Source organism: Solea senegalensis, linkage group LG5, assembly GCF_019176455.1.
Source record: "Solea senegalensis isolate Sse05_10M linkage group LG5, IFAPA_SoseM_1, whole genome shotgun sequence".
Taxonomy (NCBI): Eukaryota; Metazoa; Chordata; class Actinopteri; order Pleuronectiformes; family Soleidae; genus Solea; species Solea senegalensis.
Genome location: NC_058025.1, coordinates 1980820 through 2044181, shown reverse-complemented (window position 1 = coordinate 2044181; position 63362 = coordinate 1980820). Strand labels below are relative to the sequence as shown.

The 63362-nt window shown below is 39.9% G+C and overlaps 3 protein-coding genes across 9 annotated transcripts in view; all 3 read right to left on the bottom strand.

The window, feature by feature from the left end:
• Positions 1 to 5282: 5282 nt before the first annotated feature.
• On the bottom strand, positions 5283 to 40187 carry loxl2b (lysyl oxidase-like 2b). Its single transcript, XM_044025325.1, has 16 exons — positions 40157 to 40187; positions 39933 to 39985; positions 39010 to 39197; positions 35206 to 35565; positions 34626 to 34801; positions 21573 to 21784; positions 18623 to 18839; positions 15038 to 15221; positions 11846 to 11997; positions 11129 to 11296; positions 9401 to 9566; positions 8302 to 8542; positions 7305 to 7420; positions 6535 to 6671; positions 5845 to 5956; positions 5283 to 5565 (listed from the first exon to the last, which is right to left on the bottom strand). Exons 4-16 carry the CDS (start codon positions 35552 to 35554, stop codon positions 5495 to 5497), a joined length of 2301 nt encoding a protein of 766 aa, XP_043881260.1. The 5' UTR covers positions 35555 to 35565; positions 39010 to 39197; positions 39933 to 39985; positions 40157 to 40187; the 3' UTR covers positions 5283 to 5494.
• A 1869-nt stretch (positions 40188 to 42056) lies between these two features.
• Positions 42057 to 50176, bottom strand: LOC122770106 (lysosomal membrane ascorbate-dependent ferrireductase CYB561A3). 6 transcript variants are annotated; one of them, XM_044027091.1, is made up of 7 exons: positions 50134 to 50176; positions 48088 to 48250; positions 46086 to 46290; positions 43099 to 43307; positions 42844 to 42998; positions 42322 to 42490; positions 42057 to 42227 (listed from the first exon to the last, which is right to left on the bottom strand). In XM_044027091.1, exons 2-7 carry the CDS (start codon positions 48241 to 48243, stop codon positions 42204 to 42206), a joined length of 918 nt encoding a protein of 305 aa, XP_043883026.1. In that variant the 5' UTR covers positions 48244 to 48250; positions 50134 to 50176; the 3' UTR covers positions 42057 to 42203. The 6 variants fall into 6 exon arrangements, with proteins under 6 accessions (XP_043883026.1, XP_043883022.1, XP_043883023.1 ...); XM_044027087.1 differs by lacking the exon at positions 50134 to 50176 and adding an exon at positions 49380 to 50127; XM_044027088.1 differs by lacking the exon at positions 50134 to 50176 and adding an exon at positions 49723 to 50127.
• A 6790-nt stretch (positions 50177 to 56966) lies between these two features.
• The window catches only part of hdr (hematopoietic death receptor), a 7975-nt gene continuing 1579 nt past the window's right edge, over positions 56967 to 63362 (bottom strand). The window contains exons 2-10 of one of the 2 annotated variants that reach the window (XM_044026990.1): positions 62556 to 62718; positions 61967 to 62098; positions 61731 to 61842; positions 60767 to 60858; positions 60241 to 60348; positions 59325 to 59365; positions 58968 to 59192; positions 57954 to 57990; positions 56967 to 57551 (exon numbers count right to left, since the gene is read on the bottom strand). In XM_044026990.1, coding sequence (XP_043882925.1) covers positions 57262 to 57551; positions 57954 to 57990; positions 58968 to 59192; positions 59325 to 59365; positions 60241 to 60348; positions 60767 to 60858; positions 61731 to 61842; positions 61967 to 62098; positions 62556 to 62718 — 1200 coding nt within the window. In that variant the 3' untranslated portion in view covers positions 56967 to 57261. The remainder of the gene's footprint in view (positions 57552 to 57953; positions 57991 to 58967; positions 59193 to 59324; positions 59366 to 60240; positions 60349 to 60766; positions 60859 to 61730; positions 61843 to 61966; positions 62099 to 62555; positions 62719 to 63362) is intronic. The other variant, XM_044026992.1, reaches the window with a different exon arrangement.

Below are 63362 nucleotides of genomic sequence, written 5' to 3'. Positions count from 1 at the left end.
CGGGGCTGTTTCACGAAAACTAGATTGCGGATTAAGATGGAATTTCCACCAGTTATCCTGGATTACGTCGGCCCAGACTCAACAGTGACACATACATTGCACAGAGATCCAGAGCAGGATTAAGTAATCCTGGTGTCTTACATGTTCATATTAAAAGCTTATTGCTATTGTTGTCTGGGTGTAAAAGTATGCAGCACATGTATTTATTTTTTTTATTCCGCTTTTGTGAGACAGTCCTCGCCGTGGCTTAACTGGAAGTCTCCACTTTTGCAGTTTTTATTGGGCAATATGTCCTCAGAACAAACACACAAACCAGACGGACAGAAACGTCTCTAAAGGTTTGAATGTAACTTTTCCACTTTTTTCATCATGTACCAAACACCTGAAAACGTTGTAACTTTGATATTTGACATACTGTATCCTTCGTTACACCTCGACTTTCTTGTTGTTTCTGGAGCCCAAGAATCTCATACTATATAGATATAATATTCAACATAGTACAATAAAACACATACATATATATTGCAAGGATTCTGTATTACTTTGTAAAGACCCCTTAGATTATGTATGTTGTGATCTGTTATCTGCTATACAAATAAAAATGTAAATGAAATAATATAGTGAAACATGAAATTACATGAGATGTAAGCAGAACTGTTATAGTAATAGATAAAATATGTCATAATATAGTAAGGCATAAAAAAAAGTATAGTAAAGTGTAAAAAAAAATTGCAAAGTATAATAAGAAAAAATGCATTATATAGTGAAGAAGAAAATGTGTCGTAGTGTAGTGAATTATTATATTTAACACTATAGTAAGACACATGTGGTAAGTAACCATTTTATAATATGGAAAGAAAAATATGTCAAACTATAGTTAGACAAAAACACAAAAAATATATAGAAATAAAAATCGTCTTAGTATGATGAAAAGCACAAAATGTTATAGTATAAGAAGAAAACGGGCCACTGTAGTGGTATTAGTAGTATTAGCATAAAAGTATCGTATTGTCAAGAAGAAAATATGTCACAATATAGTAAGACAATAAAAATTTCAAAGTAGACAAAAAGCAACGGTATATATAGGAAGCAAAACATTTTATAGTACAGAAAAGAATGTGTCAAAGTATAGTAAGATTAAAAAAAATATTTCATAGTATAGTAAAGAATAAAAATTCAAAAATAAACAGTGTGTTTATTGTAACACGCTCTGATTTCTGTCTTAAATAAACTTCATTATGCACAAATGTTCCAGATCTAACAGATTATTACTTCACATGTATGAAGTTAATGAAACTACAGAACTGTGATGTCATTCTGAGCAGCAGCACTGACACATTATCTTCCTCCTCTTCCTCTTCGTCCTGATCCTTCTAGAACGTACAGTCTAAGACAAACGTGTGGGCGTGGCTTCGCTGTCATTTGAAGATTACCTAAAGGTGAAGGAGCAGTTTTGACCGCGTCACTCCTCGATGACTGTAATTCGTTGGCCTCGTTGATTTATGGGATGTTTCTCTGGCCTGTAAATATCCGCCCTCTGTGACTGTGGCCTTTGAAATGAGATCAGTGTGTGTTTGAACGTCTCGTGTTGTTTATGTGAAGCAGCTGCGTTTGTTTTTTCAGTTTTTTATTTCACAAAGAAAAGTGCATTCTGGGATATGTTCCAGCAGAGTTTACAGGTTAAAAATGAAATAATGTAAGTTGTGGTTTTGGCCACAAGAGGTCAGTGTTGCACCATTTTAGACTTCTGTTAAACTCTCTTTATAAGCATAAACAGCTCCTAAATTAGTTCGTTTTTTGTACGTGGTTTGTATACTCTTTATGCAAACTGTAAACATTTAATAGACAAGTAAAGTAAATGGAGTACAATAGAATAAGCCTAGAGTAGTGCATTTAAAAATAAATAAATAAAAACAAAACAAATTACAGGTCTAAAACTAAAGTCTGTTTCACCACGGCAACGCTACTTCAATTTATAATTATAATCATCAGTATTTTTTTCTTTCTTTAGTTATATTACCAGAAAAACATTTTAAAAGCTCTGTTTAAAACCTCTGGGTCGGTCGAGACCCGTGTTTTCTTTTATATAACTCTTATTTTTAAAGAATTCAGGAAGAGTTTTTCAATGTATTGAGGAATAAACATGGACACTTATTAAATGCACATCCCCAGTTATATTTTGACTCCTGACATCCTCAGATTCTTAAAATAAGTGAATTTATATCATTTAATTGCTGTTTTAAACAGAGAATTAAATTGTTACATCAACAGAAGAGGAAATCTAACAGGAACCATTTGTCAAAGTTATGGCTCCAACTAACAATTTTTTCAATGCATTAGGCCACTGGGGCTCGTTGTCACTTTGAAACATGTTGTTTTGTTGTTACATGTTGGAGAACATAGTAACCTGTGACTTTTTGGACGACATGCTAAACTATGACTTTTTGGTGACTTTTCGAACGACATACTAACCTATGACTTTTTTGACTGATTTTGGACGACATGCTAACCTATGACTTTTTTGACCGATTTTGGTTTTTTGTCAAATTTTGGACGACATACTAAACTATGACTTTTGTCAAATTTTCATACTAAAGTCATACTAAAGTATGACTTTTTGGTGACTTTTGGACATCATACATACCAACGACATTCCAAAGTATGACTTTTTGGACGACATTTTATATACTTCTATTAAATATAGAAAGAGCACGTTTACTTCATTTGCTCATCTGGAACAAACACTTGAACAAACAAGTAAAAATGACGACCAGTGAACAAAGGAAATGCTTTGTAACTCTGACCTTTATTAGAACTGAACACATTGTTTCTCGAGCTCAATTCACTGTAAACTGTTCTTATACATCATCATGTACATAATCATGTAGCCGCACCCTCAGAAAACAGAGGGCCACAGTTTGATAGCACCATTGTAAAAACTTTAAAATACAATTACACAGGATTCAAAAACACTAACATGTACAAACATACAAGTGTAAAAACCTCAACTTTAAACGCAAGACGTTAATAATGTGTTTAGAATACACAAAGGTGGTGCCTGTGACAGAATGGAATTCAGCTCTTTTGTTTCCTTGTAAAGACAATGAATGAATGAATGAATGAATATGATGCAGTGAGAGGATGTAACACAGTCCCTTTGTTAAGACTCATGGAGAGAAAACACAGTGCCTCTGCAAAGAAAGATGACATTGAAGTGTCATATAAGACTATTTTAACATTTTTAACAACTTGTTCTATTTCTATCTATTAAATTTAGAATTCCGACTCTTTTTTTTTGCTGAATTTTTTTCTCAGAATTCTGGGGTAAAATTTCGAATTCTAACTTTTCTTTCTTCGAAATTCAGTTTCTCAGAATTCCTGAAATCTGGCTTTCCTCTCTGAATTTTGACTTTTCCCCTTATAATTATACATTTAATCTTACAATTCTGTTTCACTTTTTGCTCAGAATTCGGAGATCAAATTGAGACTTTTTCCCAAAGATTTTGACTTTTTTTTTTCTTCTGATCTTAAATTTAGAATTCTAACTTTCATCTGAGAATTTAGACTTTCTTCTTTTTTTTTTCTTAAGTTTTCACAAAAATGTTTCCTCTATCCTCTTGACAGTACAAATTATTGGGTCAAAATTGAATAAAAGTCCTAAAACCTTATATATTCACTTAGAATTAATTGAAATCAGAAGGAAATATCACATTTTAAAAGCTGTATATACAGTTTTACAAATACAAGAATTCCTAGGATTACAACATTATACAATAACAATAATAAGAAGAAAGTAAAATTAAATGGACTTAAACTGAGATTTTGGCACAAATTTGCCCTTATTCTCATTTTAGTACAGACTTTCAAGGATATGCAGTTATTTTTCAGGGAAATGACAGATTAAATCTGATAAAACTTGCGAGAAGGATTATGTGAAAGAGTAAATTAATACCTTTATAATCTGTGGTTAAAGGTTTCAAGTCTGTTTAAAGTCTGGTTTGGTGAGGTCACAACTGTTCCGGATGTTTTAGACGCACAATGTCGCTGCTCATTTTTGCAAAAGAAGAAAACGTGTGTAATATTTACATTTACAACATTTTGAAGAACAAAAAACACACAGAGGTTTTGTATTTGTAAAGCAAATTGAGTTTGACTCATGTGAAATCATCACAGCGTGATGTTTCAACACAACATGATGAGCAAAGATTAAACTTCTGGCAGCTGGAAAATTGTCTTTTTAAATACAGTAGGTGAAAAGATTTCAAAATTAGCTTGCAAAAAAAAAATATTGCTACATGTCACAGCAAGAGTTTCTGAACAACAGGACAAATGGCAGAGGACACAAAATAAAACATTTTCTCATGATTCTGACGTTTTTTCGTCACAATCCCAAGATTATGTTTATAATTCTGACTTTTTAGTCACAAATTTCTGACTTTTATTCTCAGAATGCCTTTAATCCCACCGGATAATTCTGATTAAATTTTAAATTCTGACTTATTTTTCTCTGAATCCTGTTTTAATCTCATATCTCTGACTTTTTTCCTCAGAACTCCAAGATTATATTTATAATTCTGACTTTTTAGTTAAATCTCAGAATTCAGACTTTTTTCCTCTCAAGATTCTGACTTTTTTCTCCTCAATATTCCGACTCTTTTTTTTTATTTCCTCTGAATCCTGAATTTAATCTCATTATAATGCATTTCTTTTCTCCGATTACATTTAGATTTCTGACTTAAATCTCATGATTCTGGACTTTTTCCCCTCACAATTCTGATATTACAGTTAGAATTCTGAGTTTCTCTTTTTAAATACAGTACATGTAAAGATTTTAGACACAAGCTTAGCTTAGATTGGCTTGCAAAAACAAAAATATTGTATAGGAAATATCATAGGAAGATGAAGGAGTTATGGACAAAGAACAATTAGACAAAAGGCAGAGGACACAAAATGATCAGAAGTTTATGAACTGTAATTATTGACAAAAACACTTTAGTTTATTCTGTGTATACGCTGGAATTCTCAGAACTCAAAACTCACCTGTGAGGATGAGAAATCGTGTGTAGAAGAAGATTAATACTGCATTTATCTCCACATGAAAATCATTCGTGCTGTTGTTTATCAATGATTTCCCGACACAGATGTCCCAAACATGGAGCTCCGAACGAACAAAACAAAAACGCTGTCGTGGGACAAGAAGCTGCACTTCAGTAGCTGCCACTTCCCGTCACTCGTTCAGATTACAAACAAAGAGATTCCAAACACAGAGAAGTGAGAGGGTGAAGAAGTGTTTGTCCTGTTTGGACAGGCGGAGAAATCAAATATTCTACTAAAAAAGAAGCTGCTGCTGCTGCTGCCGCACAAATGAAGGGAAAAGAGAATTAAACCAGGACCATGTTCTTCTTGCAAGAAGATGAGATCCTCCACCAGTGGAGCTGTGAAGAGTTTAACTCTGTATTTTAGTGAACTCCTCTTCCTCTGCTTTATTTTGTCTTTACCTGTGGGTCACCTGGTTGTTGAGGAGTCCTGGAAACGTCAGTTCTGTTTCTGGACTTATTGAGCCACCTGGAGCGGAGCAGACGCACAGTCACACACTTTCACCTCTGACACACGTCAAAGTTAAACGTTGAAAAATGTTGATCCGTGTTTGCCAAAACTCAAAATGATGACGTTTTAATGATTTCTTTGTTAGGTGGAGCAAAGAAAGCGGAACATATTCACATTTATGAAGCTTAAAGAGTAAATAATTAAGGTCTTTTAAACTAAATTAAGTGACTCGTCCTATGAATTGGCAAATTTAATTTGAATGAACTTATGCTGAGTCATGGCTCGGCGAGCTCTTACCGTTGTGGCAGCCGTACGTCCACACGCGCTGGCCGTTGTAACGGAATCTGCATTTCACGATGTTGTTGGTGTAATCCGACTCCGGCACCTCGTAGTTTGGATTAATTACGATCTGTGAGAAAGAGTAAGAAGCTGATCGGTCAGGTTCAGCTGTTTATGAAATGTAAGTAAGTACGGTGGCCTGGAAGTGCAAAGTATTATTACAAAACTTTCAAATAGGGGCGGAGCCACTAACTGTCATTAATCCTTAAACATTCCATTACGTTAAAACATACAGAGGCTATAAGAATGTGCAACATAGATTGTCTTGTATCCTTATTTTCCAGCACAACCTATAGACAATCTGATGAAAAGATATATTTTCTTCATTTTCATCAACTTTATAAACACACCTGAGCTAAAAGCACTAAAAATGTTTTTAAAAAATCTGTTTGAATTTGTGAAATTTGGAAAAATGTCACAGTTCAAAGGTCACTTAAACTGTGACATTTCACAATAAAAGAAAACGGTGACGTAATTACTGCTACTCCCGTTTTCTTTAAAAAAAATATGGGATTTAAAATGACTCATAACTTTGACTCAACAACACCAAAGAAGAAGAAAACCAAGTCCATATAAGGAGATGTGTATTATTCCCGTGCCATGTGAGCACAAAGCGGTTAAGGGTAAGAAAAGTGGGTCAAAGGTCACCTGAAAGATATAATCTCCAGGTACGAGGTCACTGATGTCGACCCACTGACAGTCGATGTCGTGTCTGTACGTGTCCCAGCAGCCCACGGTGATGCCCTGCTCTCCAAAGTTCTCACATTCATACCTCTTCTCAATCCCTGCAACATTCACATTAAATCCAGATGTTGTATTCCATGCTTGTTAGTGGTGGATTAAATATGATTATTTTCCACATTAACAATGATATAATGCTGTAGGAGGTTGGTGGACTCTGTTTGAGAGTTTTATTAAATAATTAAAACACGTTTATCTGATTTGTCAGCTTCTTAAGTGTAAATATTTCCTGCTTTCTTTGCTCCATATAACAAAGAAAGGCTGAAAAGTTAATCTTTTTTGTTTGTGGACTAAATAAGACATTTAAGAATCATCATTATTTCAAGATTTGGGATAAAAAACTGACATTTATGGACCAAACGATTACTCGAATGGAGAAAATACTCAACAGATTAGTCGATAAAGAAAATAATAAGTTAGTTGCAGTCTACAGAAACTCTTCAGGGATCATTTTTCAAGGTTATATTGCAAAAATAATTGGAATGAGACTCATTGTGTGTGTTTTTGTGTGTAAATACGTCTTGTAAATTGTCTTAAAAATGTCAAAAGTCAAAGAATCTCGATGAACGACTTTGTTATATTTGTAAATTGGGTCCCACAATGCATTGTCAAAATAAATATATTGATAAATGAGGCATTAAAAGCACATTATTGCAGTTCATTTGTGTCTCTCTGACCTTCGTCACACTCAGAGTCCTCCAGACAGAAACTGGCTTTGTGTCCCTCAGCGACTTTGGTTCCGTTGAGACTGTACAGGTCGTAGTGAGTGAACACCTCCATGCTGTGATAATGTCTGCAAACACAAAACACACACGTGTGTTTGTGGTTGTTTAACAAACAAAACACTCACACACAAATACGTCTAATCTCTGCTTAAGAACGAGATGAGATTATTGTAGTTTATCAAAAAGAAAATAATGTAAAATATGTGATAAATAAGATATTTGAATCTTTATATAAGATTTCACACTTGTTTCTCTCCGATGCCAAAGTGGAAGGTAAATTGTGCTTGTAACCAAGTTTAAAAAGTCACTAAATGAAGAAATACACATTTATATTTATATAGTGATTTTAGCCAGGATTGGACTGATACTGGCTATAATATTGGCTCATCCCGACCAAAACAGCGCCACCTTGGCCGGAAACCGTTTAACCATTTATCGGACATCAGCCGCATTAGCCATAAAACCCCCCATATTAATTAATCTGTTCTTGGTTCTTTTTCAGTAATCCATGACTGAATAAATCATCAGCTTGAGTGTTATTTTTTAAAGTTTTCTAATTTTTCAGCTTCTTAAAAGTGAATATTTTCTGATTTCTTTTCTCCATACGACAAAGAAAAATCATTCAAACTGAATCATTCAAGACATTTTTGAGGTTTGAAAAACACTTTTCATCAACATTTCCTGAAGTTTTCTGATATTTTAGGCACCACACAAATCCTTGATTAAAGGAGAAAACAATGGACAAATGAATTCATCTCATGCTCTATCACGTTATCCTCCCAAATCTGCATGTTTCTGGACTTTAGAACCCGGAGAACACGCAAACTCTTCTTGCTGCTTGACAGATTCATTGATAACTCTGAAAACAAAACATGCCCTTATCCAAAACCACGTGTCTTCAAATGTTGAACTATTCCTTTAAAAGCAAAGAAATTTGGTGGAGCTCTACCTGTGACAGTCGTGCCACACCCACGACTCTCTGCTGGCTTTGGGCTTGAAGTCCGACTGTCCGTTGTTGTGGATCTGCGAGGAGAAGCGCAGCAGGCGGCGGTACGAGTTGGCCGGCACCTGACCGGACGTGGACGCCAGGCAGTTCTCCTCGTACGCACACTGCAGCATGAACATGGGCCTGTCCTCCATGTAGGTGGTCTCCTCCACCACCTGAGGGTTCAGCACCAGGTCTGGAGCCGCTGTGGATTTAGACAAAGACGGGATTCAATTTACTGGCCAAAAAAAAGAATATTTTCTTCATTTCATTGCTCTAGACAACAAAGAAATCATTAAAAACTAAATAATTCATCATTTCCAGGTTTGACAAACACTGATCAACATTCTTTTTATGTTTCCTGACATTTTATGGACCAAACGATTACTCGGTTGATCATGAAAATAATTGTTAGTTGTAGCTCTAGCGTGTACACTCACAACACTTTAATAAAGAGAAGTGTTCAGTGGGATAACTCAGTTACTCTGAACCTGTTTTTGACTCTCTGTCACACATTTATCTCTGGAATCCTGCACAGAAATCAAAGTTTTTTTATTTAAGAAGAGCGGAACCAACCAAGAACCAACTCTCTACATCACGAATGTGGTCATAACTATCATTTTGTGGAGTTGTTTGGATCTACTGGGCCTTCAGGAACCAAAGCATGCCATAAACATAGGACCAGGGCTGTAAATAATGACTCTTTTCATAAACGATTAATCCATTGATTATTATCTTGATTAATCGATTAGTTGTTTGGTCTTGAAAATGCTCTTTGAGATGTGTATGAAATCTTATAATAAATAGAAACTTTTGTCCTTGGTAATATTGTGGACATTGTATGCACATTTTATGCATATTGAGTTGCACCAGGTTCAAATATGACAAAAAACAATTGACCAAACATTTTAGTTGGTAGAGTAAAAAGGTTATTGTTAGTACTTCTTTCTTTTTATTGTCCTTTTATGCACTTCATCAAACATGCTGTTCACTGACTGTGGGAAAATGTCCGAGTTCATCATAGAATTAAAAAGCCCTGATGAAGAGTAGATGTAGATCTTACTCTCCGAGCACGAGACTCCGGCGGCGAAGCGTCCTCCTCCTTTGGCGCAGCTGAGGTGAGCTCCGTGGTGCAGACAGTGGGACAGGGACATCTCGGTGCCAGAGCAGCGGACGCCGCTCATCACCACCGCGTCTGCACCCACCTGTCCAGGCCAGTACCACGTCTCCTGATGGGAGGAAAAAAACACACAAACCGGTCAAATATCAACGTCAACACTGTAGATTTGTATCGGTCTTTTCTCAAATGTGTATGAAAACATGCAAATAACAATTAGATTACATTCAATCAGATTTTCTTTGTATACTGTATGTTTTAAATAACAAAGAATGATATTAAGTTTTACAGACATGGCTGTAATTCTGTGATTTGGGTCATAACACAATAGTGAGTCTCCATATAGAAAGATTGGTTTTCAATGATATGTTGTCGCTGATGAAAATCTATTATAGGTCTCCAGAGTGATCACTAAATCATGTATAAAATAAAATAAAATAAAATGCACAATATATCAGGGGCTTCTCCATAAAGACCACTAGATGGCGCCCCTTGTCTATCTACAGCATTGTGGAGTAAACAACAACAGTGATGATATTCTCATAGATCATACATAGATTATAACTTAGAAATTGTTTACATATATATACTGTATGTAGCAAAGCTATTGTCGTTTATCTTGTTTTCATATTAATAGCATTTAATAGTCTTTATTTCCTCACCTTATTTCTACTTTCTACAAAAACTGAAGCTTTAAATCCAGTCTGTATGATAAACATGGGGATGTCATGCGATAAAGCTGAGCATTTAGGGTTCACAGTATTGCCTTTGACATAGAAACTAGAGGAGCTGGGGATCAAACCCCTGACCTGCACTACTTTCTGAGCCACAGTCGCCCCCAGAGGATTGTAATCTGAGGCAAAAATCTCACTGTCTGCTAATAAAAACATGTTAGTAACTGATGACTGGACCACCGTCGTTTAAGAGGAGACGATAAGGGGTGGAGTGGCTCAGTGGTTAAGACCCTGCCTTGTGTACCAAAGACATCATGGTCGCAAGTTCGATTCCACCCCTGGCTAATTGTACTTGATTCCATTGTAAGTCGCTTTGGATAAAAGCGTCTGCTAAATGACATGTAATGTAATGTAATGTAAGGACAAACTAATGGAGATCAAATCAGGAGGAGACACTGAAGCTAAAAGTTCAGGATGTGGCAGGTTTTTATTTTTACACCATGTCTAACGTTCACCGCTCTATCGTACATAGGGTATTTAGGAACTTGGAGGAGTTTGGAGGTTTGTCTTGGCATCAACGGTGGACGTTCCAGTGCAACTGGCACTTAGTTGTCTCCTTCTCTGCACGTCCACATTCCCAACGTGAATGGAAACAAGTCTGATTTCATGGATTTCCTTCAATTATATATTAATTTTTCTAACCCAAAACAAAACGCCTGGATGACCAGTGTGTGTGGTCTGCCCTGAAAGATTGTATTATGCTATAATCAACCAAAATAGTGCTTTATAATAGTCCGTTTTTAGACTTATTTTAAAATGAGCAAACTATTAGGTCAGAAATCTTTTTGCCGTTGAAAAACAGTGTCTATTTTAAGTATTTTTAAGCACATTCAAACCTTGAAAACACTAAAGTCCCAGCACTCTCGCTGATATCACACATCTGTGAAACGAAACCTTAAAACATTTAAGAAAAGTAAAGTAAATAAAAAAAACCTCATACCTGGAAAGCGTTGCTGGCGAAGCCCAGGCCCAGCTGTCTGCACACCACCATGGCCTCCATGGTTCCCCAGCCCTCACCGCACACCGTCCCCCACACCAGAGAACCGTTCTTCTCCATCAGCACCTCCACGCGACCCTCGTAGGGGTTACGACCTCCACTGAGACGCAGCTGAGAAATACAACAGTACATGAGGACTAAATCCAGTGGAGAACGTTTTAGAGAACGTTTAACAGGCCCAAAATAAGGAAAACATTTGTATGTGGAAAAATAAAGGGATGGATTTCAAGAATCTGTATTAGTAACTGCCTGGACGAAAACATAGTACTATCAATATTAATGTTGCATTCATTTTAACTTAGCTCTAGAACATATGATATGGAGTCAGAAGACAGTAGCGAAGTTTAGCGAAGCATTTTCCACTTCCCAACCGTCTGCTAATAACAACGCAGCTGCTGAAAATGGCCAACAAGTGCTAGAAAGTTCCATTTTGGGGTAAACAGGTTAACACTAACAACTACACAAAACACAACAGTCTATAAACGTACATACACTGTTTTAGCAAAGCTAACGTTAAAACTCATAGACCTCCACTACACCTTTGTGTATACCAAATATAGGATGGAGAAATAGAAATAGTATCAATAACTAAATCCTAAGGATATCCATCCCTGTTGGTTGATCAGAATACGTAAAGTTTTGATTCAAGCTGAGACCGACCCGCTCCTGGAAGCCCATCGCAGGAATGTTACATCTGACGGCAGAGTCCTCCTCGTGGCTGCAGCCCAGAAACTCTTTGTTGAAGGAGCACTCTGTGATGGACTTCTCAAATCCTGTGCACTCCACCTCATTCATGTGCACCGGGCCCATTCCTGAAAATCACAACAACAAAAAAAGCTTCCTAGCTACATCATTGCTGTAGTAATTCATCAAATCAGTTTATTTATCTATTTTTTGTAAAAAAACATTATCAGAAGGCACTTTTTAAGTCACTACACTGTGAAGTGATGTTTCTCTAAGACGTCTGAGGCCAAATATGATAACTTTATTTATAAAAACCTACAGATCATAAAGAATTCTGTCTTTTAGGAAGCCTGGTTTGTTTCATCCAGTCACATGTATAAATACAGCGGTGTATCATCTGCATAGCAATCAATATTTGTGTCGTAATGAAGCACTAAAGGAAGCATGTATACAGTGATGAGTATAGGGCCAAGCACTGAGCCTTGTGGAACTCCATAATTCATTTTTGTTAACATGAACAAAGTGGAATTTCTATCAGATCAAATTGCAGTTACTTAAAATAATGCTCCGTGGACATTGTCATTCTTACAATTGGGATTTCTAAACAACAAAAAGTACTTTTGTCACTATTTCCCTGCACCAATAAATATCTGTTCTATCTGAATCTGTGACAGGAGAATGATCTACTGTCTGTCGGGCTAGTTTTTTTAATTTTCCATCTGGGTTTTTGTTTTTCTCTGCGAGGTTACAGGGAGCCACTGATGACAAATCACGATGGAAAATGATGTTGGCGGGAACATTCCCTCCTTTTTAGAATTCCTCATGTCTAATATCAGTGGAATGAGCAGACATGAACAACACGTCCCTCTTGATGAAAGATAAAAACGTTCCTGTTCGCAGCTGTATACAAGTCATTGTGGCATTTACTGCACTTTTTGTATGTAGTACATCCTGCTGACAGGTGAGCGTGTGTGTAATTCAGAAATGGATCAGTGGCACACCTGCAGCCTTGCTAGTGCATTCTGGGTAATAACTTGTCAGAGAGGAGACCATAAAAGAGACTGTTCCAAGTGAAGGTATCCATTAGAAAATTACTACTCAATAAAAAGGGGCACATCTTTTTCTACAGGCCTCATTCCAAACTCTCAGAGGAAACAACACTTTTCAAAATAAGACAGCTGAGATTTAAAACCTAGTCTGGCAAACAACTGAAATTCTGCAGCTTCACTCTTAGTTTTGTATTATAATTTGTTAAAACAACACTGTAAAAATGGATCAGGAACAAGGAGACATTTAATGAACCGAAGAGTCAATGGGTTTCAATGATTTACAGTTTTCAATTAAACCAGGTTGTTGTTACAAATTTGCCAAATTCCCTTTTGATCATAAATATGAAAAATGTGTTTTTTGTTTTCAAAAGAGAACTTTTTTGTGTTGTTTTCAAACAACTGTGCAGCACATTTTCTATCACTCGTCCTTCATACCCATTCACACGCCGCTGTGAGGAGGACACAGCGACATGTAGACTAGCGAAGCCGGGAATCGAACCCCGAGTTGAAAGGCGACTCGCTCTACCACTGAGCGACCGTCGCCCCCTTAGTTTAGCTTATTTTAGCTTAGCGTACATGAGCTTACTTTAGCTCATCTTATCATAACTTAGCATAGTTTAGTTTACTTAAGCATATGTGATTCCAGGAGAGGATATACAGTGATATAAATATAAAGTAATTGACAGAGAATAAAACAGTACATCACTTATAAGGCATCAAACATGTGACATGTTCTATCACTAATCTTTCATACCCTTAAAAGATTTTAGAAGTAGTATTATTGGGACATGAAAAAATGTCAACATTTAAGATAAAATCATTTTAAGGGACAAATTACAGACCAAAACTTAACTAAATTTAAACAGAAAATCTCTTTCCAAACTACCCATACAGCATTTGAAGAGAATATTGGGTTAGAGGTTTGTTTTCAGTACAAACACGGTTCTCCACAGGTTCTGTCTACACTCCCGCTGAGCTGAGCTTAGCTCGACTCGTCTGACTGTTCCCTCTCATAGTGAACAGATCCAGTAACTTCAGGACTGAATGTACAGAAGCTTTGTCACATTTCCACTCAGACAGGGGAAGTCAAACCAGCAGGGTAACAGATCCCCACCATCATCAACTGACTTGCACTGTGTCACTAATCCCGTTCTACTCACCGTGAGTTCATTGCAGCGCTAAGTGGCGACACAAGTTAGAAAACGGCCTCCAGGGTAGAACTGCTGCCTGCAATGTTTGGGATATGTGGTTTTGCTACAACCTTCCATCAGCATGTAGACAGTAGAGACTGTCATTTACAAGTTAATGGCATAATATGAGGTATTTATGTTGATCACTCAGGTCTTTCTATACATGGCTACCCAGAACCAGTGAAGAGTGACAAAGTTTGAATTCAAAGTTTTATTTTTCTGGGTTAAAACATATTTTATTGTGGAGTGATTCCACGTACATGTGTGTGTGAGTTTTGTCCGTTTATTCTACATAGATTTTAGTGTTATTTCAGGTACTTACTGTATGTTGAACTGTTGAATCATGAGTTTAAACCTTCTTGTATTGTTTTACTCAATGAAAAATAGTGTTCCTCCCACCAAGGTTATGTTTTATCTGTCAATTCGGCTTCCTGTCAACATTATTTAACGGATCAACCTTAATTCTTTGTGATGGGTGGTAAGATAGGTAAGAATCCATCCTCTGATGACGTCACAAAAGGAATCCCTGTCTCAAAACAGTCAAAACTCATCAGATTACAGAGTCTGTAATTTGGAAAGTCATTGAACAAGTTGAGATGTGTATATCTTGGCCACATCTTAACAGATCAGGATGAGATGGTAAACTCAAGGTGACAAAGCGTTCAAGCCTTTGGTGGAGGTCTGTGTTTTCTGAGTTATCTTGGTAAAGTATGTTTTATTTCACTAATTATTATTATTTGCCATGTCTACAAGATGTGATGACTGTTTTAAAACTTAAGTACAAATCTACCTCCACGCACAAATGAAGGGACATGACCTGACTTGAACTCTGGGGAAATCCCTGCCCTGACTGTGCAGCAAGCGCAGGCGGGGAAAACACCTTATTCCTTGCATAAATAAAAGTGAAAAAAAAAATTAAATCAACACACCTTGTCCCAGACGGCCTCCAGACAGAGCCTCCTTGGCCGTGCCGAAGCCCAGCTCTCGACACACCACGGTGGCTGAGAGCAGGTTCCATTTATCATCACATATGGTGCCCCACTCTCCGTTTTTTAACACCTCCACTCGGCCCTCGCCTACGATGGCCCCACCGCGGAGTCGCACCAGTGCCTGCTGTAGAGAGGGCAAAAAAAATACAACTGTTCAAATCCTAAAAAAAACCCATATATTTAGGTTAAGCTTTTGTAATAAGAGAGTCGGAGAGAGCTGGAAATGTGGGACATCAGAGATGAGGAAGCTGAGGCAGCAGACTGGGTGGCTTCATGTTTATACAACATGCTGTTAATGCTGCTCTCGTATTAACTGTTTGGACAAACTGGAAATGTTGAATTTTTACAGGTAAACACATTAAAAGCACAGTTTAATCTGACTTACTGCTATTTGTATGCACAAGGTAACAGCCAGACGTCTTAATGTGTGTGTGGCCTTTCTCCCACCGGGAAAAAACCAAAAATCTCCTACACACACATACTGTATATTTCAGATATTCGATATTTTAGAATAGATTACGACTCAAAATTACACAAACTACATGATGCATGAAGGGCTATAATCGTTTACTGTGATTTTCGTCATTAAGCGATTATTTATTTGGGCTATAAAATGTCAGAAAATGTTTTTTTTTTGTCTACAACACAGTATTCTGTTTTCAGTTAATCATTTAATATACAAAGTGCTTTACACAACAACAAAATATAGTAGGAACAAAAGATTTAATAAAGAAGAAAATATACATTAACTGCAAAAAGAAGACGTTGCAGCTCTGCCAGGTACTAAAAGCCATTGAAAGTAAAATAAAAACATTTAGAGTAGACTTTTTTAAAGTGTTAAAACAGTACTGATATGTAAATCGGGGGTAGCTTGTTCCACAAAGTTTGGGAGACCTATCATCCTACAGTTTACACCTCGACCCCGGGACGTAAAAGTTAACCTGATGACCCTGACGGTTAAGATCTCTGTCAAATATGGAAAATGCAAAAAAAACAACAGAAAATCACCATTGCACGGCGGTGCAGTGGCTAGCGTTGTTGCCTAACAGCAAAAGAAGGTCACTATATCAGATCCCGGTTTCTGTGTGGAGTTTGCATGTTATGGTCTGAAGTGCTTTTCTAATCTTGATGAATAATCAAAGCTGCTTCACACTGCACTTTCTGCCATTCACCCATTCATTCATACTTTTCTACAACACATCATTCATTCACACACACTGCCGGGCACTGGAGCAACGTGTTTTGTCCAAGGAGCTGGGAATCCAACCCCCAACCCCCAACCTTCGAGTTCCAGGGGTTAGGGTGTAGTGTGCAGTGCCAGATCCTCAGGACATCCTGAAGTATGTACGTTGAAACCTTCAGTGTACATGAGTAATCACACAATCAGCTGGTTCTGGAGTACAGATTCTTGGAGTCACTCAGTCTGTGTGTGATGTGCGGTCAGGCACGGAGCTCAGCTGTGGAACGTGACAGAGAGCAGGCAGCCTCTGACTTCAGACCAGAACTTGGACGGAGTCGCTCGCTCACACAGAAATTTATGGCAGTCTGTGCTATCACCAAACATTTTTTGGGTGGATTGTTCACAGACGGATGTTTCATGTCTTTCAATCTGCTGAGTGAAAATCATTTCATCTCTGAAATCTCCCACAGGCCTTTGTCTGGTTCCTGTGGCTTCCCCTCAGTGACTGGAACATTTTATTTAAAGCTTAACATTGATGTTGGAGGATACGGCGCGGCTTCAAATTGGCGTTTAAGTGCATCCCAAAGGTCACAAGGGCGGCGGTCGGGTTCTTCCTATGGTTTTGTCATAGAGAAACTGGGATTATTCTTCCTCAAACTGTCGTCACAACGCTAGAATCACACCATTCTTTACAGGATTCTTCCCTTTGCAGCGTTTTCGTGGTCCGCGTTCAAGGGTTGAGTTTTTTTAGCGATCACATGATCCAAACTGGAACTGGGGGTTTAATGCAAGGCCACAAGGAACCAACGTAAGAGGCAAAAAATGACTATGGCAGGAACATTGGGAGTCCAGAATCTGGAAATTCAGAGGTAGAATGTCTGGATGATCCAGGAAAATTTGTGTTAGCATCTGGCTCAAGCATGAGGGAGGCAGGACACTAACACACTCGCTCACTGTGAATTATCCAGAGCTTTTCCTGCTGTGTTTCCCAAATATAGCGCACAGATATCATCTATCTGACAAGGCAGATGGTAGGAGAACGACATTTGCATATTCTCAATCCCATTTACAACATAAGCAAAATGCTGCAGCGATGAATCCTTCATAGTTGTCCATTGAATCAATCGGCAATTGTTTTTGATGAATTTACCTAAGTTTTTTCATTAAAACAATAGAAAAATGAAGTGAAGCCGTCAATACCGTTTAGAGGATTGAAGATCAGCAATCAATTTTCCACACTTTATGGAGCCAGCTAATCAATTAATTGATAAAAATAATACTCATTAGCAGCAGCTGTGGCTGCAACTTTACAGACATAAATCCAAGTGCAGCCACATTTCTTTTTTAAGGTGCCACGTAAAACAAATCCAGAAACAGAATTTATTTTCCACAGTGGATTCCCAGATCTGTTCAAAAGTGAAGCAATCGGCTTCTTTGATTTGGTGCTTTTGAAATTCCTGCTGAAAACTATCGCCTGCACGCTGCTGAAGGATGTTTCAGTGAATACGTGAGGAATTATGTGCAGTTTTAGGTGCGTGAAACTCGACCGGATCACTCTGGTGACATTTTTGGCGTAGTTTGTGGAGATGCAGGACCTGTGACTCACAGTGTGACAGTGCGTTCAGAACAGCGGCACTGCATGGCTGGATGTCAGCAACAGTAAAACAGTCGCACACCCTCCCTCCCGCATCAGAGCCAGTGAACTGGAGTGAACCAGTTCAGTCATTTCCTGAATCCGCTCTGTTTACCATTTCACTCTGCTGACAGCCGTCATCAACACAGACTCCTACACAGTGAAGGAGTGAGTCAATGTTTGTGCCGTCACCGCTTATTACCGTATGACATTATTAGTGAATATTATCAAATCTGAACTCGGAGTTTCAATAAGTGCTGGAAAAGTCAGTCCCTTAAGTTTTCCCTTTGCTACCGACTGGGAAACTGTGAATCTGGATCTGAACTTCAGTGTCGTAATTCAGTGCCAGATATGAAGTGATGATTCTCCAAATACTGCAGGGTTCTCACACCTTGGGTGACATCAAATTCAAGGATTTTTCAAGGACAAATTCCCTCAAATTCAAGGGTCAAATGTGCCGACACAGCTTAAGGTGGGAGGGCCACTTTTAAGAGCGTCTTCACCCATGACATCCTGGTGCACAACATCTACCCACCATCCTTTTAATGCAAACAGCCAGTGAAGAGAGGCGTTACCTAACATATTGCATGATATATATGTCTTGAGATGTGACCACGATCTACATCTCTCAAGATAAACTTTTAATTTTTTTCAAACCCTGAATCTGTATCCTTGTCTGCATCATAACCAGAAGTCATGTAGAAGACTTTACCTCTTGTCGGAAAGCCTTCTTGAATCCCGTCATGGTCGCCGGAGCGAAGGCTCTGCCGGGCACACAGCTCACCACCACGGGCAGCCCGTCAGTGCAGGTGCCGTTGGTCTTGAGTATCGCAGACTGGCCCAGTTTACAGCTGGACAGATGTGCTTCGCTGCCAGTGCAGTTGACGGAGAAATCCCAGTATGTGGGCTTTCTCCTGCGAGCAAACATCCTGCACAGGTGGAGGAGGAGGAAGAGAGAGACGAGAAGTCGTTAAGTCATTAGTTTCAAGTCGAGTTCAACTCATCCATTTGAACACACAGTATCAGGAGAGTGCTCATCACATATACAGATTATTGTGTAATTAAAGTCTATGTTATCAAAGAGCTGTAAATTTCCCTGTATTCCATGTGAACTTGAACACACCACGGGATAATGACACTCTTTGCGATGCTAATATCCTCTTCCTCCCCATTTATTACTGAGCCCATACTCTGTATTTAACGAGCCTCGTTTACAGAACAGCGCGTCCCATTCTGGTGTCTCATGTCTGAGGTGTTTGTAGAAAAAAAAAAAAAAAGATTATGAAGCTGGCGACGTGGACGCTGATCTGATGTTCACAGTGAGAAAGAGTCAGATATCTGTCTCCTCTGCAGTCTCAACAGGAGTCAGGACGGATCAGAAAGTATTGACCACGGAGCCACGATTGAATCAACCGGCGGTTCTAACGCTGTGGAAGTTGAATTCTTACAAATACATAGTGTGAAAAATACAAACAATAGCAGTTTACACTTACATACTCCTCCTGTCATAACATAAAGCTAACTCTTGGAATAAAATTAGTCTAATGCTTCTTCACTGACGCACTACTGTATCTCATCAGCAGCTCATAGTCTCGATTGCTAGTTTGTAATCAAACACAGCATGAATGTCAATTTTCTTTTTGACCACAGTGGCAGTGGCTAACGCTGTTGTCTCACTGCAAAAAGGTCACCAGTTCGAATCCCGGTTCAACAGAGGCCCTTTCTTTGTGGCGTTTGTATGTGCGTTGGGTTCTCTCTAGGTATTCCTCTGGGATTAGGTTAATTTGATATTCTAAATTGACTATAGGTGTGACTGTGACACTATAAATCAGCTGGGATTAGCTCCAGACCCCTCGTGACCCTCATGTGGACGATAAAGCGGTAGAAAATAGATAATGTATGTTATGATTTGGCGCTATACAAATAAAATTGAATTGAATTGAATTGAATTGAATTGAATTGAATTGAATTGAATTGAATTGAATTGAATTGAATTGAATTGACTTGAATTGAATTGTTACATATAAGATCTAAGGAGTCTTGACTGGGTAAACTTGACCAGACCAATCCAACCTTTTGCTGTTTGGACAAATTTATCACAGTAGACAGAGTGACTGAGACCCAACTGCACATGTTCACGAGGCTGAAGCGTGTGCAGCCTGACACGTAGACGGAAAGTGCTCCGCTGTGATTACCTCAAGCGGAGGAAAAACTTCCACCTCAGACAGACACTAAATTCAGGCCTTAAGTGGAGCGCTGGAAGTTTTACGGTGCGCTGCGATTAACCTGTGGCTATTTGGCTGCTCTCGCCTCCCTCGTGCAAGAAGATTTACATCACCTACACACACACACACACACATTACTGCAGCGGTGAGGAATGCACTGATACCATACGTCTTTCTCTAGTACAGCAAATACTGTTTGTGATTGTTAGACCTTTAGTTAAGTTTCACAACTGAAGTTTTTTACAGATTAATCACCACAGCTATGTTTACATGGACAGAAATAATCCAAAATAAAGAAAAGTGCTTCATGTAAACACACCAAAGTGAATATTCTGGTCCAGGGAAAAGACGAGGAGAGGAGAAATAAACGGGAGACGAGCAGCGACAGCGGCGTTTGTTTGCAGGGCAGGTGGACGAGAAGCTGCTTCTTCTTCTACTACTACAACTTCTGAGCAATCAGACAAACTCTGCTCAAGGCAACATGGTTTACTCCAATTAAATGCACATCACAATCTGGTTATTATTTGTATATACATGTAAACAGGGATGTAGTGTTGGACTGCTAACCCTTGATTATGAATAAAATCTCTTAGTTACAATAGTTGCAAATGTAAAACCGACCGTCTCAAGCTCTCATTTTCATTTTTATTCCAGTGACTCAATTCTGTCGTGTTCTCGCTAAGCACTGTGGAACGTTCTCTCAAGGTTGTATGAAGGTTGTGACAAAAGTGGTTAGGGGAATGTTCTGGGAACCTCTAGAGAACGTTCTCTAAAGGTTACATGGCGGTTCTGACGGTTCCGGGAACCAAACTAACGTTAGGGAAATGTTAGGAAAACTTTCCATATCAACCACAGGAGAACCTGGGGGAACCTTCAGGGAATGTTCCCGCAAACCAAAAGGTAACGCTCCCAGAACCTTCTGGGAACCAAAAATTCACTTAACTCGTGCATGGAGTTCGTGCTCTTTGATACTTCTTTGTGAATACATGAAAGGTTCCTCTGGACTTTCTGTCTGACACTTCAACGCAGTTTTACTACAATTTTCAATTTAATGTAATCCATTAACCTAAAAATGATGATATTACTTCCACATACACATGGATTTTGTGCTTAAGAAGTAAATATAAATCGACATTTTGAAGCTCTTATAAGTGAGCCATGAGTCCAACCAGGGAACTGTGAACTCCAATATTTTCAAGCACTTCACTGGAGGAATGTGTTTCACTGAAAATCCAGGCTAATGCACTTTTGTGTTTGCATGACAGGACACAACATAAACAGGCCGGGACTCTAAAAACTTCCCAGAGCAACACTTGGTGGACATAGATGGATAGATTTCTCTCTCTGAGTGACCACTAGTGAACGAAACTCTCCGGCGTGACGTAGCCAGGACCACACACACACACAGGTGTACTGTACTTGCGGTGAAAGACTCACTTGTAGACTCTGGCGTTGTATTTCCTCTCCGCGGGGAATCCAAACATGCCACAGATGACTCTGCTGTTAGACTGCGTCCACTCGGCGTTACAGATCTGCTTCCATTGTCCGCCGTCTTTGATCTCCACGTAGCCCTCCGTCACAGGGATGCGCTTGCGGTACGAGGACAGGATGGGTCGTATGCGCACGTCCTCCACCTGGATGTCAAGGCTCTGTGGATGACAGACGGAGAAATGAGCACATACATAGTGTGTAAGTCAAGAAATATAAAGAATGATGTAAAACTTGAAGCCTTAAACTGATTTCAACACTTACAAACATTTAAAGTAGAAACTAAGGTATGTTTTACTGTTTCTGGACACAATGTTTCTCTGCCTAGCACTTCCTGTCTTACATAACACGTGATCCTGACAGTAAGTACAGCTGCTTGTAAATCTTCTCCACGTCGTGAATCACCTTGTTAATCCTGAAAACTGTGACCTGCTGCCCTGTAAGTGGGTTATTTTTTTAACTTTAACAGCCAACGTTATCAAAGCGCCTCCATCGTCATTTGTGCAACACGTGTTCATGGATTCATGGAAAGCAGATGATGACGGAAAGAGAAATGTACAAACAAACACGTGCAGCAGCGGATAATCACGACGTCTACCTCACCAATGACCAAAGTCCTGAGCAGCACGGGCCTCGGACACCTTTTTGGGGTGGATCGCATGGTGCTGGATTCTTTCTGTCACACATGGATCCTAGTAAGAATTATTAGATAGATCTTTTGCTTATGGGGATGTTTTTGCCTGCTGAGTCATGACATTAATGTCGGAAACCTATGTAGCTGCCCCTCTCTACAGCTGCTCACCTCCTGTAAGGCTATGATGGAGGCACGTGTTGTCAAGGTGTGGCGTCGCGTGGCTACAGACTTCTTCAAAACAAAACTTTGTCTTTACAATCGGAAACCACGTCCATAAATGTGAAAGGATTTGCCTACAGCGAGGGGGAAGTGTCCAATCACAAGATCATTTGGCACATTTAGCAAATAACAAGAGGAAGTGGTAAAATGCCGTTTCATTCCTTTTAAGTCAGTTCCTGTTTCTGCCTCTTACAGCCTTTGGTGCACACGACCTAAGAGTTTCTCTATATACTGTAAGTATGTGTAATGTGTTCAAATCATGTTTATGGACGAGTTTAAAGTGAGATTACAAAAACCTTTCTTTTTTTTTGCTCCTGTACTTGTAGGACACACACATTTTTGTACTTTGTGACAGTGAAGGCTGAGGGGATCGCAGCTGTGTCTTTGCTCAGAGGGTGGCACGGTACGATGCTTTGGCTGGTACACGCTCCTCTCATATACAGCCAAGACAGCAAATAATGAGAAAGCAGGGATTCCTAAATTGGCATTTGCCTGCAGGGAATAGCAGATGCTGCCAGAGTGAAGACCTCATGTCCTCAAGTCTGTCTAACCTCTGCTATTTTCTCCCAAAGATCACCACATTAATCATACCGGTCGGTCTGGGCTGCGCACACACACACACACACACACAGTAAAACTGGATACAGGCTGAAATCATGGAACATGATAATGAGTGGAAAACCCGGGGATGGTGACCTTGTCTGGGTTTACTGGATATACAGTACAGAGCATGACTCGGTGGCACAGACGTGCAAAAAAGGCAAGCTGGAGCCAAACCTCAGGAGTCCATGAGCAAGTAAATACAGAACTAACATTCAACCAAACAGGACAACAAGGCAAAGATTTAGTGTCCGCAACAAGTCTTTGCTAAAACATCCAAGATTTAATGTCAGATATACAGAGAAAACACAAAATGCACCAACACCATCACCCCAGATTTGTTAATGCCTATCCTAGGGACAATTCCTGCTGATATTGAGTGACTTGTTGGGGATACGCCCAGATTTGTCCCCACTGTTAACGTTGGAGGCACTTTACAATTCAATTTAGAATAAAAGAGTAAACTGAACATGAGTTTTGATCGGTACTCAAAACCACTCTGGAATAATGTCAAATTTGACTCTATTGGTGGTTAAAATACAACTAAAAGAGTAAAATTTTGTTTTCCTAACTAGCAATGGTGTTAACTAGACTATATGACAGGTCACTTCCTGGTTCTCAATAATCCATCTTGACTATTTCCAGTAAGATGCAGAGATGTTCTGCAGTCGGTTTCTGCAGAAGGTACCGAGAGAATTTAGCTACGAATTATAGAGGAGGTTCCCTCACAATGCTGGTGGTCCAGTATCTTCATCCAGAATGTGGTGTCAAGTTTTTGATTTTATGCCATCTTGAATCCTTCAGCGTTAACACAATGTAAACAATTGTGATCTATATCAAAGGTTTTTATTGTGAATGCTACCTTAAGAAGTTCAAGTTTCCGCTTAGTAACAACTGACTGGAAGTTTACCGGCTGGTGGAAAGGAGGCACTTGGTGTGGTTTGAGCACATGGTAAGGATGTCTCCAGGAGAAGACCTAGGGGCAGACCAAGGACTAGGTGGAGATATTATATCTCCTTTGAAAGCCTGGGAGCACCTGAGGATCCCACAGTTAGACTTGGATGATGTGGCCAGGGAAAGGGAATTCTGGGAGACCCTGCAAGAGCGACTAACCCCAGCAACTTGATCTTGGATAAGCGGTGGATGGATGCATTAAATGCTTTTTGTTTGCTTGTCCCTAACTTTTTTAGCATCCCAGGGCAGGGTATATATACGTTGATGGATTTCGACAGCAGAGAAAATTGCATTGTTTTGGTTCCAAATGTTGCCTAATGGGATTGCATGATGTCAGCTACCGGAGTTCTGTAAGAGGTCAAAGCCAGTATTTTCCCAAGGCTGGAAGTCTAGAAGAAGTAATCAAGTCTAGTTCTCTCTCTCAGATCAGATTCACACGATGCTGATCATGACTGTTAATAAATATGTTGCCTACCTCCATCTTTAACCTAACCCTAATCTGCACGTTTTTGGACTGTGGTAGGAAGTTTAGCGTACCCAAGGAAAACTCTCATTAGTGCCAACCACTGCATCGCTGAGCCGCCCTGAAAATAAACAAGAACACCTCATTTTTGAATGTGCTTCAAGGTCAGTGAATGAGAGACCCAACTTGTTCCATGGTTGGCTCATGTGCCATGTGCCAACCTTTCCTCGTCCTTGTGACTTCCATGTTTCGCTCACGTTTCTGTTTGCAGGAAAAAAAAAAGAAATTTCTGACTGAAGTGCCCTGTTTTGGCACAGTGTGAAAGGGGAGGACTGAAGGTTCCCTGCAGGAGTCTCAGCTTTTCTAACAGCACAGATGGAAAAACTATTAGTGGGATGAGTCTAGCAGAGGTGATGGGGCCTCAATCTGCTGTAACTCAGCTCTGATTCGCAGAGGTTACACCGAGGCCTCGCTGTGTGTTTTTCTTCCCTCAATAGCTGCTTCATTGTTTCAAACCACAGTTTTTCTGCACTTGGAACGCAACGGTTCTCTGCTCATGTCATCTTTGTCCATAAACTCTCAATCCAGAACTTCCTCGTGTGTAGGCAGGAGGCCACAAGTTCAAACAGCAAACCATACTTTCCAAGAAAGAAATGGAAAGTAACAGTTTAGCCACAATGAGTGTACGTTAAAGGGACAGTATAACTTTTTTGAAGCTGATGTTGAAGCCATTTTGCAAATGACTGTTTTATGCATTTTTGTCTTATACATGCTTGATTTAACTATTTAACTTGCGTTTACTATTTCATATTGATTAACCCTTCTGTTACCATCCTGTCATAGTTGCCAAACTATGGACTGGTGATTTGTCCAGGGTGTAATTCCAGGGTGCAAAGTCTTTCGCCCTATGTGAGCTGAGATTGGCATAGTAACCCCCCACAACCCTCATGTGGAGGATAAAGCGGTAGAAGACAGATGGATGGACACCGGGAAGCAGATAAATAGAGCTTTGTACCCACATACTTGTCATTACGGTAGCCCCAAGACTTCGGTGGAACGACCGTCCAATCACAGACTCACAGCGCGTCACACGGTTCAATAACTGCCAGATATGGAAAGTGCACGTTATATTTTGATAATTCTACAGCCAATGCTTGTCATCGAGCTTCAAATACTGTACAAGTCACAAACTCCACTGTGACAGTCACTGCTCACAATGACATCATCTTTATCCGTAAAGGGCCAAAAGACCAAACCGACACAGCCGTGATGAGAAGATGGCAGTTCAGGGATCATCTGATTGGAACCAGATGCATTTCCTTTCCCCTGAAGTGGGACATGAGTGTGGTTCAGCATTCAGACATTGTTGACAAAAACATGCTGACATGACTTATGACTGTCGCAGGGATGTACGGCGGTGATTTAATGCCAGCTTGTCTAAGGACCGCAGGACGTAAATATAAAGACAACTACAGCAACAAGGGAATGGAGCCGTGAATCACATCAAAGCTGGGGACGCTACTCAACATCTGACGCTTTTAACACAGTGAATTAAATCTGATTAAAGAGTACAAACACAGTGAATCAGTCAAACTTTGACTAACCTACACAGATTTGCTTCTATCAAAAGCAGGATTACTGGTTATGTTTCCAAGACAAGACAAATGATACATGTTTAAGCAATAACCTGCACCATTTACTGAACATTCCTTTAAACTAATTACATTAAAGCCGGGGTCTGCAAGTCTGGAAAAGATATCAACAATGTGCTGCAGTTGGGAAGAAAAATAGAACTGATTCATCCCACCCCATGTGCACTGTCCTCAAAACACATGAATGTTAAGTCTGACAATACCAGCTGTCACACTCAAGTTAGTGGTCATTTATCAACTATTTTCCCCTAAAACTGTAACATTATTTACATCATAGTGATTGCCCCCTGGTGGCCACTGAATGTATTATTACTTCTGGGTTGGCTTCAGAGAGGAAACCAGAGGAATCAGTCAATTTTTACGGTCTACGGTGCATGAAAAATGAATACTTAACCACATGTGATTGGATCAACGAGGACAGACGTTAATAACAGTTCTGAATGAGGTCTTGACGTCTTGCTGTGTAAACCTCTTTCCAGTGATCAGCACCACCAATGTATCAATAATCATATCTTATGAGTCAGGACGACCCTTAAGCTATACTAAATGAAGCAAAAGGCTCAAAAAAATCATTAGTTAACTCCTGGACATTTCTTTCCCGCTGCTATGAGTCACTTTAGATACAAACCACAGATCAGTCACCTTGTTTCCCTGCACTCCCTGCATTTTTCCTCGGTAACTTTACTGTAGACCTCTACGGCAAAAGCTATGCGCACAGAGCTTTAGAAACATATGGTTCCAATCGAAGTCTTGAACCAGTCTCTGCCAGCAGAAATCACCTCACATCTGCAGCTAAATAACCCACTGGGTTCACATACCGTGAGCTATTGGGTTGCAACTCAGTGTCAGAGACCTGCAGACAATTTTCAGCCACAGTGCGTCTGTTCTCAACATTTGTACAAGTCCCCATACAAACCTGGGACAACAATAACTTAATAAATCAGTGTGTTTGTCCAGAGTCAACGTGTTGGAACGCAGAGAACGCTGCATCGCAGTGTGCATTTCCGTCTTTAAGAGTTCATTAAACACAGTCTTTTGTGAGAACAAAGTGGAGACAGATGTTTCACAGAGTCCTGGACTGATGTGTGACCTATGAAGATGAAGATGAAGATTAAGATTAAACGACTGGATGGAACTGAACCGCTTTCATTTGATAATCAAAGCTGAAGCGACGTTACGACACGGCGGCTCTCCTCCGATATTTCAAAGTCAAAGCGCGGTCACGTGTCGACAGCAAAGTTAAATCACGGATATGTTTGAACCGACAAAGTCTGCGGCGTGACACGCCGTCCAAATACACAACAGCTGTTTGTGCCAAACACTTGGAGATGAATCAACAGAGCTCTCGTGTTTTCTTCTTTGTAGAGTATGTATTGTATCGCAGTGGTTTTTACAGTCACGGTGAAATCCAAAACTGTGAGTCCCAACAAAAAACCCACACACTTATTATGAAAACACTGTATGAGATGCTAAAAAGAAAGAGCCAGCAGTGCATTAAAACAAGCACCGTAGTTGTCCTTTCAAATGTAGTATTCTGACAATTTTAATTTTTCTCTTTAGTTTAGTGTGTTAGCAAACTCCAATTAGCATACATTAGCATCTAGGACTAGCTAGTGCCCTGGTCTCAGATTAGCTGGAGCTAGCATAGTCTATAGCTAGATTTCAGGGAAGCATTTACTGTAGACCACTAGGGGTCTCTCAATCAAAACAATAAAAAAAAGACCTAGATTGATGACACTGGAAAGCAGTGTGGCATCACAGAGAGTTGAATTCTATAAACTCAATTTAAAGTGGTTTGCCCCGAGGTATGATGTCATTAAAGAGTGTCAAAAATAAAACGGTCCTTGGTTACCTTGAATAGAAATATGGATTTCTATAGATGTTGGGAACACATAGCTGATGTAAGTAGACTACTCAACAAATTAGTCTAGAAAATCATGATATGTTACAGACTAAGAAAACATGTTATGCTGAAACAATGGCTGCAATGAAAACAATGGTCCAGCCAGGTTATTTTTACAACTTAAAATTTCACTGGTAGTTTACAAACTCTATTTATGTCATCTGTTGTTCCATCCACCCATAAACGCAGCTTTGACACCCAAGTTGCTTTTCCAGTATACAGTAGACTCGGCTCTACGCTAACCGCATTCCTAAAGCAAGGGCCTTGCCTAAAGCACATATGAACATATGGTTTTGGCTACAAAAAAACAGCTCATTTTTATTTTAAAGGAACTATAGACTTATTAAAACATACTTATGAGTAGTATCTTCAACTTCTACAGAAGAAAATGTTTCACACTGGACCTTTAAGCCCGACATCTTTCACGTCATTGTGAAGAGGCCGCAGCAGACAAATCTGTTCTGCACACAACTAAAAAAACAACAGTCTTAACAATCAAAAACATATCTTGTTGTCTGTATGAGCCCAGAGATCGTACCTTCACTTAAGTCACATATAGCGCTTTATTTTAAGAATCTCAAGAGGATAAACATCTGTTAGCACTGCGCTGTGGGAATGTGAAGCCTTTTTGGTGACAGCTTTTACTTCACGACACAAACATCTACCAGGCACGTGGAAAAAAATAACAATTAAATAGTTCAGAACCATTTTAAGATTGTGACACAAAGGGGAGCCACTGTACAAAGTGTACAAAGGCTGTCATTTATGGCTCACAGGAGATTTATAGTGAAACAAAAAAGGTGAAGAGTTGACCTTAAGGCCTCAGAGAGAAAAAATGACTAAAAAGAGGAAAATAGCAGTTGTAGACTCCATGTGGTGTAGCTGCTTGTGATATAATTACTTGTGAGGGAGAAGGAGAGAGCAGAGAAGAAAAGCTGCATGAGAATTAGATAAGGAAAAGCCCGCCGCCCCGTTCCTGTTCTGACATAACTTTCACAGAAGATCTGTCAGGACAGGAGAGCAGGCAGAATGGGACGTGGCTACTCTAAGCTCTAAGCTGTTTAGTCTGGTTGAAACGAGTTAGAAAAATGTCATGTTTCCAAGACAAGACAAATGATACATGTTTAAGCAATAACCTGCACCATTTACTGAACATTCCTTTAAACTAATTACATTAAAGCCGGGGTCTGCAAGTCTGGAAAAGATATCAACAATGTGCTGCAGTTGGGAAGAAAAATAGAACTGATTCATCCCACCCCATGTGCACTGTCCTCAAAACACATGAATGTTAAGTCTGACAATACCAGCTGTCACACTCAAGTTAGTGGTCATTTATCAACTATTTTCCCCTAAAACTGTAACATTATTTACATCATAGTGATTGCCCCCTGGTGGCCACTGAATGTATTATTACTTCTGGGTTGGCTTCAGAGAGGAAACTCTACTACTACTCTACTACTACTCTAAGCTCTAAGCTGTTTAGTCTGGTTGAAACGAGTTAGAAAAATGTCATATTGTCTTAATTTGGAGGCTGGAACGTGGTAAAATTGGAAAGGTTTGTTTGGAAAATGTGTTTGATCATCAAATTAGATGAAAATGTATCTGCCTGACATCATGCATGGCAGCAGAACAGTTATAAGTACACTCTGAATCTGAAAACAGGCTCTGTCCAGCAAAACTATCAGGCCAGACTGAGGGAGCGTTTGTGCGTATAGAGCAGCAGAGCACGAGCGGGCGGGGACAAAAAGCATTTGTACTGTCAAAGTTTTTTTTTGTGGATGTTTCCTTGTGTTTTGATTCAAAATCCAACCTATTTACAGTTGTCTCGCTTTACTAGCTCAATGTTAGTTGCATGTATCACTCGATTATTATCAAATTGCTGATTTTCTGACGTATACGTCAGACCGAAGAAGACTTGGCAAGAAAAAAGGCATAATGAAGTTACTGAATCTGAAGCCCGAGGACACCAAAGACCGGAAGAAATGGAGAGAACTGACTCGCATGTCTTTACTCATATTCTAAGACGTTCACTCATGAATAATTCTTATATTGTAGTACACTAAATATCAAAAAGGACAATGTCTTTTTAAATGTAATGGTCCAAACAACAAATCAATCGACCAAGAAAATATAAGACTGATCAATGACAAAAGTAAACATCAGTTGCAACCATATTCATTTCAAAAAGCAGACAAGACCAGTTCCTAAGAAACTTTAAAATCATTTGCTGACTTATAATTGAGGATGTTTACATTGACAGTGGTTGCAGCAATTACGATGTCCAGCACTAATTACACCTCTGCACACTTTCTGCACTGCTGACTTTGTGAAGCCAGTCTCCACATGAGTTGTCACCATGTGCCCATGAAGCTGAAAGTGGCTAAGAATAATTCCTCAACTCTCTTTCCTCACGTGTTTCTGACTGCTGATTCTGTGCCCGCTTGAATAAATCAGGTGGGGCCTGACTGAGTCACTGTTCATGTAGCTTGGATAAACGCCGCAGCCTGTTGGACCATTGTGGAAACAGGGACGGCCAAAAATCACATTTCATAAACCCCAGAATGTTAAAAATGGTTGGAAATGGAATGTCATGCATGTACGTGTGCTCGCAGGTCCACCCTGAGAAAAATTCACTCCTGCACAGGCTGAAAATGCTGATGCGAGGGAGACGATTTTCCTGAAAACACTGCAGGAAAATATGGCATAAATAAACACTGGCGAGACGCCGCCATGTTATTTATTCCACAGACACAGAGATGAACACTGGGTGTCAACCTACATTGTTTGTATCGCCCAGCAGCTTCCTGAGACACAGAAGTCACTGGAAACCGTGCGAACCCATGAACTTTCCTGACCACACTAGAACAAATTTAATGTACCAAGTTAGAAACACTCAAAATGTAACACCTCTTCTTTTTTCGTCAACAACACCACATTACCACTGGTACAAAAGTGGAAACTTGCTTTTGGCTTCACAAAGTGGTTAAAATAAAAAAGACAGGACCTGCATGAATCCAGGTAAAATGAGGTAAGCTTCACCACAAACATTCATGGTTAATGGCTAGGCTAATGCTAAAACATAAGGCTAATGCTATAACATCCAACTTTATTTCTTCATCAGACACCTTACGACAATTTTACTTTACGACAACACCTAGCAGCTGGAAATTAATGCTTGCTGACTTAATGCCAATTACTCTCATTTTTTCAGACCAGTGAGAATGGAATATAATTTTCCTTCCACTTGCTTATTTTTGACAATGACACAATTAATGTCATTTCTGGCACAACATTATGATGCCCATTTATCTTCAGGCTGTTAGCATAGCCATTAGCCATGAATATTTGCAGTAAATTACTTTTTACAACTTTGGACAGACTTATACTTTTCTTACTTATTTAATGTGATTATTGCCTTAGAAATCACTAAATCTGGGTATACCTGCTAAATTTAGCATAAAAGAGGACACAGACGTGTTTGTGTCTTTTGTGTCATTTTTGGCCGCGACGCCATAACAGCCAATCATCTTCTGACTGTTAGCATAGCCGTAATCCAACTTACTTGTTACAACTTGGGACAAAGCTCAATACATTTTTTATTGTGATCTTATTTAATGTAGGGAATTAGTGCTTTTAAATTCACTAACTCACTGCTCATTTACCTGGGTTAAAAATGCTGGGTTTATCTGTTCATTTTGCAGTAAAACAGGCTTGAGACGCGGAAGTCACATACAAACCTGTGAACTATTCCTTAAACCTCTTCTTTTCTGACAACAATACCACATTGAAACTGGTCAAAAAAACCTTAGTTTCAACCACATTCACACTCTGGATTTTAAAAGTTTATGTCTATGCTAATGGATGTAAACAAATGTGCTTCATAGAGAATGATTCAAATGACATTTTAAGTCAAAAACACCAGTTGGAAGGGGGTAGAAATGTTCTTCTTCTACATTTTTGGCAGTAATGCAAATTCCTTCCATTTTCTGGCACAAACCTATGACATCCAATCATCTTCTGGTTGCTAGCATAGCCGGTAACTATCAATATTTGGAGCAAACATTACCTGTTACAACTAGGGACACAGCTTCTTAGTTTTTTAATCTTACTTAATTGTATTTAAAGATATAAGTTCTTTAAATCAGTCACTCGCTGCTTGGATTCCTACCTGGATTACTGGGTTTACTAAAGATACTGTGTTTACCTGCTAATTTTAGCACAAAAAGACTGAAGTATTTTCTGAGAGCAAATCCACTGCACCAAGTTAGAAAATCTAACACATTCTGTCAACAATGTGAAAACGACAAAGGGCACGTAAAGAGGAGCCAAAGAGCTTATGTCAAAGGTCAGTGACACGTCCGTGTGAGGCTTCACGTTTCACCTCCCTCTGAGCTCACTCTCTGGGTATTTCCTCTGTGGCCGCTGGACTGTGGTTACCATCACCTGAGAGCGCAGTGGTGCCACTACGTGCAGACTGCAAACATTTAGAGAACCTACTAATCATCCTATGCCACAAAAACCCCCACGAACATGTCGTCATGGCTGCCATTGCACACTCAAATGTGCCCGGGTGAGTCACCAGATTACCACTTCCAGATGATAACGACATCAGCTTCTTTTAGTGCATGGAAAAGCTGAGTGTGTTGATTTTTCAGCTTCTATCCCAGCTTGACTGCAGACGTCTAGACTTCTCCAGATGTGCTGCTCGGCTCTGGAGAATCCTAATCTTTACCTTCAGTGTTTGTAGCCCTCTTATGCAGGAAGTCAGCTAAATGAGTCCACTCCCGTAATGTAGCGTTGAGGTTGACCCTCCACTAGCCTCACACATCAAAGTGTATGATTACATGTGCTGAGGGAAAATTACTGCATATGTGGAAAAAGCACTGCTCTAAAAAGTAAAGGAAATGTGAGAAGTGAGGTTTGCAGACCTCTGCTGTTTCCTCCTTCTCTGCTTCAGGTTAGAGACTCCAAATTTCATTAGCATACATCCAAGATTCTACTGAGGATACCAGCTGTCAGTCACACATATGATTGTGTCCAATCATATGATTGAGTCCAATCATATGTGCCATGATTTATCGTCTATCGTCTATTGGAAACATGATTTACAGAACTGACATCGTGTTCTTCTGAAGAACATCTGAAACGAGTGATTGAGGACATTAACTCCTCAGGAAAATGTTTTCTGACGTTATAAATCAAGTGACAAGTCGGCTAATTTTCCCATAGACTTCCAGTCAAAGGATTGGACCGGATCAGAGAGAGAGACAGCAGCGGAGAGTTGGTAGGGGTGCACGGTTCCCTCATCATGTTGGAATGTGGATCTGTGAGGAGGCCTGCCCAGTGAGCAGAAAGATAACATTCTGCTCTTAAAGGTCCATCAGCTGCAGACAAGTCAGACAGTTACGAGTGCAACACCTAATAATTACCAGTTAAACTACACTCTCGCTTACACACTTTCACTGCCGGCTATTTACACAGGAGAGATGCGATTGAAAACAGAGTGGGGATTGGCTTAGTGACTTTAAGTATACGCAACAGTTTCCAGACAAATACCAGGAGAGATTTATTATCTAAAAGGTAAACTATGAGCAGTTGTAATCCTGTGAAGGCAACAGTATGATGATGGTGGTGTTTGTGACCGTAGAGGAGCTTTACAAGCAGGAAAGAGGAATTTATAAGGGGGCTGTTATAACTGTTATGATGAGAGTCTGTTATTATTATTATTATCTCACTAAATGTACACATTAACGCACATATTTTCCTTTGCTTGGGAATCTCAATGTTGAGAAGAATTACACAAGAAACCTGCTGATTGGCTCACGAGTAAAACATCTTCTTGAAAGATATCAAAGGTTATTTTACACATGCATCTCTCTAACGGTGCAATGCGTAGGGAGTAGTGACACTGTGTTTCCATCATGGTACGGTACAGTACGGTGTGGTTCCGAATGGGAAAGCCCTGGGTAAGGGTTGCATTTTGACTGAGAACAGTACCTTTACTTGGTAGCCGGGGTGTGGGCTGTGCCCGACGACCACGTAGCTTGACGACGGCCATAAACGGCAACATCGAAGGCGACACAACAGACAACAACACAACATTTGCCTCGACTTACACAGCTCGCAAGCCAGTGACATGTTTTTCTGTCACCCAATGTGCTGACTGTTATGGGTGGAGCTACCCTGACCATACTCATATACCATTTTACTCTGGTACGCCAAGGGAAGGGTACCAAAGATTAGAACAGTTGGGTTATGTTGGTACTATTCCTAATGGAAGCACAAAAAATACATACTGTACTGAACTGAACTGTTTAGGAGGACTACAGCGGCCTTGACATATCAGAAAGTATGTCGTTCATCTATGTTTGCTTAGCGGGCTTCTTTATCAAAAAAAGGACCTTGCTTTACAGTTACACACTAAATTATGGGTAGTATGGGTATATCCAATTTCTTCCATAGGTCATAATGCGGCCCTCTACAAAACTTGATGAAAACCAGTAGAGTAGTTTTTGAGCAGTCCTGCTATCACACTGACGGACAGACAAAGCTTTTAGGAAACAGCGAGCAGGTTTACCTCGACATGGTTGGGTAGAGTGTTGACAAATTTAAATCCCGGTATCCTCTTGTCGCTGCAGACCACGCCTACATCTTCCGTGTGCTTGCAGTCGGATATACCGATCCCATTTGACGGACACAGCGCCAAGGTCTTCTCTTTGCCGGTGCAGTGGAGATTGTCGAACCAGATGGGTCCTAACACAGAGAATTTTAAATGTTTAAAAACAGTGATTCCATGAGGGGAAGATTTTTCTCTTAAGTGATGGAAAAAAGGCAGCTTGAATTGGAAAATCAATGATTTCAATGAGTCCTTTTTTCATAATATGACAAATCAGTCGTGAATTAAGAGATCATGTGGAGGGGTTCCATGGTGTAAAGATACATTCAATTGCCACTGAATTAGGTAAACGTTCAACTGCCAATCATGTGGCATTTAAGTCAGTGCAGTGAGGCATGTAAACAGGTGGGTGAAAGGTGGGTGTTAGTAAAGAAATCCTACATCTTCCATCTCACCATTAGAAGCCATTCATTCTGACACACAAGAGATTAAAGATTACTGTGTACATAATTAAGACGGAAGAATACATTGCTTTACTCACCTTCTCCTTTCCCATATTTGGAGGATGGCGACCATGAGATGGCCTCCACGTAGCCCAGCTCGCGACACACCACCTGAGCGGCGTGCGTGCTGAAGTCATCGTCACACACGGTTCCCCACGCGCCGTTGTAGAAAACTTCCACGCGGCCCTCGTTGTGCTTCCTCTTATCTCCGGCCAGTCGGAGCTGGATCCTGGGTGTGTCCGGCGACAGCTCCGGGGCAGTGTACTGCTCCTGCTCTGGTTCTGGGTAGCCCAGCGGGTAACCCAGGTGCTCATACTGGGCCTGGGTCAACTTGAGCAGCACTAGGAGAAGGACGGCGCAGTGGGGCAGGTGGTGGGAGGCCTGCATTTTGCTTGGCTCTGTTGAAAAAATGGAGACAGCGCGATCATGAAGAATATTTGGTGGGAGCTTCAGATGGTTGATTGCAACGTTACGTCCATTGTGAGAACAAGAATGAAAGGGAACCCGTACGCCGGGCATACAGGTTTACATCCAGGTTTTTGACCGGATTTTGATCGACCTATCACATTTTGGATTTACTTGTACAGTATAGCGTCTCAAGGCATCTCAAGGCATCTCAAGGCACTGTATATAGTAAAGCTAAAACCTTTAAAGTATTATTGAGAGAAGAGAAACCCAACAGTTCACACAATGAGCAAGCACTAGGCATCATCAGAGAGTAAGAAATCTCTGACAGAACCAGACTCAAAAATATGCGGCCATCTGCCTAGACAGGTTGGCGTGAAAGGAAAAATGGAGGAGTCGCTTCATCCAAAATCTTTGTGAGCATTCTCCAAGAGTCATTGAATCGGTAGCAATTGAAGCCTTCAGAATTGAGCAAACTTCTTTAAATGACATTCCCCTATAAGTCGGAGCGCAGAATGGCTCACTTGGTAGAGTTGTAGCAACCCCGGTTTGATTCTACCCCTGGTCCTTTGATGTGTGTCTTCCCCCCATCACGCTACTCTAGCCTATCCAATTAAAGGCAAACAGCCCAAAATATATCTTAAAAAAGGAAAGAAATCCACAAGCCTTTAACCTTTATGACTTTCAAACGACTCTTGATTGAAATTACTTTAAACGCAGTTTCAACTCAACTTCAACATAATTAGTCTATCGTCGTCTATCTGGTGTTACCAGGCGACACACCCGCGCTGCACACAGAAAGTGATTTTATGTCAGATGAGGCAAACACCCACATGGCGCTGGTAAAGTGAGATGACGACAAACAGGTCTCTTTCTCTTGCTTAAAGAAACCCAGTCGTTCAGCAGTTTCATGGGGGTAAATGCCTCTTGTCCCCGCCCACCTCTGCTCTGCTGCTGTATGCACACAAACGCGCCCTAAGTCAGGGCTGATAGTTTAGCTTGAAAGAGCCTGTTCTCAGATGAAGGACGCAGCAAACAAATAATGTGACATCATTTGTGTTCACGGATCAAAACATCAGCGACAACAACCAGCAGAGGTTACACACTGCAGCTTTAATTTGAGACCGCGATATACAACAAGAACAGTCACGTCACTGTGTTGTGACTGTTCACTCTGACTTATCCTCTGATCATCATAGAGAAACAGACACTAACAACAACGTCCCAGCAGAAAAACACTGATGTATGTCTGTGCTGCTGCTCCTTCAAACCTCTACAGAGAGAAAAAAACACACAGCTGTGTTTCTGCAAGCAGTCGAGTGATTAAAAACCTCAAATCTCTCTGCTTTTGTGTGAAAAACATCTGGCAGGCGACAATCGTTCAGCTGCAGTGTTTCCACCTCCCCTCGTTGTAACGTGGCACTGGTTGCACAAGCTTGAAACGTTACAGTGGTGAAGCCCCTCGGCCTCTGGGACTGTGAACACTGTGTGTGTGTTGGTGTCCATGTGTTGTCACGAGGAAAAACACTGAGGTTCAGCTGAGGTCGTGTAGATCAGAGAGGATCAACTACTGCAAGGTGGAGGAGGAGATCAAACCAAATTCTTTGTCATTTCTTGGTAAGAAAACATGAAGCTGGAGCTACTTCAACAATGAATCAATCTGAACGGCACATTCAGGATGTTCTGACCCCATCTTCACCCCTCATTTGTGCGCCTCTAAAGTCCAAACCCTGAAACCGAAAACATCTGTTGCCTTTAGAAAATACCAACACATGTTTTTGTGGTAAATAAACAACAATTATTTTTCAAATTAAATTTAAATGCTGGCTCAGCTGTGCTTTGTAAAAGAGTTGGGAAGCCATATTGTGGCCTACATATGTATAAATATGTATATATAGTTCATATAGAGTATATAAGTCCCACCTGCTGCTGGAGGGGATGAACACTGGCTGAAAAGGTCAAAGTGTCATGTTATAAGAATGTCAGCAGCTTCTCTGCACAGACACAGAAAACTGTTTTCTCCATTCAAAATGTCCTTAAACAAAGTGCTTCCTTAATGTAAGGAGAAAAGTTATTTTAATAACTGTAATCGTGCAAGAATTAATAATGTATTCATCTATTACGAATTTAAAGCTGGAGTGTGTAACTTGTGGTCATTTGTTGTTGTTGTTGTTTAGGGCTGTAAAAATTATTCAACTAACCGATGATCGGTTCAGATTTTTCAGCATCTTGAATGTCACTATTTTCTCGATTCTTTGCCCCGTATAAGGAAAAAATTATCAAAACTGAATCATTTTGGTTTGTGGAAAAAAATAAGATGTTAGACAACGTCATCATTTCCAGGTAAACAATGATCAACATTTTCCAGGATTTTCTGGAATTTCACGAACCAAACAAGTGCTGGATTAATCGAGAAATGATCGAGAGATTAATCATGCCAAAAATAAGCATTTTGTGTCCACGCTGCAATTCGCGTGCATGTTTTTAAATAGAAATTATGCATAAACTCAATATAAATGTGTTTAACAAACACATAAAACAGGTTATCCAACAGTCTCTACAAACAAAAGTGTGTATAATTGCATAAATAAGGAATAACCTGCCAATTATTCCTCTTGATCATTAAAAATTGGCAAAAATTCTGCCTTATAAATCAGTCAATTCCAAGTATCCAATCTACTGTTGAATCCATCAGATCCTCATTGACGTGAAAGTGTAAATCTTTAAACTGTAACATTTGTTTGACCGGGTGATCAAACCTCAACATGGAAACATCATGAAGAAAATCACCAGCCACAAAGTAAACTGTGATGATCAGCTGGTTAAGTTTCATAGATCAATGCCATGCTCAGACTCAGTGTGCTGCTCTTATGTAATCAAGAAAAACTGCTGCAGAATGGCCTCAGAGTTTAGGTTCTGTGAGATTGTTTCACTGCATTTTAAATTGACTTGTTTGTACAGCACTCTGGTCAACTGAGGCTGTTTCAAACTGCATAAACTATAACTTAATTTACCATAGAAGAGTAATGATAACATGAACGTGAATCATGCACACACCCTCCATCATCCTAATCCTACTACAGATTTAACGAACCAGACCATCATGATGTAACCATTAAAACAACAGCACAGTAAAAAACACCAGGGCTGCAACTATAATCATTATTTTTTATAGTCGATGAATCAGTGTTTGGGTCGTAAAATTGTGAAAAAAAGTTTCTCACAAGATGTTCTCAAAGGTATTTAAAAATATGAAGTTTTCCCTTTTTTTGTTTTTTGTTATATGGAGCAAAGAAAACCAGAAAATATTCACATTTAAGAAGCTAAAAAACAAGTGAAAAAACACTCAAATCAAGCATCAAAATAGTTGATAATGCAGTTTTAAAAACACATTCATCACTTCTACAACAATAACAACAGAACGAGAAATAACTCACTGTTCTCCTGCTGCAGTTCAGTCAGGACCGTCTCTCTCTCTCTGCAGCTTCACCGATAACTTTCACTCCCTCTCATGTTAATCTGAACCAGGCTCTTCAGCTCTGGCACCGCCCACCTGATGCTCTGGTTCCGCCTACCTGACGCCCACTTTCACCATGACATCACCGGGACGTGGAAGAAACCGTCCCTGAAAACAACAGGAGAACAGTAGTTAAGTAAAGTTGTCATGCTGCTTTCAAAGACTGTTTGAAAGTTGGGACATTTTTTGATTAAAGGATTAAATTATGAATTAGACACAGGAAGGTTTTTAAGATAAGATAATCTTTCACTCGTCCCACACGGGAACATTTGCAATGTTACAGCAGCGTACAATCACAACAACGTAGAAAAGTACAATAAGATAAGGAAATATGAGATTGTTAAATACTATTAAGTATGTACAACGCAACAAATGAAAAAAAGGTAAACAAAAATAACATTGTATATAGAAATAAACAAGCACACTCAGGTAGGACAGTGGTATAATTTGCAGTATTGCACAGGGAATGAGGCAGTTATGGTGTTAAGTGACTTGATTGAAGTACTTAAGAATAGAAACATTAGAGATTCCTATAACCAAGAAATAAGAATTATATAAAATATAAAAAAAATACTTACATCTGTGTAACAGTTTGATAAGAAGAAACTGAATAGAAGTAGATAACAATATACAGTAGATTCAACCACTGATTATTGGTCTAAAAAATAAGTCAAGTGGGATTCAAATCAGTGTAATTATAGCGTTAAAGATGCAGTGATTTGATGGTTAATTGGCAGAATTTGAAGATACTACCCATAACCATGTTTGTACATGTGTGCAATCATCAATCATGTTAAAATAAAGCAAATATTTGGTTTATTGTTTTGTTTCTCTTACACGTACCTTGTCTTGCGTCTCATTTCAGAGGGCAGCCATCATCTTGCGTCACTGTGTTTCTACCACAGCACAGACAAATAAATCAGCCAGTTTTTGTGTGTTTGAGGCGCGACTTGAGTAGCTGCAACTAACGATTATTTTCATAATTGATTCATCTGTAAGTTATTTTACATGAATCATAATTTGGTGCATATGAAATGTCAGAAAGTGTTGATCAGTGTTTCTCAAACCTGCAAATTATGATGTCCTCAAATGTCTTGTTCTGTCCACAAACCAATTTCTTTGTTATATGGAGTAAAGAAGTCAGAAAATATTCATATTTAAGAAGCTGAAAAATCACTTGTCTTAATTATTTAAAAAAAACACTCCAATATTTGGTGATGGAGTAATCAAACTGGTTAGCGAGGGCTAACAGCTAGGGCTTAGTTTTCAAGGTTTACGCCTCAAAAGAAACAGAACAAACATGCTCACATTTTTTCCCTACATTTCTATTTACACAGAAAATCAATTAAACGCCTTATTCCTCAATATCTTTAATATTTTTAGTTGAATGCTAATAGTAGTTAGCAGTTTAATTGCCGTTTGCTAGCAAGCTAGTAGCACTGAGGATTTTCTTTTTCTCCTGTTCTTACAGAGGAAAACAACAGGCATGATATTGTTTTCAGATTACTTGGAGTATAAGGAACAGGAATTATGTCTTTTCTTCATGAAACATCACGTAAAAGGAGCGGAAAAGTGGAAAAAAATATCTCAAAAAGAGACATTTTGTACCAAAATATGAGGCTCAAATATATATTATCAATTTTGTTCAAAGCAAACAAATAATACCACACATTTCTCACCTTTTCCATATGTGTGAACATGGGTGATACAACCTGCAGGGCATTTAGCAATACTGAATTAAATACTATAAAATTAGCTTTAGTCTACAATGGTGGGCCATTCCAAGGCAAGATAACAGTGTTGTTTCTCTCATTTGTTAAACTGCTTTTCACCCTCAGAGCGTAACACTGATTAAGTGTTGTTGGATTTTAAGTGATTTGGGAAACCATAATTAAGATAATTGGAGTATGCACTTTGCCTCATTTTATGAATGAAAGATGATGATCAAGGATTCAAAAGTGAAGAGGCACAAATCAGCCAATCAGGACTGTGTTAACACGTGTGGCGCAATAGAGACGCATTGTTAATAAATATAACCGGATACACGAGCTAATACCACACTTTACTTGTCATACTTTCCTGTATCTTTTCTGAAACTGTACATAAATCATACATAATTTGTCATTATAAGGATAAAGACCTCAACTAGACTGGACTTGACTCTGCTGCCACCCTGTGGATGACGAGACAATTCCACTTCATGTAGAAATCTGTGACTTATGTGAGCTATCTATAATTCATTTATTTCAGCAGGATAGATTCTATGTAAAGCAGCAATAATTAGTACACTTTGATTCCCAAAAGTTTAAAAAGTCTACTTTTTAAACAAAAAGTGATGTTTTTAAGTGTGTTGTATGCTTCAATTTCCAAATTAATGTTTAACCAATAACATTTGTCAATGAAAACCAGCCTCACGTCACCTGAAGCTACAGGAACCAAATCAGGTGACGGACAACTGAGCTCTCAGTGATGACAACATCCTTTGTGGTTCTCATGTGTGAGCAGAAGTGAATCTACCTGTGACACCTGATGTCGGTGGTTTCACATGAACTACAGTATGTTGATCTCAGTGGTGAAAACTTCCTCTCACCTTCATTCTACTTCTGTGTTTTGCTGCTTTGGCACACAAAAGAGCTTCAGTCACAGTCTTGTAGACAATCATCAGTTCCTGAGGTCACATTCTACAGGTTCACGTTAACATTTGTGTTTGTTTTTGACTCACATTTTCAAAGGTAGCACCATAAGATCTTCAAAAGTGAAAATCCTGTGTTTCCCTCCAGACCTAATTAGACACTTTTTTTGCATTTATACCCTAATGTTGGGAGAGAAAAAAGACAGCAAAACTCTCAAAGACTAGAAAAAGTAGAAAACAAACGAAAATTTGAATTTCCAGGTGTCTAAAATGTAAAATTTTACATGTAGGTGTGACTCAAATAAGACATTGGAAAATACCTTCTTCTTCAAAGTTTAGATTTTTATTTTACTTTGTTAGGGCAAACAAAACAATATTAAATATAATTCCAAATAAATATTTACAGACTTAAATCATTCTTGCATTATCTCAGGGTTGTGTCATCTGTATTTCCTTCATTCATTCACTCATTCATTCATTCATTAATTTTCTTCATGAAGCAGTGGCTGTGGGGGGAAAGCAGATCAGGATTAAGACAAAATGTTGGATTAAATTACATCTTTTTTTAATACATCTCTTTAAATGCACTGAAGGTCTCACCGTGTACACCGTACTCTGCTGCCGAGAGTCTGGATGCTGCCACTGCTGGTTGGACAAAATCTTCAGGACAATTAAACCAAAAGCCACAATGAGAACGCCTAATGAGTTTGCATACAAAGCCTCAGGTGGGGAACTCGAGTATGGAAGACTTCCGTTGGTGTTTCCTTTACTGTGGGAAGAGAGATCGGAGAATCATTAAGTGTGAAGCTGGAAATTGAAGGTGTGACGTCGAACGTTGTCAGGTGATTATGCCCCACGAGATGGCCGTCAGTTAGAGGAAGAAAGAAGAAGAAGAAGCAGCAGCAGTGGAGAAAGAAATTAGAATCCCATCTTCCCACCAAGCTTTGGGAGATTCGGTAGAACTCAATTTTGCCTCCGTTTTCACCTTAGGGGGCGCCACAAAGCCCAAGAGTTTCAAGAGTTTTTATGCACGTTAACCCCCTTAAAAATGACCCCAAAGCCAGAGATATCATCATAATTTGAAGGATAACAATAGTCGATCAGTGTTTCGGCTTCACTTACAGAGAAAAGAAGAGTTTCTCGTTGATTCCGGAGATGCAGGCAGCGATGCTGAGCAGCATTATAATTCCACCCATCCACACGTGGGCGGGTTTCAGGAGTTTGCGTAGCGACACGGGGGAGCAGGGCAGGAGGAAGCCGGCCACACCCACCACCCACTAGACAAAAGAAACGGACATCCAAGAAAAGGCTGAACATCTCTGCTCTCTACATTTCATTGATAAGGAGTAAGTGATTCCATTTAGTGCACATGTATACCTGTGTGGCGAAAAGCGCGGCGGTAGCAATGCCGATCCAGCTGTGAAGGGAGTAGAGGTTGGGAATGCTTTTGGCGTTGTGGAAGTCAAACACGGCACAGAGTCCTAGGATTGACAGGATCAAGGCGGCGAGCATCAGCACGGCGTGGAGGATCTTCCAGGGAAGTTTATTCTCACCCCAGGTCAGAGGGATGCGGTACAACACAGCACCTGCAGGGGGAGGTGCAACAAGAAAGTTGAAATTATTTAGTGTTGCAGTGAAGTCGGATTTTCGAAGTTCCTCATAAGAAAATTTGAATGGAACGTCCACTTTTAAAGGCCCATTTATACTCAATTTTTGTCTGTTTTATGTCCATCCCAAACGTTATCACCATTACACAATACTTCCTCTAGAGGGCAGTGCTGAGTGCCAAGATGCAAAAATCTACAATAATCAGACAAACAGACAGAAACACAAGTGGATTTCACAGCAGTGGAATGAAAGACCACTGAACATCGTCCCATTAATGGGGAATATTTACTCTTTTGCTGTTGTCGATGTTGACGAACGGCATTTACAATATTTCCATCGTGACTTTTGACAACGTTTAAGTTGGTTGTAAAATCAATTTATATGCAGCAATTTCAGAAACATTTAAAATAATGATACATTTAAGAGTGTAAAATTTACTTCTATACTTCTTGGCCATACGGTCAGGCCTGTATAGTATCCCAGGAAGCTGTATATTCTATGCACAACTTTTAATGACAGTAATCTGATGACAGTGCCCTGCATAATTAAAGTGGGTTGACTTGAAAGGTGAATTGGTGCATTTAAAAGGTTTAAATATACCGTCTCCTTAGAATAAAGTGAACTAATCCCAGCGTACCCATCACCACCATCTAAAAGAGAGAACTAGATACTTCCTACAGCAACCATGGACATAATAAACTATAAAGTCGTCTGCATAGAGTTACACAACGATGCTTCATAATTATCCACACACACTATGTCACTGCAAACTAAATGGTTTTTAACCATGCCATTAAAGAAGGAAGTCAATTCTAGACGTGTATTATATTACTATAGGGTCACGTGTGGTGTAATTATGCCTGTGTGTGCAGAGACACACGTGTGTTTATTACTCTGGCTGGTTTGACCTGTCCAGGTTAAAAGTGGGTGGAATTTATGATGTCACAAAACTCTACACAACAGTAACAATGATGACAGATCAGCAATGAGTCCGAACCAGTGTGACAAAATCACCAAGAGACTCACGACTGCATTTTCTCAGGAAACGCAGAAAGCACATGTTCTCGTTCACAACTGACATTTAAATGATGCCAAATCTCGGCTGGATTACTGTAATTCTCTATGTCTGTCCAACAACTCCAGCTAGTCCAGAACGCAGCCCGCCGCTTCCCCTTTTGACAGGAAAAGAGACCACAACACACCTGTGTTGCTTCTCCCTCCACTGGCTTCCTATTTTGTTTTAGGATTGATTTTAAAATGTAATTGTCGGTTTTTAAAGCTTGTAATCGTATCTCTCTGAACTGCTTCTTCTTCTTCACACCCCATCCTTGTCCCAAAATCCAGACAAATCCCGGGTAATTGGGTGCCTTCAATTCAGCAGTCAAGCTGTGGACATACAAAGCTGGGACGGGCCTCTTAGGAGCCTGTGAGCCACTTAGCGGTGTGTTTGCTCTGTGCAGCTTAGGAATCTGTGTGTTTTCTCCACTCAACCTTTTTCTTACTCTTACGTGTGATACTTTATCCAGTGTGTACAGGGTGTATTTTCACTTGGTTTGATGTGGCTGTTTAAGTTAATGGTGTCTTTCCCTCTCTTGTGAGCCGGTCAGCTACTTTTGGTGCAGCTCGCTTGAAGTTTACATTCTGCTAATTCATTGTAAATAAACCGATTGCCTCTGCCTTTCTTCTTTTAAAAATATTCTGAGGTTAGTTATACGTTGTTACTCCCCTCATCCCCTGGACTTTACGGGGACGTCCCAACTTTTAAAAGACCCACCTCTTCACCTTGGCTTTCACTTGAGGAGAAGAAGCGTCAACCCTGCACACTTCTACCAATTATCATTTTTAAAATGGCAATGTAACCAAGTGAACTAATGCAACAATTCTGCCTTTCTTTCACCTCTGGAGTCAGATATCATAATAACATAAAAGGAAATGAATCAGTCTGTCTGTCAACTCCTTACCAGCTAAGCTAACGGGGCCGATTTTCTGTCTCAATCTGTCCCTGACCATAAATAATACATTATAAAACTGAAGTTGTGGGCCGTATAAAATCTGACCGCGGGCCGAACTTTGGACATGTCTGACCTGGATTTTTACCATTTTATTATTTCATTTTTTCTTTATTGATTTTATACCTTGTTGCTGTGCCTTTAACTATGTAAAGCACTTTGGTTACTAACCCTGCCTGTTTTTAAATGTGCTGTAGAAATAACGTTGACTTGACAACATAATCAATGAGGGGTTTTGAGGATGAAGGTTCCCATACAGGACATAGAACTGATCTAGAACCACATACTAAAGTCACATCAACATAAAAAACAAAAACAAACCAGTTTTATCCAAAAAATAAATAAAACATTTAACGCAGGTTTCACTAATATGAATATTTTGCGCAGGAATAACAGGAACTGTGAAGTTCCTCCTACTGTATGACTCAAACCAGCAGCAAGAATCATGTCCACACTGTCTTTCTAAAAAGGCTCTGACCTCCTGGTGTTTGAGCTTATTTAGCATGAAACAAGTAACAAATCACTGAGGTGTGACACACACACACGTGACACCTCAAAGAAAAGCTGCAGTGTGTAATTATGTCACTTATAACACTGTCAGAGGGAAGAACAGAAGTGAGAAACAGAAATGAAACTCTGCGACTTTAAAGTATCTATGGTTACCGGTCTGACAAAGTGAGTTTACACCTTTTAAACTTGGATTTCACTAAGTATTAAGTAATAATAATAAAAAAAAGAGTCACTTACCCATGCCGTACACCACCACAAGGCCTGTGACCATCAGGACCGGGTGCCAGTTGAACTGGAGGGCGGAGCCGTCCCAGGCGAAGCCACCACGCCACTGGCTGTTCCACACACACACGCACGCCACGCAGGCCACGCCCAGGCCCAGACACAGCAGGTAGCACATGTAGAAGACGACGATGGACCTCATCGTGGGGATGATTTCAAGCTAAAAAAAACATGAAATCAGAACATACATAAATAAACAAAAACAAAGAAACAGAGCAGGGAAGTGTAGAGTGATGTGTTGATGAACAGCAAGCACCCGATGCTACTATTTAGATTTTACAATTTCATTATTTTATGGTTTTACTTTTTACTTTTTATGTTTTTACTGATTTTATGCTATTATGTCGCAGTGCCTTTAAAAGCACTTTGGTTGTTTTTAAATGTGCTCTTGACTTGACATGGTTCCTATAAATAATAGATAGATAAATTTACATGTGTTAGAAACAATGTCATTATTATTATAAATATGTTCAAATTCTAAGTAGGCTTAAAATGAAAGAAGTGTTTAAAATAGAATTTTGTCAATAAAATAAATATGATGCTTATCAACGCAACAGCCAACAGCAACTTATGATGATATCCAAAATCTAAGAAGACATCTTATCTCATGTCATGATATAGATATAATATCAATACATTGTCAGTTGTAAATCAACATCAACATCAACCGCATACGTCACACGTATAAAAGTAGGCGAGACGCCTAAACTGAAAAGCAGATGCGCCCAAGTCTCACAGTGTAAAACAAAAACATGGTCGATCGCAGCAGTGACGCAGCATTTTTAATCTCCACATGGAATGTAACGTCTATCTCAAAGGGGTTAGGGATTAATTCGACCAAATGATCGTCTTGAAGATTAGAGCATAACAAAAATAGAATTTGGCAGTTTTTCCATTTCGTGCCGCACATGTGGATCCACCATTGTGCCACATTTGAGTCACAAAATACACCGTGACTCGAACACATTGCCCGTTTTCTGGTTTCTGCCATGTGGAAAAATCGTGGTTTTCCGTGTCATCCATTCATCTCGTAAGACTGTTACAACAGACTGTTGGTTCCACTATAATCAGTGAGTTATATATATATATCTTTAAAAAAAAAAGGAACCAGTTACAACACCAGAAAGAAATCATAACATCCCAATCCTACTTCCCATAATTTAACATCTTTAAAGACTTTTGAAGATTATTTTTGTCATTTTAAGACCTTTTTGTTTTTGTTTTTTTTAGATGAATGATTTTAAGAACGCACCCACCAGGCAAAAAGAACTTTTAAACAGTTTAACACATTCATCACTAACTCATGATTACATTTTAAGGTGAATCAGTTTAATATAACGTAAATAAAACCCAAGTCTAGTTCTATCGGGGAGCAAAGAGTCAAGTACAAAGTCAAAGCTATTGATTGATTGTTAAAAAAAGCATTATGATGAATGAGTAGACACAGTTTTGTTGTATAGTGTCAATAACAATACACATCTTATCCTAATTTTAGGACTGCAATGATTTATCAACTATTTATCAGTTACTAAATGAATCATGAACTATCCTGATATTTAATAAATCGCTCTTTTGCTTCATATAGTGAAGAAACCATTAAAAGAAATGCACATTTTCGGTTTGTAGAAAAAACAAAACATTTTTTTTATGGTTTAGGAAACACAGATCAACATTTTTCAACATTTTCTGACATGCTACGTTGATAAAATAATGACAATAATCAGCCCTACGTATAATTAAGGTTCGGTTTAAGGGCTGTCAGGAACAAGCAGAATGGTGTGAGACACCTTACCTCGTGCACGGCAGCTGTAAAAGTGAGAACACTTCCTTACTCTGCAGACCTCAGCTGCTCGCCATACACATGTCACTGATTTACCTCATGACTCTCTTTCTCTTTCGACCATGAGCCAACACACACACACACACACACACACTCAGTCACTGCGTTACTACTCACTCTCACTTCGTGATTCTCCTCCACTTCTGCTGAAGTCTCACTTCCACATTGGGCAGCAGTATCAAGGTGTGTGAGCGGGAGGAGGCAGTGTTGTGGTGATGGTGGTGAGGAGGAGGAGGAGAAGGAGGAGAAGGAGGAGGGGACCTCCTGCTGCATCTGCTGCCTGCAAATAAGCAAATGTAATGTTTCAGAACATATTTAACGGTTAAATTCTCTTCACATCTCGTGACAGAGTCAAGGCTTCTTTGAACTCTGTCCACACTCTACTCATAAAGAAATAAACACACACACACATACACACACGTGTGGCACAAAGTTTCACCTTTTTTTTTCAAATTTGACCCACATATGCCTACATGTACACATATTTGTAGTACTATTACAAAAAAATAGAAGTTTAAAATACATTAATCGTAGGGCTGCAATGGTTCATTGATAACTATTATGATAATTAACTGGTTTAAGTGTTTCCTTTCAATAATTAAAACAAGGTATCCAATTTCTCAGCTTCTTGAATATTGTCTGGTTTCTTTGATCCAGAAATCAGTAAAACTGAATAAAACAAGACCTTTTTTGATAATGTTCTGATATAACGAAGCATTTCCGATCAATGACGCAGACTATGTGAGTGAGTGAGTTCACCTTCCTTTACAGTCTCATCATGAATCGACACAATTTCAAACAATGACTTTGAAAGACCCCGTCACTGGCAGAACAAAACACACAAACCGATACGAGTCTAACTGGTTAACACGCTCATTAGGACATACATGTCACATGTTTAAGAAGCGCAAGGTCACACCACAACCATGAACAGCCAAAAACACATTTTTTCTTATATGTGAGAAACAGTATGTAAGGGTTAAGTGAACTTAAATCTAACTTTACATGTATGTGTGTGTGACCTTAAATTGCTTGTTTTATTCAACGATGACTTGTACAGTCTGTCAGTGTTACTACAGTGTTACTCATTGATTACACAAAGTGTCACAGTTGCATAATAAACACAATTTGAACACTTCTCATAATAATATTTGTGTAGAACCTTTGTTTTTTCAGAATTGCTAGAAACCAATAATCACATTTCAGATGAAAATAATGATATTTAGGTTAGTTTTTACTGCTGTAAAAAATCACAAACTGGACAAACTTGACCCAAACTGTCTGTAAAAGTGAAGTAAAGCCACAATACATGATACATTTTCAGAGACTAATTTGCCAACATGCTTATTATAACACACATTTCACATGTTTAAGTAGCACAAAGTCGTGGATTTCATTTAAAAACTCACTATTTTCCATCTTTGGGTTGATCCAATTGAAAATAAACAGCCAATGTACAAAAATACAACATTTTTACCTTCATTTAAAGGTATTTGAGGTCACTTTTTGAAAAAGATTGGTGAATACAGTCTTTATGAACAGACATGGGACAAATTTGACCACAAAAAGCCCGTGTACATAAAATGGTGGCACCTTCACGAAACAATACAAACAATGACCAAAATAATGTTATTCAAGGTATTTTGCCACTACTATCAAACAGCCGAATAGTGTATAATGGTTAAGCGAACTTAAAACCAAACTTTGACCCCGAAACCACAACGCAGTATTTGTTTGTTTAAGAAGTGTGACCTTAAACTGCCTGTTTTTTCATTGAAGACTCGTATAGTCCGTCGTCCTTCACCGTTGAAGCGCTCAAACACTTCGTTTCTCGCTGGTCACACAGACTGTTCGGTTTTTTTCATAATAAACGACTACATTCGAACATAAAAAACAGAATGATATAAATAACTTGACACCACCACCTATGTGCTCCCGCCGCCGTCAGCAGCAGCCACAACAACGCACTTGAGTCTTATCTACCTGAGCTAGCATGCTCTTTAAAGACGTAGATGTCGCTTGTTTAAGAGACGTTACGTCGTATACCTCGTTTAAAATCACTCCACATAAAAACGCCGGAAGACGTTTGACACGCAGAGGAAAAAACGCGGTATTTTACGGGGAGAAAACACTCAAACCAGGAAGAAAACTTTTCCATCTTACCTATAACCCACTTCCTTGTTGACAGCGCAAGGCCTTGTGGGAGATGTAGTTCTTCCCCGTCACCTGCGTGTTGCAGCCTCAGGTGACGGGTTATCATTATTATTAACGCTATATCTGATTACATGCGTCTGTAAATATGTAATCTGTGTAATGTGACATTACTGCTGCTACTTTCTCCAGCATTCGTGAGAAAACATGTTGAATACACCTGAAAAAAGAAGCTATTTTTAAAAATGAATGATGTAGTCTAAGTCAAATTCAGCTGTGTATTTCTGAATCAATATTATTGTTTTCATTAAAAAAAAAATCCTGCTCTCATCTCTGAATTACTGAGATATTTTCATGTTTTTTTTCAAATGAATAAGATAATTATTTATATGAAAATCTAATTTTCTGCGCTGTTTTTGCCCCGATTCACTAAATAAAACAAGAACATATTTTATTCCCCTATCCCATCTTTTATTAGACAGGTCCTGCTTCTTTAGTTTAATTTGTTTTAGGTCAGACACACTTGAGGTTTCTCACTTAGTTGGAAGATACTGTCAGATTTGACCTTTAATGAATGTGTCATGTGTACCTTATAAAGTGGCCCCTGAGTGTTTCCAAGGATAATAAACCAGAGAGAGGAAGAGGAAGAGGAAGAGCAGAGATCTGTTGTGTTTCAGCTCCACCTAGAGGCAGCTGTGGTCACTGTCTCTTCAGGACGATTTTAAAGGACACATGAAATGAATATGTGTCGATATTGTAAGATATGTGCTGTTATTAAGAGATACTTACAAGGGGTAGGATTGAAAAAAGTGTATATGTAAGTGTATATGTAATATTTAGTGTATATTATATATTTGCTGCGACTTATTTCTTGCAATATTATGAATATATTTTCTTCCAATTTACATATTTTTTGTTGTAATATTGCAAATCTTCTGGTAATCTCACAACTTTCTTTATTATGACTTTATTTTCTTTCTATTTCTATGAAGCTCAAATATGTTTTTCTTCAGTCTGGCTCTAATACTCCAAACATCATACACGAGGGCGGTTATAATAAAAAAAATTAAATAAATACTAACAATGAGAGAGACAAAAGCACAGAGAATGTGTCATATCGCGTCTTCACTAATCGTCTCCAGCTCTGTTAATCACTCTCTGCTGCAGGTCAGAGCATATGAATGTATGAATGTATGAATGTGTGACTGTGCGGCGCTTCAGGTCAGAGCGTCAGCATCCTCACAGACACAACACAGGAATTATGACCCCACCCCCCCCGCCGAGGGAATCCCACTGAAAGTGACATTTAGACATTTATTATTAAAGCTGCTGCAGAGAGTGAGTGGAATGAACCATTCAGCCCCGCAGACTCAAGCTGACTGTGATGTCACTCTGATCTACTGCCGCTCAGAATAAAGGGGGCCGACGTTGTGCCTCACCTTTTTTTCCCCCCCTGAGAAAGTAATCCCGGATTCTGTCACTGTGACCTATTCTACCTTTGTACGATTCATTTTCCTCAGCAGAGTCTTTTACGTGAGTGTAAGAAATCCAGGCCCCCGAACCTCCTCATTTACAACAAAGCAGGCAGAATATTTCACACTTCCTCCTCCTGCAGCTTCATATTCCAGATCTGGAATTTAGGTGAAAAAAAAGGCAAATTAAATGTCTTTTTTTATGCCCTCCTTCACAAACGCTGATGAACAGAGCTCTTGGCGTGTGAAGCGGTTTCATGTCCTTCTCACTCAAGTGATCATCATCGCCGCTTTCATCAAAATCAGCTCCCATTCACTGGAAATTACACATAAAAAAGTACCCAGCATGCTTTTGGAGGAGCACTCGCGAGGGGGAAATGCAGCACGGGCAACCATTTTGAAGGAGAGCGCGGTTTCATCATTATTCTGGCTCGGCGTGGAGGTACAATGGCGACGCAGATGAGGTTTTCACGCTGAATGGACGCGCGCTGAAAACCAGCAGATTAAAAAGTTACGCTATTGTGCGGGATGGGAACCGACGTATGAGTGCTTTAAACCCACCCCCACCCCCCTGTGAATCCCCAATGATTGTGTCCAAGACAAAATGTTTTTTATGCAAAGATAAAAAAGTTTTTTTGTTCCTCTTCTCACAGTGAATATGGATAAAAAAAAAAATTCAGAAACCAAGGTAACGCTCGATATACTGCATTGTTTTCTTATTTGAACTTTATCCTCATAATATTGAGACTTTTTTATTGTAATATTATGTCTTTATTTTCCATCAATTTGCAACTTTTTAATTATAATATTATGACTTTATTTTCTAACTACTTGTGACTTTTTTAATCGTAATATAAAGTCTTTATTTTCTTTGTATTTGCAACTTTTAAATTGTAATATTATGACTTTAGTGTCTTACTACTCGCAACTTTTTAATCATAATGTTATGTCTTTATTTTCCTACTATTTTCTTGTTATTTCTCGTAAAAAGATGTCATTATTTTCTATCTATTTGCAACTTTTTAATTGTAATATTGTTTTTTTTTTTTTACCAATAATCACAAGAAACTACTGTTAAATAGAATACAATAGAATAGAAGTTGTCATTGCACATTGGGTTACAATGAAAACTGTGCAGCGAAATAAACAAACAAAAAGCAAATGAATAAATAAATTGATATATAAATAAAGTAGAGAAAAATAAAAGCAAAGTTGCAGGACGTGAGCCCGACTCCTGTTAAAAGGCTAAAGATTAACGAATGAATAAATCAGTCAAAAGAACTGTGATGACATACTTCAGCTTTAGAGTGATGAACACATGAGCGACTCAGACTTCTCTTCACCTGCGGTTTTTGCAGTTTCATTTTTCGTTCCCTCATTCAACGTGTTCTGCTCACATTACACTGATAAATGTTGATGGGATTCACAGCGTCCATCAGTTCAGACAGCAGCCGTACAGCATGTGTGTCAGAGCCGCAGCGGTTAATGGACGTGTCACAGTACACATTCGGCTAAATGATACGTCCGCTGGAACCAATCGGCTTCTCTGACTGCCATGCATGAGACGACCAACGCTCGCTGGAGACTTTATTAAATATTCTGTCGCAGCCATCAAGTGCACTCGCTAAATTACCGCTCAGGAAATGTGACACGAGTGCTCAGTCGCTGCTTTGTGCTTTTGTCACATGAAACACCAGAGTGACAAAAGTACAAAATATGTGTTTCAGCAAAGACTCTTTCATGACTTTGGAAAAATACAAGTTAGTGAAGGGAAAAATGAACAATCTCTGTTCACAATGTGGTCGTGAAATCAAATGAGGTGATTACCTAACTGCTACTCTGCAAGAGTGGGATCTCTGGTGGACATATTCTCATTAGATGTCATTGGATTTGCTAATTTGCTACAAACTTTGTCTACCTTTGTCTGACTTGTTGAAATAGCAGTAGCAGACAGCTAGTTTTATTAGCTTTCATCTACCAGCCTTGCCTGCTAGCCTCCAGCCATCAGCCTTGCCTGCTAGCCTCCAGCTATGGGCCTTACCTTCTAGCCTCCAGCCATCGGCCTTGCCTGTTAGCCTCCAGTCACTGTCCTTGCCTGCTAGCCTCAACCATTGGCATGCTAGCCTCCAGCCATCGGCCTTGCCTGCTAGCCTCCAGCTATGGCCTTGCCTGCTAGCCTCCAACTATTGGCCTTACCTTCTAGCCTCCAGCCACCGGCCTTGCCTGTTAGCCTCCAGTCACTGTCCTTGCCTGCTAGCCTCAACCATTGGCATGCTAGCCTCCAGCCATCGGCCTTGCCTGCCTAGCTACAGCCACCGGCCTGCCTGTTAGCCTCAGTCACTGTCCTTGCCTGCTAGCTACAGCCACCGGCCTTGCCTGTTAGCCTCAGTCACTGTCCTTGCCTGCTAGCCTCAACCATTGGCATGCAGCCTCCAGCCATCGGCCTTACCTGCTAGCCTCCAGCCATCGGCCATGCCTGCTAGCCTCCAGCTATCGGCCTTACCTTCTAGCCACTGGCCTTGCCTGTTAGCCTCCAGTCACTGTCCTTGCCTGCTAGCCTCAACCATTGGCATGCTAGCCTCCAGCCATCGGCCCTGCCTGCTAATCTCAACCATCGGTTTACTTGCTAGCCTCCAGCCACCGGCCTAGCCTGCTAGCCTCAACCAAACAATCAGTAGCTATCTTGAAGCTGGTATTGCTTTTCCTACTCTGCAAAGTTAGCAGAGTTGTTTTTTTTTTGTTTTAAGTTGTTTTAAAGGCTACAAACAGCATGGCTAATGTGCCAACACACTTTGCAAGTGTTAGTATACAAATTCAAATAGTACAATGCTAGTAAAGTGTAGTAAATGCTAGCAAAAACTAAGCTAATTGGTCTATATAAAGTCGATGGGAAAGGCAGTTTTCCTTCCAGCTAACAAGCAAAAGCAGCGTACTATTGTTTTTAAACGTATTGTTTTGCTAAACGTTGCTAGTATGTGTGCCCAAAAAAACTTAACCACTCCTCATTGGTCAGTCTTCTTGTTCTCTCTCTCTTGCTGATTTCTTGTTTCACTCAAAACATTTATATTATGCCAAAAAAGAAAAGAAAAAGGTTATTATGGAAAAAAAATCGTTCAATAAGCACAAAAGTCCCCAGCTCTACACCCAGGACCAGTGGCAGGGAAGACACAGTCATTGTTGGAAAAACATGCACATTTGGCCTTGGTGATCCCTTTATAGCAGCCCCTCACAACACCTCAGGGATGAAGTCAAACAGTTTTCCGAGAGAAAAGCATCCAGCCATCAACCTTGGAAAGTTTGGAGGAGTGCGGTGTCTGTGGGCTCAGCGAGGGGGGTGGGGGGGGACGACAACACATCCCCCGCTGTGCCGCGGTCACAGCATGTAGCAGCTGCTGTCAGAGGCGAACGTGGCCCCGGCGCCGAGCAGAGCTTTCCTTTTGTTGTGGCACCGACAGTGTCGCTCTGTGCCGATCTTATGGCCCATTGAGCTCCCGCCGGTAAATGGCAGTGTGGTCGCCATGAGACAAATCCAGGCACACATCTCAGGTCCAGCAGGAGTCGGAAAGCCATGAAGAACATGTCCTGGATGTCACAAAAACCATGTCAACAGAAGCTCCATTTCGGGTTCCCAGAGCGTGACACATCATCTGACCCTGCTGAGACTCCAAGTTTGACTTTCAATAAAAGTCCAAAGTACGTCAAAAAAGACTTTAGACATTTCCTTTGTTAAATATTGGAGATTAACGTTTGTTTTTAAGGATTTTTAAAGTCTTTTTAACTGATCTACAGCTAAAGATACCTTATTTTAAAGTCATCTTAAGTAAAACCCTGGACATAAACAAAAGGGTGTGGTCCAGTTATCTATCTAGCACACTGACACCTCACACACTTTCTTAAGGCAGTTTGTGTTTATTGTTTTTTTTCCAAGGCATGACATGTTGAGATTCTCATGTAAAAAAACAACAACAGGTGAATACATTCAAACATCAGATGGAAAAAACAGGCAGACAAACAAGTGTATGAAAAAGGACTGAAAAATAAAAATTAAAAAAGCTGTTTAAATGTAACAGTGTAACAAAGAGTTTCTATAAAAGCAGATCATTAACCGAGACATGGTTAAGGCACATTTCTTCATGTTTAAGGGGAATTAAGGAGTGTATACATTTTTCTTCTTAGACGTCCAGTGTGTGTCTGACATTTAATAATCGGGAGAAATAGAATCGCTTTAAAAATATAAAACGAATCGCTTTATTTCGCAGCCTGAGAATTAATCTTAAATGTATTTCTGGCGTTACTTAGAGCCGCCCAGTGACATGGACGGCTAAGTGAAGCCCACGGCGTAGGACTGAGGGTAGCAGGTGGCCACCAGGGGGCGACTCCATTGCGTTGAATTTAAGTCTATGGGAAAAATGAGCATCAACTTTTCCAATTGATTTACAATGCTGGTAAAATATTTTCCTGCAGTTCAATGGTCTCAATCGGTAGTTTGAGCTCTTTTACTATAAGCACAAAGTAATTTTAGTAAATTATGTTTATTCCCATTTAGACGTAAACAAAAACACACGGGCCATCATGTCTCGTTTGGAAGAGCTTATACTTTCAGGTACGAGGAGGCCACTGTAGTGCCCACAGAGGGAGGAGTGAGTGAAGGAGCCGCCGCCTTTCATTACAATCTGCAGTCTCACCACTGGAGGTTTAAGAATTTAAAGAATTCCTGGGCAAATCCATCCAAGGAACATGTTTTTTGTTATTTTTTGGGTCACTGCGGAGTTCAACAGCGAGCCTAACAACGATAATAAAACACTGTAAATCACGTTGTCGGGCAGACAACATTCTAACATATATTAGATGGTTTCCCATAATAAATACTTAAAAGTGATCACAAGGCATTAAAAAAACAAAAAATGCTGTTTCAAGTGTTCTGTCGCTCAATCAGTGCAATTGCAGACATTCATTCCTGAGGAACATTTGAAAATGTCACTTAATAAAATAAAATGTCTTAAAGTGTACGATCAGATACACACAGCACATGTTTTTTTAAATTAAATAATTTTACCATCAGCTCCTAAAAAAGAGCCTTAGAGAATAAATTATTCTTTCACACAGACCAAAAAAAACACTGTTTATTTTGGAGTGTATTTGAAGATCCTGCTGTTCTTCATGAGAACTAAGTAGCACTCAAAGGGCAGAACCAACATAAAATACTTCAATACTTGACATCAAGCATGTTTTTTGTGACTGCAAAACAAACAATTTGATTTGTAGTCTTGTTTGCAGCTTTGTCGCCTGATGAAGCGACAAAGCTTGAAACACTATGACTGAAGTGAGGTATCGACACAGTTCAACCTTCAACTCAAGTTTTTTTTTTTCCCCAGAGCCTGAACACGTCGAAATATCGAGGCGTACATTTGCATCTGTGGACCAAGCACAAGTCGGGCACTGTTTAAGTAACAGATACCGGATGTGAAATGAATGAAAACTCATTTCCTTGTGATGGCAAGTGTTTGAGGCAGGGTAGTGTAAACTACCAGCCAAAGAACACTGTGGGTGTCGTCTTGTGCAACGCAATGCAACAAATAATGGGTTGTGCAGAGGCAACAAGAACCTCACAGTATACTTGTTTTTTTTGTTTGTTTTTGAGGGCTCTCTGGAGAAGAAGAGCACCTCGTTAACACTCGTGTACATAGAGGTCATCGCTGAGAGCTTTCTCCACGATGACCTCCGCCGTCCGCCGCTGATTCAGATCGAGCAGAGCTTTGAGCAGGGAGTTTAAGCTGGCGTCCCTGCCCTCCCGCTCCATCCAAATCTTCAGCAGCTCGTCGATCCGGTCTTCGTAGGGAAGGTTGTCTTTGCTCTTGATGACGTTGTCCGTGACGCCGAGCTGACGGAAGAATCTCTTGTGGAAGTTGACGTCGACCTCCTCAAAGTACTCGAAGCACTTCCTCAGAGACTCCTCGCCTGCGGACGAAAAACATGAGTCAAATGAAACAACGGGGGGCGGCAACGGCATCTCGCCAACGTTTGGGTCCTTGAAGGTCAATTCATGTCCAAAAAAAACTCCAACATTGATCAAATCATGACATCACAGATTACCAAGAGGGTCAGGACTGAACCTTGTGTGTTCGTTTGTTCTCAGAAACTTGATCGATTCATTTTAACAGTTATTCTTTATCAGATTTGGCCAAACACATTCATTGTCAGTCATCAGCGTCACAAAAAGAGACATTTCTGTTAAGCAGTTGAACAGGTGTACCTAATAAAGTGACTGTATGTAAAAAATCTGGCTTTCAAACTGCAACTTGGTTGGAATAAGGTGGCATTTATACATATTAAAGGGAATATATAGGGAATAAACGTTACCGTTCACTGGAACAAGTTTGGGGAAGTCCTCGTCTTTCTATGTGGGGAAGAAAACAAGAAAAGAGAGACTGTCAATAACTAAAGCAGCTGCTTTAAGAAAAACAACGGGCAAATCTTTAACTAACAGGCGAAACAGAGAGAACGCAGCAGACAAGCAGCGAGACGGAGAACAGCGTGTTTCAGATGTGAAGTCAACTCCGAGAACGTGACTTTAAACATTTGTTTTATGGGAATCGATTAAAAACAATAATGAAAAAGTAAAAAGGTGTGACCTCACAGTGAAGATAGTGACCACCGGGTTTGGGCAATAATGCATTCGCTGGGTGTGGTAACGTCAAATTCAAGGACCACTCTCTCCCTTTTTGTTTTCGTCCGAGTACATGTGGCAATTTGTGCGGCGGGTGTCCACGCGACGAAATCTTCATTTTCCTCCTCTGCATTTTGAGCAGAGCCTGGACTCTTCCGGAGAATCTCAATGCTGGCTAAAGCAAACAGCTGGACACTTTCACCGTGACTTTGTATGTAAATTGGTGAAGGAGGGACATGCCGATGTTCTGTTGGAACATGCAGGAGCACAGAGGGTTAACTGTTGGATCGCAAGTCCATAAAATCTAAAAATAAACTTTCTCTGGGGTAATTAAAAACAACGACAGGCCATAAACAATAGACCCTGCCCCTGTCAATCATTGTCAGCTTCTTATTTAATGCTATTTAACCTGGCGCTCTCTCTGAACTCTGTGCCATTTTATAGACAGACAGGCAGACAGACAGTATATGCTCAGGTGGCTGAGCAATAGGAAAATCTGGATACTGCCCAAAAATCACTGTCACTGCTGAATACCTTTACTAAATAAAGAATTAAGCAAGAACAAAGGTATGGAAAGTAGGAGAGTCACACCAGAGAATCCAGACAGACGAGTTTTGATTAATCAATAGAAGCAAACATGTAGTGAAGCAGGTGAGAAGCAAGGAAGCAAGGAAGCAAGGATGGAGAAGAGCTGCTGCTGCTCTCACCCTCCTGTTGGGCAGTTGCACGGGAACCGCGGGGCTGCATTGCGGGGGGTTGTAGGCGGAGCAGGGCAGGCCGGTTAGACTGTGCTGGGAGTTACTGGCTGAGCTGCTGAGGCTTTCACACAGCACTTTACGTTCCTCCTCCGTACCAGTCTGAGGAACGGTTCTCACCAGTTGTTGCCAGTTCGGCCTTCGGGTTTCATCGCTGAGACAGTTGTCCGTGACATGCTGGAGGCAGAAAGAAAAATAACAACACCAAAAACCAGACCTCGTCTGTATGATGGATAAAAATATATATCCAATAAACATGAGAAAATTTAACCTCGTTTTCACACGTTACAGTGATACAATAGAACTCACCTGTCCGGTTTTCGTGTCATCAGATGAATTTCTCTCTGGCTCTGAGGAAACAAGGAGTGCAGAGGATTATAAAAGAATTCCCCTCAGTCACACGAGTTTGACTTCTGAGCAAATCAAAACTTAAAAACAATCCGCTACAGCACTGCTCTCTGTGGACTACAGTGACATCATCAGTGGGAACACTTTGCGTCATCTCGGCCATGTGCAGACCAGTTTATCGGCTCTCTGTGCCCAGAAAACTACAGCAACTATGCAGCCTTTTAAAAAGAAGGCGCGGAGCACACGCGCAACGACACTTTATTAAGACAATAATTATCATTTGACCTTTAATTCAAAGCCTTACATGGCAGCAACTCTGACGGCCCCTAGCACCTGCATCGTGTCACATAAGGTGAAGCTTTTGCTAACATTTAATCGTCACGTTGCCTACACTGAACTGACCACATTTCAAGATGATAGCCGTAAAGCTCGAGGAGAAGTTTGTTCAAACACAGCATATGCAAAATGACCAAAATGGCCGCCTTCCTGTTGGGTTTGGAACTTGGGTCCAAGAGACTTTTTGGTAGTTCTTATCCTGATTGACAAGTGTGCTGAAATTCTAGGATCTACAGCGCGTTGAGTGTAGAGGAGCAGCTTAAAGATGCATTCAAGAAACCTCATAAATGTCTGGAAAAATTAAATGCAATAACAGTTGCACAACAAGTTTTTTTTTTTAAATAAATGCCTGTTCCGTATCCTTTTAAAAACATAACTAGTTACAGTAACTGATCAACTTTTTAAGCTAATGATTGAATACTCACATCCATCCATTATTTTGTGCCTATTAAAGCTATTTAAATTTAAAAAAACTCTACGTCCAGTCGTTGGACATTTTATACACAGAAACCCATAAAACTCCAACTTTGTTACCACTTACCCGTCGTTTGCCTTTTCTTCCACCACCGCCACAAAAACGCACATCCCATGATGAGGATCCCAGAACCGATCAATAAACCGATCAATGACACAATCAGTGTGGTGTTTGCTAAGAGAAAAAGAAAGAAAGCAAACATTAGTGCAACATATGTAAGAAAATCCAACTGGAAAAAGAATCTTTGTATCTTTTAAGACTTTGTATCTACTTGTTGACTCAACTCGTGCTTTAGTTGGATTTATTTGATCATTTTGTGAACGTGCTGCAGCTCACAAATAGCAAGTTTATTTAATCTTGAATAGTTTACGGTTATTAGAAGCTTAATGACAAAACTGAAAATGAGAAACCTTCACATCTGTTCATTTTCTGACGACATTTGCGGACCACCTGCAGTACCTTCACGGCCCACCAGGCCGATAGGGTAACAGCAATTTTAATAATAATTTCAATAATATCACCATCTGACTCCATGCGCTTGATTTCATGGTTAATATCAGTTGAGTGAAGGCAGTTCCACCGAGTACTGTACCTGAGTCAGGGTCAGACTTGGGCGGGACTTTCTTACACTCCGTGTTGGTGGTGGCCGTGCAGTTCCTCACAACCTCCTCATCCTTTCCACACCTAGTTCAGAGGCAGACAAAATAAAAAAGGTTTAAAGACGTGAAAGGAAACTCGGTGGAAGAGGTTTGTCTGGAAATCAGTGTCTCCCATCCGTACAAACTGAGGCTACATCCAAACTTTATATTGTTTTCAGATCCGCGTTTAAGTCCAGAAATAATCCGCATCCATATTAAACTCAACTTAAAAACCTTTATCTCTGGAGCCAGACAAGAATCCGTCCAATCTGAGATTAACCGCCAGAGTTTCCAAAGTGATTATTTTTCATTACATTACTCCCTTTTAACAGGAAGAAAACCCTCGGCAGAACCCGCCTTGGCCGGTTGTGGTGAAAGGGCAAATGGGGGACAGAAGGGAGAGAGAGCAGGAGCAGATTACACAACAGTTATACAAGTGAAAGTGAAAGTTTATCATTCACAGCTGACGGTCAAGTTGTGGCAGATAAAAACCTGTTTGAAACAAGATCACGCAGAGAGAGCAGACCTCTACCAGGACTTTTTTGTGATATCGTCAGGTAGATTTTTACCAAAACTTAAATGGGAAAACACTTGTGTGATCACGTACCCATGACAAAAAAAATTCAGATTGATCCACCAAAAACTGTAGACAGGAAATTGTTAACAGAAGGACAAACTCCATGAAAACAGAGCCTTCTTTGCTGCAGTAACTAAAATGTAATCCCGGAGTTTCCAAAGAAAAAAACAACCTTTTCAAAATTCTCTCCATTTTTTTGTGATCTTAATCCCTGGGGTAATGTGGACGGCACAATTTATGACCCAGGGCTTTACCCCTTCCACATCGCACAGTACCGTACCATGATGGAAACACAGCATATGTGATCAACAGATCAAAGCGTTTGATTTCCACACGCTCACCTTTTACATTTCTTGCACACTTCACAGGCTTCGTCCGGGGAACAAAACAGCCCAGATTTGCACCGACATTCCGCATTTAGAGTGGCGGTGCACAGCTTTACAACCTCCTGATCTGAGACAGTGAGAACGAGATCATGTTAAGTCTGAGTTTAAGCTTGCGAAACACAACACTGAATAGGTGTGATATTGATTCTCACGATGGTGCAACACTGTTGAAGCGGTATTTGGGTATTTACCTGAGCGACACTGTGTGCATTTCAAACACTGATTTAGATCGTTGGCGTGTTCGGTGTACGTTATCCCGTCGTCACACGCCTCACATTTCCCCATCTCCCCAGATCTGGAGCAGTGTGCCGTCACGTGTGTTCCTAAATAGAACAGACAAAAAAAAAAAGAAAAGAAAGAAGAACCAGCTCCATGACTCCTTTAGTCAATTTCTGATTCAATCTGATGACAAATTGGCTACGTTCAGGTTACCAGCTATGTTGTTCAAATCTGACTGAAAACTGATCAGATTTGATTTGTTTTTTGTGACTGACGACACAAAAAGCGTTCCACATGCAGCAACAAGTGTCATATTTGTGAAACTGTGTTTTGAAGCAGGAGAAAAACTCAAAAATTGAAGCAATTGCAACAAATTTGCAGAGGGAGATTTCACCCGAAAGGGGGCAAGCCTCTTGGATTTACCGAGCGGCCCCTACAGGTTGACGGCGCCAATGTTTAGCACCTGGATTACGGGGCTCTGACATTGTATTTTTTATGCCAATTGTGTCACTTTAGCTTAGTAATGCAGATGTAGCCATTGTTTTCTTCCATGCAGCTTACCAGCTGGACAGACCGCACAGCAGAGGTTGTTATGCGAGTACTCGAGCTCGTATCTGCAATGGACATGTCGTCGCGTCCTGTTGCCCACAGAGTCCACGCCAGGCAGCGGCAATGACATCGCGGGTAAGGCGGCCGAGCACGCCAACAACAACAACAACAGAACCTAACACAAGAAAACACATTAGAACAATGCTCAGTTTCATTGACACCGTAATGACACAAAACACCTGGAGTTCTGGGTTTCATTGTCAAAATAATTGCAGTTTTACATAACTTTACACATCAGATACATTAAAAACAAGACCTGTACTTACTTGGCTTGTAATGATTTGTGATTGTGGGACAATGGAAAAAGGAAATCATAGCTTTATGAAGCTTTTTGGACCATGTCGGATGCATCCATGCCATTTAGGGCTGTAACAATTCATTCATTCTCAAATCACTTTTTTCAATGTGGTTGAATATTTTTCAACCATTAAAAGCAAAGTTGTGATTTCAGCTTCAAACTATTTTGTGGCTTCTTTTTTTCCCCTCATTGAGTACAAATGGTTTTCCCACCATTTTATGGCCAGTGATCAACAATGAAAATCATTTATTTGATATTGCAAAACTTGACGCATGAAGTGGGTGAAAATAAAAATATGAGTCACGCTTCTCAAAAGCTTCCTTGAGCAATATGAACGATGACGCAATATGTCACATGACCACAACAGGCCAACTACATTTTCATTCAGCCACATTAGAATCAAGGTGGGGGTGAAAGCATGTGTGGAACAACTGGCAAGAGTTCATCCAGGAATGCTTAAA

What these genes read in the sequence shown, in the direction of transcription:
- LOC122770106 (XM_044027091.1), bottom strand. Translation starts at nt 48,243, where the DNA reads ATGCAGCAGGAGGTCCCCTCCTCCTTCTCCTCCTTCTCCTCCTCCTCC. An exon ending in AGGAGAATCACGAAGTGAGA is followed by an intron (nt 46,291 to 48,087) that starts GTGAGTAGTAAC and finishes TGTTTTTTTTAG; the next exon opens with CTTGAAATCATCCCCACGAT. An exon ending in GAGAAACTCTTCTTTTCTCT is followed by an intron (nt 42,491 to 42,843) that starts GTAAGTGAAGCC and finishes CTCTTCCCACAG; the next exon opens with TAAAGGAAACACCAACGGAA.
- loxl2b (XM_044025325.1), bottom strand. Translation starts at nt 35,554, where the DNA reads ATGCAGGCCTCCCACCACCTGCCCCACTGCGCCGTCCTTCTCCTAGTG. An exon ending in TACAACGCCAGAGTCTACAA is followed by an intron (nt 18,840 to 21,572) that starts GTGAGTCTTTCA and finishes CCACCTGTGCAG; the next exon opens with GATGTTTGCTCGCAGGAGAA. An exon ending in GACGTACGGCTGCCACAACG is followed by an intron (nt 5,566 to 5,844) that starts GTAAGAGCTCGC and finishes GCTCCGCTCCAG; the next exon opens with GTGGCTCAATAAGTCCAGAA.